Raw genomic sequence first — 72,089 nt, forward strand, 5'->3', positions numbered from 1 at the left:
TTTTTTTCTTGTTGACTTTGCTTTTCTGTTTTAAACAAAAGAATCAGGCTGTGATTTTTAACTTCTTTTGTTAAACCTGTGTAAAAGACCTAATAACCTGTGTCTTTAAAGCCCCGCCTAAGCATAAGAGACTGTTGAGAACTGAGAACAAACTAAGGGTTGATGGGGGGTGGGAGGGAGGAGAGGGTGGGTGATGGGTACTGAGGAGGGCACCTTTTGGGATGAGCACTGGGTGTTGTATGGAAACCAATTTGACAATAAACTTCATATATAAAAAAAAAAAAAAAAAAAAAAAAAAAAAAATAAAGCCCCGCCTTATTTTTGCTCCAGATACCATTAAGATCTTTTTCCACTCAGCAATTTCTCCTTGTTTTTGTTTGTTTGTTTGTTTGTTTTGTTTCTTTGGGTTTTTTTTTTGTTTTTTTTTTTTTTTTAAGAGAGAAAGGGAGCGAGTGGGGAGGAGGAGGTAGAGGGAGAGAATGAGAGAGGAGAAAAAAAAAAAGTCTCAAGCAGGCTCCACACAGTACCACAGAGCCTGACACAGGGCTCCATTCCACAACCCTGGGATCATGACCTGGGCCAGAATCAAGAGTCAGAGGCTCAATGGACTGAGCCCACTCAGGTGCCCCCAATTTCTCCTTTCTAAAGCAGTAATGGTATTTCAGTGTTTGTATTCCCAGAGAACTCCTTGGAATTAATGTGGTTAACTTCTTCTGTCTTTTTAGTAATTTAGTGTCTTTCAAAACTATATTAAATACAACATAGCCTCAGAGAAGTTACTCAAATTGGTGAATAAATCTTTTGAGTACATTCTCCATTAAAATTTAATAGCACTAGGGATTCTTATGATGGAATTATCCTGTATCTTGAGTGTGATGGTGGTCACACAAATCTACACATGTAATAAGTGAATAAAACTAAATATAAACACATACACATACAAACAAATGAATCCTTTTAAGACTGATGAATCTAAATAAGGCTAATGATCAATGTCAATTTTCTGGTTATGATATTATATTATAGTTATGCAAGATGTTACCATTGGGGGAAACGGGAAGGATATATGGATCTCTCTGTATTATTTCCTATGACTACACATGAACATAAAGTTACCTCAAAATAAAAAGTTTCAAAAAGTAAAAAAAAAAAAAAAAAAAAAAAAAAAAAATGGAGATCCTTGGCTTGGCTCTGAGCACTGTAGTGCTGGCAGAAAATTTAAGAGTCCTCTCATTTATCTGCTATTGCCACTTATTCCCTCTATTAGAATCAGATGTGTCTCTGGAAGAACTAAATGGGGGAATGGCCAAACCTTAGAATCCCTGAAACTGAATTCTTGAAGTATGAATATCCTGTGAGCTACCCAGGGAATCTATGCTCAGAGAACAAAGTCTGCACCTTCCTTTCTATCACCTGGGCCATGCCATCTCCCACTAGCTCTTCCCTTCACCATCTTCACCATCTGCATTTAAAGCTCCTTAAAACAGGAATCTTTTCTGTCTCTCTGTCTCTCTCTCTCTCTCTCTCTCTCTGTCTCTCTCTCTCTGTGTTTGTTTCCTATAAAAGAATGTATTTGTAAATCATTCATATAATTAAAACTTAAAATAGGATTAAAGGACAAGTCATGTAATAGAATTATCTTAGATCAGTATTATCATACTTCTTAAAATACTAGAATCTCTCAAATCAAATTTTATATAAAACACTGTGGTAAACACCTGCTGTTTCTCTTCTTTGGTATAGAATTCAAAAATAAGATAGCTTGCTTCCTGGGAACCACCTTCTTTTCACATTTTTTTTTTTTTGGAGTAAACACTTGTATTTACAAGAAAATATTTAAGAATTTCACATATTTACTTCATATAACCCTCCTAACCATCCTATGTTCTATCACCATAAATTTTCCCAGGTTTATCACTTTCTTTTTTCCAGTTATTTTATTTTTTACCCCTTTTTAAAAAGTTTTTACTTTAATTCCAGTTAATATACAGTATTATATTTCAGGTGTACAATATAATTATTCAACAATTCTATGCATCACCCAGTGGTCATCATGATAAATGTACTCCTTAAACTCCATCATCTACTTCACCCATCATTCCACCCACCTCCCCCCTCTGGTAACCATCAGTTCTCTGTAGTTAAGAGTCTGTTTCTTAGTTTGTCTTTCTCATTTTTTTCCCTTTGCTCATCTTATTTCTTGAATACCACATATGAGTGAAATAATATGGTATTTGTCTTTCTCTGACTTATTTTGCTTAGCATTATACTATCTAGCTCCTTCCATATTGTTGCAAATGGCAAGAATTCATTTTTTATGGCTGAATAACATTTGTGTGTGTGTGTGTGTGTGTGTGTGTGTGTGTGTGTGTGTGATGATATATATATCCCCATTTTTACAGATGGGGAACAAGAGGCCAAGAGCTGTAACTTGACTAAGGTCACACCAACAAGATTTAAAGTGACCCTATCACACAAACAGCATATAACATATATATAATATAATATATATATATAATCTCCACACTAAAATGTTGTTCAGCCATAAAAATGAAATCTTGCCACATATATATATAATCTCACATCTTTATCCATCAATCAGACACTTGGGCTGCTTCCATATATATTGTAATGATGCTATAAATAGAGTGCGTGTACCCCCTTGAATTAGTGTTCTTCTATAGGTAAATACCCAGTAGTGCAATTGCTGGATCATAAGGTAGTTCTATCTTTAACTTTTTGAGAAACCTCCATACTGTTTTCCACTGTGGCTGCATTAGTTTGCATTCCTTCCAATGGAACAAGAGAGTTCTTTTTTCTCCACATCCTCACCAACACCTGTTGTTCCTTGTGTGTGGATTTTTAGCCATTCTGACAGGCTTGAGGTGATATCTTTTATAGTTTTGATTTGCATTTGCAGGTATCTTTTCAATTTTTTGTATCTCTAAGACCCTGTCAGATAAATATTGAGTCCTCAATAGGTTTGTTGCCTTATTGCCTGAAATCAAGCTTCATGTCTGTCTGCCTAGCCTACATTTAACTAGAATACTATCTGCTCATACAACAACATTCTCCCTATACCTAACACCATTATGATCTTCTTTTAAGTACTATCAAAGAGCTTAATTCACCCTGGTCTCTGCCTTCACAAAGCCTATTGAGTAGGAAGATGACTGAAAGATAATAATTTAATGATAGCAAATCCTCAACAGATTGTTGTTACCATGTCACATAAACCGTATTAAGCATCTTCCGTGTAATATGATAGCTCTCCCCATTTTTACAGACGGGGAACAAGAGGCTAAGAGCTGTTACTTGACTAAGGTCATACCAACAAGATTTAAAGTGACCATATCACACAGACGGCATTTGATAAGATGGTGTATGGATGAGAGGAGAGAAAGGACACTTACTATGGCTCAGAGTATCTCTGATTTGCATTACTCTGATGAGTGATTGTGAGCATCTTTCCATGTGTCTGACCATCTGTATTTCTTTAAAAAAGTGCCTACTCAGGTCTTCTGCCCATTTTTAATTCAATTTTTTGTGTGTCATATAAGTTCTTTGTATATTTTGAATACTAACCACTTATTTTCTATTCAGTAGGTTGCCTTTTTGTTTTGATGATGATTTCTTTTGCTGTACAAAAGATTTTTATTTTGATGTAGTCTCAATATTTTATTTTTCTTTTGTTTCCCTTGCTTAGGAGACACACCTATAAAAATATATCTATGACCAGTAGGAATTTCTATTGACTTAAAGAATAAGAAGTAATTTCTGCCTGTGTTCTCTTCTAGGATTTTTATAGTTTCAGGTGTCACTTTAAATGTTTAGTCCATTTTGATTTTTTTGGTCTGGTGTTAGAAAGTGATCTAATTTCATTCTTTTGCATGTAGCTGTCGAGTTTTTCCAACACCATTTACTGAAGAGACTGTCTTTTCCGCATTCCATATAGTCTTTATGGATTAAATGACCATATAAACATGAGTTTATTTCTAGGCTCTCTGCTCTGTTGGGATGGGCAAAATGGGTGCAGGGGAGTGGGAGATTCAGGCTTCCCATTATAAAATGAGTAAGACAAAGGAATAAAGTAGAGCATAGGATATATAGTCAATGATATTGTAATAGTGTTGCATGGTGACAGATGATAGCTACACTTGTGAGCATAGCATAATATATAGAGTTGAATCACTGTACACCTGAAACTAATGTAACATTGTGTGTCAACTATAATCAAATGTACTTTTTTTAAGTTTACTCATCTTGAGAGTGAGCATGTGTGAGCAGGGGAGAGGGGTAGAGAGAGGGGGAAAAAGAATTCCAAGCAGGGTCCATGCTGTCAGTGCAGAGCCCAACATAAGGCATGATAGTGAGATCATGACCTGAGCTGAAATCAAGAATTGGCCATTTTACCAACTAAGCCACCTAGGCACCCCTAAAAATTTTTTTAACTAAACTTTGAACTAGGCTGCACTGACTGCCAGAAAATGCCCATTATCTCTTGTCTGCCATATTTTTACACATGCTTTTTTTTCTCTCCTTCATGTGCACCTTCCTCTAAGTCCACTTTCTATTTCTGAATCTTTGACTAAGTTGTACAGCACTAACCCCCTTTCTGCTAAATGAACTTGTGTCTTTTTTATATCTATATATCTCTTGTTGAACTATAATCTTTTATGTCTGCCTATCCCAAACTGGACTGTGAACAAGGGTGTGATCCTTCAACTCTCTGCTCTAACATCTAGCATAGTTCTTTGCATATGGTAGATGCTCGGTCAATGATCATTGAATTAGATAAAATAATAAAATTAAAATTTTTACCAGGTGCTTGGCATAGACCAGGCAAAATGATAAATGCCTTCCATATACCATCTCATTCATTGCCTACCCCTTTTACAGATGAAAAACTAACATTCAGAGAAGCTAAAAAGCATTGAGAAGCAAATATTTGGGACATGTGGAAGGGGCCAAGAGAAAAAGCAAAATCAGCAAATTTTCTAAACAGAATTCCTATGCCAGAAAGCCTTTAGGATTATTTGTGTGCAGGGGTCTGTATGCCTACTCCCTTCCTATCTACTCTGAACTCTCAGTGTAAATTTTCTCCATTATCCTACTCTTTTGGTTGGGTAGGGTAAGGAAAGACCCAAATATCCTAGCTTCAATTTTCTGCCTCTTTCCAGCATCCCAGAGGTGTTTTTAGTGCCTTTATCCCCAGGGAATTTTTAATCTCAGTTAGGGCCTTAATAACAGGATAAATATTCCAGCCTTTTTGCTCCACACTCTCTAATCCCTGCAGGACCTGAGACTTTACTACCACTCCCTGTCCCAGGCCTGGTAAGTCTATCTCTGTATGTCACCCTACAATAAGCACACTACAAACAGGCCAAAGACCTGGAGAACACTAAGATAATTTTCTCACTGAGGTAGTCTCCACTTCAGATAAAAAGGACTTACAAATGAATCACACTTCTTTACCATTGCTATATGCCATGTAGTGCTCTTCAGATGAATGTCTCCCATAAGGATTCCTCACAGTAGCCTCTGAAGTAGGAATGAACTCTCCAGGTCACAGAATCTGAAGCAGGTTGACAAGAGGTTAGGTGACTTGACTGTGATCACATAGCTGGTGAGTTAGCAGAGCTGAGATTTGAAAAGGGCTGCTCTTACTCTTCCACTAACAAAAGTTGAATCCTGGGCAGGTGGCTTCCAGATGCTCATAAGCACTTTCAGTGATGAATAGTGTGTTCCTTTCTTCATGAGACAGCTTTGTTCCTGGACATTTTTCATGAGCTCTAACTCAAATATTAGTGAGAAGGACAGGAAGTGATGACCCCAAGGCCTTCACCTTGATCTCTCCTAGAATCTTGGCATACTGTGCTCCACATGTTTTTCCAACTTCATTTTCCCTATCTGTGCAAATGGGGCCGAGGCAAGGGGGGCATGCAGTCATTGTGCTGTGTAACTACAAGGATAGAGTAAACATTCTTTGAGAGGCAGCTCAGAGGCTGAGGAAACTTGATTCAATTATTAAAAGACTGGAAGAAAAGGTGGGGGGAAAAAGTGAAGAAAGCAAGTCTTTCCCATTTATGTCTAGATTATTCAGCTCTCAATTTTCTCCACACCAAAGAAAGGGCATTGAAGTATGGACACTCTAAAAACAATGTCTTATCTAAATGTACGTACCATGTCTGAGTACAGCCTTGTTCATGCATTTTATACAGCAACATATACAGACAGAGTCACATGCTGAACTAAATACATGGTGTGCTCAGAATGGAACAGCTTTACATATACCATTTTACAAGGACTCCCCACCCCCCACCCAGATTTCTCTCTGTCCCTGACCCTTCATCTACCACCAAAACTGAAATACCATCTGAGTATTCTTGGTCCCAAGCTCTCTGGTAGAAACTCAGGAAGGGAAATAGCACAGAAGGAAAATTTTAAATGCATGGAAGAAGGGATGATAAGACATAAAGGGACAAGATGTTTGTCTCCATATCACAGTAACAGCCACATTGGGCACTGAGATGGCATCCTGGTCCAGGGTTCCTTCCCCCAGACCACATGAGAAGACCTTATCCTTTGCCTTCTTGCCTCTTTCTTTCTGGGTATGGATAGCTGATGAAAGGGATTGCAAGGAGTACTGCAGCTTAAGGTTAGGGATATGGATGGACTTATCTCCAGAGGGCTCAAGCAGCTCCACCTTCTCTGTTCCCACTAACAGCCAGAACACAGTCACATCCCATCATATTAGAAACCAGTGTGAGAAAGGTACTGTTCCCTCCCGAATATCTCCTGTGTTTATTCCTGTGTCTTGTTCTCAACTTTCCTTTTCATCCTCTTCTCTCCCTCTACTATCCCCTTCCTGACTTTTTAATCAAATTCTTTCTCAAACTCTCAATTACTGGCTGGCTAGTGGATCAGAGAATAGTGAGAAGGTACTTTTAGGTAAGGGAAGATCAGGGAATATAGAAAGTGTGGGTAATAGGCAAAGAGATGGGGTGGACACGTGTAGAAGCTCCATGCCATAATCTGACCAAGCTGGTCTCCATATTTGCTTACAGTTAACAATTGTGTTCCCAGTGATTAAAATTTACTTCTCATACCCTCTTCATGTACCTTTGATTTTTTTATAAGACTGTGTTTTCATTCCTCAGTAACTTTATCAGATCACCTATTATGGCCAAATTAACTTGACATCTACCACTGACCAATTCTGCATGATCTCACCTGTTTCACACAGAAACCTATGACAAGCACAGGATTCTAGTACTAACATAAGCCAGGCAATGTTACGGCTTTAGCAGACTACATGAGACTCAGCCTTTCACCGTGTGTTTGTTGTTCTGAGCCTCATCTGTGAATAACCATGGGCTCAGTGGCTTGAAAAAACCCATCCAACAACACCCCCCCCACTCTGCTTTCTCTTATCTCTCAGTCTTGATCTTCCCATCTTGAAAAGTAACCACAAATCAAATGTGCCTGACCTCTGATTTTTATATTATTTTATTGTCACATAGGCAGATCAGAAGAAAATAAGAGTACAAGGCAGAATTGGGTTCACAGGCATAGAAGATTCTCCATGGTGAGGATAAGTAACAAGAGTGAGTTCTACAACCATGTCACTCACCCTACAGCCTAGCCTAGACATTGTTGAATCAGACTTAAGTGGAAAGGCTCCTCTGATCCCTGGTAATGATAAATTCACCTCCTGCCATGCATCACTTCCCAATGCTATACAACCTTCTTATCCTGGATGTTTTTTATGAGATCTAACTCAAATTTCTTCTGCTATCCTTTCAGTTTCAGCCACAGAATAAGAATGAATCCCAATGGCTTCATCTGTCAGAGCTTCCTAGGGTTCAGAGCAGGGCAGTAAGGTCTTCTATACCTACCCTACCTGGACCTGACCATGCATTTCACAAACCACAGCCATCAGAACCCAAACTCTTTTCTGCTCATGGGAATTCCTGGCCTGGAGGCATCCCACTTTTGGATTGCATTTCCCTTCTGCTCCATGTATGCCCTGGCAGTGCTTGGCAACATGGCAGTGCTGCTGGTGGTGCGATCAGAGCCTGCACTGCACCAGCCCATGTACCTGTTCCTATGCATGCTGTCCATCATTGACCTGGTGCTCTGCACTTCTACTGTGCCCAAACTCCTTGCACTTTTTTGGACAAATGCTACTGAGATTGACTTTGGGGCCTGTGCTACTCAGATGTTCTTTATCCATGGCTTTTCAGCTGTTGAATCTGGTATCCTGTTAGCAATGTCCTTTGACCGCTACTTGGCCATCTGCCGGCCACTGCACTATGGGTCATTGTTGCCCCCAGAGGCTGTGGGCAAGCTGGCAGCTGCTGCTGTGTTTCGTGGCTTGGGCCTCATGACCCCACTCACATGCTTATTGGCAAGGCTGAGCTACTGTAGCCGAGTGGTGGCCCACTCCTACTGTGAGCACATGGCTGTGGTAAAGCTGGCTTGTGGGGGTACACGGCCAAACAACATCTATGGCATTACTGCTGCCACGCTAGTTGTGGGCACAGATTCCATCTGCATCACTGTCTCCTATACACTAATCCTCCGGGCTGTGTTAGGCCTCTCCTCCAAAGAGGCAAGAGCTAAGACCTTTGGCACTTGTGGCTCCCACTTGGGTGTCATCCTTCTCTTCTATACACCAGGGCTCTTCTCATTCTACACTCAGCGCTTTGGCCAGCATGTGCCCCGGCACATCCATATCCTCTTGGCTGACCTCTACCTTGTTGTACCACCCATGCTCAACCCCATCATCTATGGCATGAAGACCAAGCAGATCCGGGATGGGGCCCTCCGACTGCTGAAGCGGGGCATTGTTCAGTCTTAAATCTCCAACCCCACCCTAGAACCTTGTCTTCTTCCTTTAGGCTTGGGCAATTGTTGGGGTGGGCCATTGGGAATATGTGGCCACCAGTTAAACTGTGAGCCAGACTGGGGCAATTGGAGGTTCCTCACACCTTCCCCTGTCCCTGGAATATACATTCTACCCACTATTCCCACGGTGAGAGCTGTTCCATGGACACAGCCTTGAGAGAGTAAGGTATTGTTGAGCCCATCTGGCCAGTATACATGACTGAACCCAGTTAAGGCCTCTCTATAAACTTTTAAGATTTGACAGGTGGGTACTTGGGGTCACTAACACAAATCTCATAAGTAAGTTCCTTTGCTTTTTAAACCTGCCACCTATACATCTGGAGTGGCCTGCCTCTTGCATTGGTCTCCTCTTGTCCTCTGTGTATGAGGGCCAGTTTGTGAGCCAATGGTAATGTTTAAGAGACCAGTGGTTCCCAGCATGGTGGAGAGAGAAGCCCACACTCAATAGTATCCTTACTTTGATAAGGAGATAAGTAGCACAAGTCTGAATGAAGGATGAGGAACCATTAGGTATTTCCCATTTGTGATGTAGATATGATTACAAAGCCTAGGGATCCCATGTTTATTGGGAAACATGGTCACCAAGCTGATGATCACCTCCCAGGGAATTCCACACTGCTGTTCTGACAGGACTCCTCCCTTCTAGGAGACCTTGATAAAATAAAAAAGATAAGACTCACAGTCTGACAAGAAATAACCTTCATCCACAGTCAGGTGCTCCTACTCTGATATGGATACATGCATGCCTCCCTCAGTGAACTCTCAGTTTAACAGGAGAAACACACAGAATTAGAGAAACAGAAATGGAGACCTAGCACTCAGCAATGGGCTTTGGGAAAATTGTGCCTGCTGTACAGAAGAATAAGCAACAAGGTATAATGTCAATCTAGGAAGGTTCTCTGGAAGGTGAGAATTTTCATCTTTTTTACTGAGTATGCACTATGTTAAAATCTAGGTATGGACATGATATGGTCAAAAGTGCTCATGGAGACTTTTCACTCTTGGAGGACACCTACATATAGGAGACAACAGCAAAACCAAATAAGTTAAGCCAAATTAAATGAATATTAGGATAAGCACAGGGACAATGGGTACTGAGTAAGGACATCTAACTTGTTCAGGGGAGAAGAGGTTTTAGGACCGACCTCCTCTCATTCCACTTCTGTCCAAATAGGAAAGGCTGCTTTCTCAGAAGCCTTCAACCACACCTGAGTGTGAGGTGTGGGAACAAATTCTCATACTAGATGACTCAAGTCTGATATCCTTAGTCTTTTCTTCTAGTCCATGGGGTGGCCATGTGGAGCTGCCACCAAGCCTCAAAGGTCTAGGGAAAAGACCAAACCCCTTCTTTAGAGATGAAATAGAGAAAACATTCCAATTTGACCTCCTGAGCAGGTTTTTAAAAATGAAAGTGATGGCTGTGATTTAGAAGGTCCATTAGGATCCAGAGTTCTCAAAGTCTCTGGTTCTGACATCTGTGCTCAGACTCTACAGGCAGATTGATAGGTATTTAATAGGTATTTGGCTCCAGGGTAAAGCATTTTAGTAAGCTAGGAAAGAGCTTACAAAGGAGAAGGCCACTAGCAGGCTCAAGAAGACCTAGGTCATCAGAACTTCATCTAGTTACAGCAGTGGATTAGTTTAACACTCTTCAGTGCCTCAGGAGGATGTACATCGTCTTATTACAGTCCCATAACCATCTGATGAGCACATAACTACCCCCCCCCCCTTATAGAGTCAGAAGATTAGGAAGGTAATAACTTGTCCAAGAAATCAAATATCAGAGCCAGGGTTAAATCTCTTTAATTCTAAATTCTGTGGTTTTTACTCTTTACCAGGTGAGTTCCTACAAATCTACACCCTGAGACCAAAAATCTAATAAGATCTATTCTTTTCTTAACATCACTGACTTTTCTGAGAATATGCAATATGCTAAGCACCATTCTAGGAATTGGAAATATAATGATGATTCAGGAAAATAAACCCCTGGTGACAGATTGAATAGGAGACATCTGCAAACCCACCACTACCACCCTATCCTATGCAACATACTCTCAGTGACTTCCAAGTTAACGTAATAGTTCTTCCTTCACTCAAGGGCTCAGCACACACAAAATTAGTAGTTTTAATTTACCCATAAACATCCCAGGTTGCCAGACAACTAGAGACCACAGAATGACCAATAAATTCTAGTCCCCAGGATATTTAATTCAAATTAGGGGGGAATCAAGGAAACCAGCTACACTGTATTTGGGACCATTGGTTACAATTGGATTTATTTTTCCCAAACTATTCTTTAACGAGATATAATTTACCTAAAATAAAATGCATATGTTAAGTGTATAGTTAGATGATCTCTGACAAATGTGTGCATCAGTATAACTACCACCTTAATCAAGATACAGAGCATTTTTATAATCCCAGAAATTTCCCTTGTGTTCTTTCCAGGTAATACCCTTAGGGCTCACCCACTGAGAAAACCACTGTTTGATTTGGATTACCTTGTATCAAACTTACTGTTCTAAAAGTTCATATAAGTGGAATGATACATATTCTATGTGTCCAACTTCCTTGACTTAACATGGTTTTGTTTTTATTAATAATTTTATTAATTTACATCCAAGTTAGCATATAGTGCAACAATGATTTCAGGAGTAGATTCCTTAATGCCCCTTACTCATTTAGTCCATCCCCTCTCCCACGACCCCTCCAGCTCTTTGTTCTCTATATTTAAGAGTCTTTTAGTTTTTTTCCTACCCCCCCTTCCGTTTTTATTATTTTTGCTTCCCTTCTGTTCATGTTTTGTATCTTAGAGTCCTCATATGAAGTCATGTGATACTTGTCTTTCTCTGACTAATTTCACTTAGCATAATACCCTGTAGTTCCATACACGTAGTTGCAAATGGCAATATTTCATTCTTTTTGATTGCCAAGTAATACTCCATTTTATTGTATATATATATATATATATATATATATATATATATATATATATACACACACCACATGCATCTGTACACCACATGCATTTTTATCCATGCATCTGTCTATGGACATTTGGACTCTTTCCATACTTTGGCTGTTGTTGATAGTGCTGCTATAAAGATTGGGGTTCATGTGCCCCTTCAAAACAGCATACCTGTATCTCTTGGATAAATACCTAGTAATGTAATTGCTGGATTGTAGGGTAGTTCTATTTTTAACTTTTTGAGGAACCTCCATACTGTTTTCCAGAGTGGCTGCACCAGTTTGCATTCCCACTAGCAGTGCAAAAGAGATCCTCTTTCTCCACATCCTCGCCAACATCTGTTGTTGCCTGAGTTGTTAATGTTAGCCATTCTGACAGGGGTGAGGTGGTATCTCACTGTGGTTTTGATTTGTATTTCCCTGATGATGAGTGATGTTAAGCATTTTTTCATGTGTCGGTTGGCCATCTGAATGTCTCCTTTGGAGAAGTGTCTATTCATGTCTTTTGCCCATTTCTTCACTGGATTATTTGTTTTTTGGATGTTGAGTTTGATACGTTTTCTATAGATTTTGGATACTAATTCTTTATCTGATATGTCATTTGCAAATATCTTCTCCCATTCTGTTGGTTGCCTTTTAGTTTTGCTGATTGTTTCCTTCGCTGTGCAGAAAGAAGCTTTTTATTTTGATGAGGTCCCAATAGTTCATTTTTGCTTTTGTTTCCCTTGTCTCCAGAGACATGTTGAATAAGAAGTTGCTGCGGGTTGGCTCAACATGTTTTTGAGGTTCCTTTGTATTTGTCTGCATCAGCTGTTAATTCTTTTTTATTGCTGATATTCCATTGCATGAATACATCAAAGTTTAACTATTTTGGGACACTTGAGGTGCTTTTTTTTTTTTTTTTGCTATTATAAATATGCTATGAATATTAAACTAAAATTTCTGGGTTATAAAGTAAGTGTATGTTTAATAGAACCTGCCAAATGGTTTTCCAAAGTAATTGTACCATTTTATACTATCATGAGTGATGTATGACACTTGGTTGTTCCACATCCTGATCAACCCTTTAAACTATCATTCTTTATTATTTTACCCATTCCAATATGTATAAAATAGTGATTTGTGGTTTTAATTTGCTTTTGATGACTGACGTTGAGCAATATTTTATACACTTAACTGTTCATGCATATACCTTCTATGAAATGTCTGTTAAAGTTTTTTGTCCACTTTTATTGAATTTTTTTGTTTTGATTATACTAGCTATTTATATATTCTGAATACAAGTCATCTGTCATATAAACATAGTGAAAATATTGGCCAATTGTGTGGGTTGCCTTTTGATTTTATTACTAGTCTCCTTTGATAAAAAGAAATTTTAGTTATGATAAAATTAACAATCTTATTCATGGTTAGTACTTTGTTTTATAGATTTAGCTTTTAATTTTAGGTCTGTGATCAAACACAAATTATAATTATATATGGTGTGAAGTAGAGATCAAGATTTATTTTTTCATTTATGGATATTCAGTTCCACAATTTGTTGAAAGACTCTTCTCAAAATTTCCTTGACAACTTTGCCAAATATCAGTCAACTTTTTATGTATGGATGTATTTCAAAATTTCCTTGACAACTTTGCCAAATATCAGTCAACTTTTTATGTATGGATGTATTTCTGAATTTTCTTCTCTTTTGTTAATCTATTTGACTATCATATAAATCTTATATCCTCATATCAACACTGTCTTAACTTTATTATAAGTCTCGAAAGGAGGTAGTGTAAGTCTTCCAACATTATACTTCCACAGTGGTTCTGGCTGTTCCATGTTCTTTACATTCCTATATATGTTTTGAAATCAATTTGTTAGAAATCATATCAAAACCCTAGCAATAATTTTTGTAGAAATTATTTTTTCAGATTTCATACTGGCTAGGATCTCTGATACAATATTCAATAGAGTTAAGCAAACATCCTTGCTTTGTTTCTGATCTTAATTATGATAGATTGAATACTTTCCTAAGTATCATGCTAACTGTAGGTTTTTCAAAGGTTCCCTTTACCAATTGTTGAAAGTTATTATCCAGATGATGTTGAATTTAGTCATCATATTTTTTTCATATAGTTAGGTGATCACATGATTTTTCTCCTTCATGTTATTAATATAGTATACTAATTGACTTACTTTTAAGTGGTAAACTACCTTGCATTCCTGGAATAAACCCCACTTGGTCATGATGTGGTACCATATTTGTATATTGCTGGAATTAGTTTGTTAATGTTTTGATAGAGATAATTGTGTCTATGTTCATGACAGATACTGATCTTTTAAGTTTCTTGTAATTTTCTTGTCAAGTTCTTATATCAGGGCTTTTTTTTTACTCATAAAATGTAATAAAGTGTTCCTTATTGTTCTGTTTTCTGAAAACATTCATGTAACATTTATTCCTTAAACATTTGATACAATTACACAGGAAAGAAATCTGGATCTGAAGTTTCCTTTTTTTTTATTTTACATTTATTTTTCTTTAACGTTTATTCATTTTTGAGAGAGACAGAGCATGAGTGGGGAAGGAGCAGAGAGAGGGAGGCACAGAATCCATAGCAGGCTCCAGGCTCTGAGCTGTCAGCACAGAGCCCGACGCAGGGCTCAAACTCATGAACTGCAAAATCATGACCTGAGCCGAAGTCAGACACTCAACTGACTGAGCCGCCCAGGCGCCCCTATTTTATATTTAATTTTTAATGAATTCTATTCAAATGTTCTATTTTCATAATCTTCCCACTTCGTCTAGATTCTCAAAGTAACAACTGTTATAATATACCAACATATGTATAAAATTATTTATAATATCCCCTTATAATCCTTTCAATTCTGTAGGACTTGTCACCACTTATTATATTAGTTGTGTTTGTTTTGTCCTGTTTTGTCATGCGGGGGGTGGGGAGAGGAGGTGTGCCAATTTTAATTTTAGAACCAGACTGTGGTTTTGATGATTTTTCTTTTTTCTCTATTTGTTTTTCTTTAATTTCTACTCTTTATTTCCATTCTTCTATTTACTTTGGGTTTAATAGTCTATTCTCTTTCTAGTTTCTTAAGGTGGAAACTTAGACCATTGATTTTAAACATGTTTCCTAATAAAAAAAAAAGAGTGTATGTATAAACTCTCCATGCTTTGCTTTAGCTGCATCCCACAAATTTTGATATGTTCTGTTAAAAAATTTTGTACTATTTAATTTCCCTTATGACTTTTTTTTGTGACCCATTGGTTATTTTAAGTGTGTTGCTTACTTTCCTAGTATTTGGTGATTTTTCTATATTATTTATTACTATTAATGTATCATTTAATTCCATCATGGTTGGAAAACATACACTGTATCTCAGTCCTTCAAAATGTATTCACACTTGTTTTATGGCCCTTTATATGGTCTATCTGGGTGAATAGTCCATGTGCACTTAAAATGTTCCTGCATATTTGGAGTGTGTTTTAGGATTGTCACTTAGGTCAAGTTGATCAATGATCAACTTTATCATATTAAAGATTTTTTTATCTGGTTCTTCTGTCAGTCACTGAACTGTTAAAATCTCTAACTACAGTTGTGGATTTCTCTATTTTTCCTTTTATTTCTGTCAGTTTTGCTTTGTGTATTTTGTAGCTTTGTTATTAGGTGCATACAAATTTATAATTTTTATATATTCTTGATGAATTGACACTTAACATTATGAGTAGTAATCTGCATTTAAGTCAATTTTGCTGATATTATACAACCTATGTTCTTCTGCTTAAATTGTATAGTACATTTTCTATCTTTTTACTTTTAAACTTCAAGTGACTTTATATTTAGTTAACTATAAAGAGCATAAGTTGGGCCTTGATTATGTATGTAGTCTGATAAATTCTGCATATTAACTGGAATATGTAATCTGTTTACTTTTAATGTTATAATATACTTAAGTCTATCTTACTATGTGTTTTGTATATGTCTCTTGTATTCTTTGTTCCCTTATTTCTCCTGTATTGCATTTTGGGGGGTTAATTGAACATATACTAAAATACCATTTTATTCCCTCTACTTGTGTTTAGCTGTACTTCATATTATTGTTCTATTGGTAGCTCTAGGATTTACCCCATTTATCACAATCTTCCTTGAATTAATGTTATACCACTTCATGGAAATCATAAGAATATTACAACAGTTTAGTTCTGTCCTTTGTTATTTTTATATATATTTTACATAAAATGTATATTTACATATATTTTATATACATTATAAACTTCAAAAACTAAACCAACTTAAAGGATTTAATAAAAGAAAACTTTTGTGTATATATTTACTATTTTCAGTGCTCTTCTTTCCTTCCCATAGATCTAAATTTTCATAAAGTATTTCTCAACATGAATCATTTACTTTAACATTTTTGTAGTATAAGTTTATTGGAAAGAAAGTCTCTGCTTTTACCTGAAAAAATTTTTCCTTAAAATTTTTACAAATTTTTTTTAAGTCTATTTATTTTGAGAGAGAGTGGTGGGAGGGGCAGAAAGAAAGTGAGAGAGAATCCTAAGAAAGCTCTGCACAATCAGCACAGAGCCCGACAGGGGGCTTGAACCCACAAACTGGTAGATCATGACTGAGCTGAAATCAAGAGTTGGACTGACTGAGCCACCCAGGTGCCCCTGAAAATTTTTTTTGGTAAAAAATTTTTTGCTAGTTATAGAATTCTATATTGATGGGTTTATTCTTCCTTTTAGCACGTTAAATATGTTAGTCCTTTATTTTTTTATCATTTTTTTCTTACAAATGTCAGTCATCATTCTTACCATTATTCCCATATATGTAATACCTTTTTTCAGAACTTTTGGTTATATTTTTTTCTTTGTATTTGGTTTTCATCAGTTTGATTTTGTATCAATGTATAGTTTTTTTGTATTCATTTTTCTGGGGGCTCAATTTCCTGGGTCTGTGGGTTAATTTTATTATTCTGTAATGAAATTTGAAAAAATGTTTTAATTCATTCACCAAGTATTTTTCTGACCCATTCTTCTCCTTCTTGGACTTCAACACCTATCTCTAAGACTACTTGATAGAGACCCAAATGTCATTCCATTTATTTAAACTATTTTCTCTCTGCTTCTATTAACTAGTTAATAGAATACTAGTTAACTAGTTAATATTAACTAAGTAATAGAATACTAGATAATGTTTATTGACTTGGTCTTCATGTTCTCTATCCTTTCCTTTGCATTGTACAATCTCATGTTATTCCCAAAAATGATTTTACTTCAGATATATTTGCAGATCTAAAAGTTTCATTTCATTCCATTATGCTTATGCAGTTTCTAAATTTCTCCTTAAATCTCCATATCAGGAGAACTGCTGAACCCAGGCAACCAGAGACTCCTCTCCTCTTCCTGGGTCCTTAGGATGTATGCTCTGCCTCCCACTCTCACACTGGGAGCTGTTCCAAGGACACATCCTTGAGAGAGTAAGGTATTATGCTTGTTTTATTTTGAGAGAGAGAGAGAGAGAGAGTCAGGGAGGGGCAGAGAGAAAGAATCCCAATGCAGGGCTTGATCTCCTGACTGTGAGATCATGACCTGAGCCAATATCAAGAGACAGATGCTTAATCAAGCGAGATACCCAGGTGCCCCAAGAGTAAGGTGTTTTTGAGACCATTTGTATGATATACGTGACTTTGCTCAGCTAAGGCCTCTATATAAACTTTTAAGATTCTGGTGAGTGTATGCAGAGATCAACTCACCTTATGGCTGCCCAAGATGAGCCTCATATGTAAATTTCCTTGCTTATTAAACCTTCCACCCACCAATCTGGAGTGATTTGCCTTTTTCTTCAGTCTCTCCTTGCCCTCTATGTACAGGGGCCAGTTTCAGATTACAACTGAGAAGCTCCAAAGGAGGTTGCATACTAACAGTTGTCTATCCATCTTCTTTGTATTTTTTTTAAGTTTATTCATTTTGATAGAGTGTGAGCAGAGAAGCAGGATAGAGAGAGGGAGAGAATCCAAACCAGGCTCCATGCTGTCAGCACAGAGCCTAATGAATCACTCAATCCCACAACTGCAAGAGCACGACCTGAGTCAAAATCAAGAGTCAACCTTTAACTGAATGAGCCACTCAGGCATCCCCTTTATATTTTTTAATTGTTTTTATATTTATGCTGAAATATTTGTTTTAATTTTTGATTACAAACACAAAGAGAACATATTTTTATCCCAAAATATGGGTTATGAGATGCCTCTTTCTGCTTTTTTTTCCTCTTGATTGTTCCTTTTTTGGTATGTATAGTAATTTTTCAATGTATACTAGACATTGTAAATGATGTATTGAAAAATCTCTGGATTCTGTTATTTTTCCTTGAGTGTTTTCTGGCAGGAATACTTAACTTATTGCTGAATCAATGATCTTACCCTATGAAGTTTAACTTTAGGCTTTAAGACTTTATTGTTTCATTTTATCCTTATTCCAAGATCATAGCTCTTAGTGTGTGGACATACTATTAAGACACAGCTTTTCTGAAGATTTAATCAAAGTCTGAGGTGTTACCAATTGTTCCCAACTTAGTGAAACTAAAATGTCAAACTCTGTTTCCCAAAAACAGGAAATTTCTGATATCGGGGATGCTACCCTAAATAAAGCTATGCGCAGTTAATTCCTTGCAGTCTCCCTGACCTTGTAACACAGGAAAAATTATACCTAGCGGCCAGGATTATTGCACTCTCTACTCCTTTCATTCTTGTCCAGCTGGTTCATCTAACATGTACTGTACTATTGTCTCATCTGCTCCTTAGACCCACCTGTTCTCCTCACCTGAAGGTCAGTTTTAGAGCCCTTTGGTTTCTTTGTCCTTTCTGATACCCACTATTTAAGCATTCTCCTAACAGGATTATAAGACTTTCTCATGACATCACTTTTCTATGTTTTGTAACTCCAATAGGCCTGGGGCCAATATTATATCCTATTCAGATGAGTAATTAAATAGGCCTAAACAAGTTATTGTTACTAATAAGTGCTCTGAGCAATGAGTAGCTATAAAATTACTGCCTGGACCATCTCAAGAGTCAGAAGACAAATACTAAGTGCTTTGGTGGCTAGAAACAGAATAATATCTGTGTGAAATGGGTCAAGACAATCCATCAGTATTTCTAAGAAATAGAGACAGTTGCCAAAGACTTAATATTGGTATACAGAGCCTGAGCAACCATAAGATACAGGGTCAGAAGAGGAAAAGACGGCAAAGAAGGGAAGACACTGGTGAAGGAAGAATCTGTATAGGAATTTTATTATGTTAATATAATGTTTCTCAACTGGAATTCAGACTTCTGGCACTCTTGATGGGGGGAGATAAGAGGTACACTATATTTATACATTCTACAATTTTCTATGCATGTAAGTTATGGCCTCTAGAAGCAAATACTGTCTTTCTCCACCTACACTATTCTAAGGTATAACTTGGCTTGAAAATAATGAAAAGTGATGAAGTAGATCTTGAAGAGAGCAACAAACCTCTTGCAAAGCACCTGCTTCAAGTAAGATAATGTCATGATTCCCAGGCAAAGGAACTGTTCTCTGCTTGCAAGAGGAAAAGAGACACTTCTGCCAGCCTAGAAAGTTTGGAAAATATTGAAGGTCCAGTAGTATTAGGCTCATTCACTGAAATGCCTCATTTCCTGCTTATAAGGCCCCATACTTTCTGTGTCAGGAAATTTATTTTGATATAGATGATCTATTGAGCCTGTAATTCAGTCATCTTTATATTTCTGCCACCCTTACAGTCCTATCCTGGGAATGATTTTCAGCAGTCTGTCTTCTGGCTGCAGAAAATTAGAATCCCTTTTAAAGCTACCATGGAGGACCTCTTCCTTTTGCTGTTATAGGCCAGGAGTAAGATTTTTTTTTAACTCCAATCTTCTTCATGGGTGGGGGAAAGTCTTATTAGCTTAAAGATTAAGTGCAAGATCTTTAGAATTCCTGTACACAGACTTTTTTAACTAATGACACTAAAACCACTATGTATCACACTCTGATCTTTTAACTGCAAACTAGTAGTTCAGCTTTCTAGAAACCATCTCAGGACCTCACTTTGTGTCAGGCTCAGATAATTCAATAGTAATTCATAATTCAATAATTCATGTCTGTGGAGCAAAAGAAGGCATTATTTGGAATATGCTTGGATGTCTGTGCCCTGAAGATAAAGTAGTAGAGACAGAGACCATCATACCCCTTCCAGCTCTTGATGTCAGTGCAGCCATGGAATGTAGGAATGGTCATGCTACATTGACAGAGATTAAAATGAGAAAAGGTTCCAAGTTTAGTGCTGCTATTGAGAAAAGGTAAAAATGACAAAGCCAAAGGATCCCTACAATCCTAGATTGGGTGTCTAATATCCAAACTTAATTCTGCTAACCCTCATAATGGACTTTTCCAGCCTCAGGGCCTGTATGCAATGTTTTTGTTTTAACTGCCCAAGGCTGCTTGTGATTTTGAACACAATCATGTCAGCTGTGGGTTCCTGATAGACGTTGGTGGACCCTCAGAGACATACTGGCTCTCTGATAGGAACCTCTTGTTATTGGGGTGGAGGGTAAAGTGGGCAGAGGGACCTAGATAACACAGTTGCTTATTTAGTACAAGATATGTGACCCTGTTGTGTAACCTTGTCATATAGCACAAGCTATATAGCACAAATGACCTCCTCTTCCAAAGTGGCCTGTCAAACTAGACTCTGAAACCTTTGGTTGGCTATTACCAGACATAATATTCTAAAATGGTAACTATAGGGGCGTCTGGGTGGCTCAGTCGGTTAAGCATCGGACTTCAGCTCAGGTCACGATCTCATGGTCCGTGAGTTCGAGCCCCACGTTGGGCTCTGGGCTGATGGCTCAGAGCCTGGAGCCTGCTTCCGATTCTGTGTCTCCCTCTCTCTCTGCCCCTCCCCCGTTCATGCTCTGTCTCTCTCTATCTCAAAAATAAATAAACTTAAAAAAAAAGCTGCTGAGGATTCAACTCAGTTTTAAATAAATAAATAAATAAAATGGTAACTATAAACTCATGATTTGTTATCCTTGCTTCTGGACCTCAATGGGCAAGATCTGTGGCCTTCAGACACAGATCTGAAGTGGCCTCCTCCTAGTTACTGATAAGCACAGGGTTCTGAGTTCTTAGAATCCATGCTACAGTGGCCAATGCAAATACATCTAACAGCAGAAACAAGTTTTCCTGCTAGAACTGCATGTATCAGGTTCACAGTTCCTCACCCTGCCTCCTGCCTCTGAGTTCCTCCTTCTCTCTTGTCTCAGTTCATGAAAATGATACATAGAAATGACAACAATCGGGTGCCTGGGTGGCTCAGTCAGTTAAGGGTCCAACTTCGGCTCAGGTCACAATCTCACAGTTCATGAGTTCAGGCCCTGTGTCGTGCTCTATGCTGACAGCTTGGAGCCTGGAGCCTGCTTTGGATTCTCTCTCTCTCTCTCTCTCTCTCTCTCTCTGCCCCTCCTTCACTCATTCTCTCTCTCTCTCTCTCTCTCTCTCAAAAATAAACATTTAAAAAAATTTTTAAAGATGGGAATGCAAGCTGGTGCAGACACTCTGGAAAACAGTATGGAGTTTCCTCAAAAAATTGAAAATATAACTACCCTATTACCCATAAATTGCACTACTAGGCATTTATCCATGGGATACAGGTGTGCTGTTTTGAAGGGACACATGCACCCCCATGTTTATAGCAGCACTATCAACAATAGCCAAAGTATGGAAAGAGCCCAAATGTCCATCGATGGATGAATGGATAAAGAAGATGTGGTATGTGTATGTGTATACACACACAAACACACACACACACAATGGAGTATTACTCAGCAATCAAAAAGAATGAAATCTTGCCATTTGCAACTACGTGGATGGAACTGGAGGGTATTATGCTAAGTGAAATTAGAGAAAGACAAAAATCATATGACTTCACTCATATGAGGACTTTAAGAGACAAAACAGATGAACATAAGGGAAGGGAAACAAAAATAAAATAAAAACGGGGACAAAACAAGAGACTCATAAATATGGAGAACAAACTGAGGGTTACTGGAGGGGTTGTGGGATGGGGAATGGGATAAATGGGTAAGGGGCACTAAGGAAACTATTCCTGAAATCATTGTTGCACTATATGCTAACTAATTTGGATGTAAATTTTAAAAAATTTTTAAAAATTAACAAAAATAAAAAATCCATGTCTTATTTAAAAATTTTTTTAAAAAAGAAATGACAACAATCACTAAATTACCAATTATGTGGATGGCTATAGATATAAACAAAAAGTTTCGAATAACTCTATTGTGGCTTTTTCTATTAGATTTGAGTGGTTATTTTCTACCAGGAATATTCCTATTTTAATTTTCCATGAAATTTTTAGTTGTTTTAGAACTGAACAAGCCAAGGACAATGCTAGAGCTGAAATGGGACACCCTTCAGTTTCTGGGTAAAATTTCCCCTGGAAATTTGCAAGCAGCTTTGGGAAAATCTCCACAAAAAAACTTAATCTCCTCTCTGAGCTTCACCCTTGGAAACAGCCTTCTGGACCATGTGATCTAGACAGAGCCATACCTCATCCCCAAGGCCTCTGATATTCATCCTGACTTCATTCCATTGCAGTTCACCAACTGCTCATTCTCCCCACAGGCCTCAGGTATTTGGATCTCTCAGTCTTCTCCATTCCTGGGGATCAGCTCTCAAGATTTTTTCTTCTTCCTTTGTCTTTCCTACTCATTTATTCAATATATACCAAGCACGTATTATATGGTAGACACTGTTCTTGGAGCTGGGGACAGATCAGTGAACAAAACAGTCCCCAAATCCCCGGTCTCATGGGGCTTATATCCTAGCAGATCACCTGCATTGCAAGTGAGTGGCTGTTCCACCTTTACCACTGATGCTTGAGAAACCAGCACTATCCAGAAGTTATACTGAGCATCTTTCCTAAGTTTAACAGGACCAAACTTACTTTCAAGTTCAAAGCAGAGACACACATGAAGAGAATCAAGAGAAAACTATGACTCCCTAGACTACAAATAAGTTCTAGATAAATTCAGCATGTTCATTGTCATCCTATGTGTTTCTCACTCTCCAACCCCTGTTTTCTACTTCTTGTTATGTGAACTGGTCAATACCAAGTTTGGGAGAAGACCAGTGTTAAGGTGAATATAGTTTATTTACATCTAACCTTATATGTAATAGGAATATATTTCTTCCTTAGGTTTAGAAATGGGGGCTGAGGGGGGTGGAATCCAGTGAGGAAAAGAGAGAGGTGCCTCACAAATGGGTATGCACACACATCCTCTCAGTTGCTGTGGTTAGGTCCCCTAGGTAAGGAGATGTCACAGTATATGAGTCTGAAATAGTTTGGCTCTAATCAGAGCAATGAGAGGATTATCAAGATGGTACTTAAATATACTTTTCAATGGTCTCAGTCCCCCAAAATTGTAATTATAGAAGCTAATAGTGCCCCCCACGAAATGCTCAGTAGTAAAAACTGAATCATTGAACCCTCAAACATTAACTCTCCCCTGCCCCAAGACCCCACAGGGGTCTTGTACCATTGGATCCTTCTGCTCTTCTAAAAGACATCAACCCTTTTATGCTGGAAGTGCTTTAGGAGGCTCTGACGTATCTTCTTAGACTTGATACAGTAAACTATGGGGTTCATGATAGGCGGGACCAAGAAATGCAGGTTGGCCATGAGCACTGCCAGAGCAGGATAGCTGTGCTTCTCTACTCTGTGTAACACAGACAGCCCCAGTTTGGGCAAATAAAAGATGAGAACAACGCAGAGGTGTGAGACACATGTGTTGAGTGCCTTGAGCTGTTCCCCGGGTGATGCAATGCCCAGTACTGTTTGTAGGATCAGGGTGTATGAGAGCACAATGAGGGAGGAATCAAGGCCCAGTGAGAAGAGGATGGAGACCAGGCCAACCAAGCTGTTGATCTGGGTGTCTGAGCAGGCCAATCCCACAAGGTCACAGTGCAGGCAGTAGCAGTGAGAAAGTACACTGATCTGGGGGAAAAGCAGACGCCGCAGGAGGATGGGTCCTGGGAGGTTGAGCAGGACAGCCCTCACCAAGATGGCAGCCCCCACCTTGGCCATGGCTGAGTGGGTAAGAATTGTGGCATAGTGCAGAGGTTCCCGGATGGCAACAAAACGATCAAAGGCCATGGCCAGCAGCACACCAGATTCCACATAGGTGAAGGCATGGATGAAGAACATCTGCGCTGCACAGAGATCAAAGGGCAGCTCACGAGCACCCAGCCAGAAAAGCCACATCATGGTGGGAAAGGTAGAGGCACAGAGGCCTAGATCGGAGGCTGCCAACATGGACAGGAAGATGTACATGGGTTCACGTAAGGCTGGATCCATGCAGATCAGGAGAAGAATGATACCGTTACCCAGGATGGAAAACACACAGATGAGGTTGATGGGGATAGAAACCCAATAATGAGAGGCTTCCAGGCCTGGAAAGCCAGTGAGGAGGAAGGTAGAATGACCAGAAGTGCTGGTGTTGCAGGAGAACATAGTGTTTCCAGGAAGGAGTTGTCCGCCCTACAAGTAAGAGGCATTCATTTATTTGACCATCACTTATAAAGTCCCTACTAAGTGTGGGATGGAAAGGAAGAGCTGCCCCATAACCCTTTCTTAGGCCACGAAAAAACCTCATTCCTCTTAGAGGCCCTATTCCCCTCCATTTCCTGGCTAATTTGGTCTTCTCTTTGGATACAGTGACAATGAATACATTTTAAGAGTTGATTGATCTCTGCTTACTGCTTTAGCCACTGCATATCTTCTCTTGGACCTAGACAACTTCCTTTTTTCACTTAAGCTATACCCAAAGGTCAATCTCCAGAGTGAAGATTAAATAATGAAGAAAGAATAATTTTCTGTCAATGTTTAGGATGGTATTCAGAATAAGGAGTATAGACTCCATTTTTATTCTTAGAGGCAGGCTTTCCACAGCCTGACATATCTGTTAACAAATACACCAGAAAGGACACATTCAAATAAAGGATGTGTTTTCAAAACCTTCCTCTGAGGAGGCTGGTTGGTTTTTCCTCTGGTGTTGTTAAGAAACCAACATTTTCTGTATTTCTTTCCTGGAAATTCCTTTGAGGCCCCAAGGAGGTTCTTTTGAATCTGTTCAATAGTGACAAATTTCTGTCCTGTAAAGATGGGTTGGCTTAGAGGAGGTATGCAAGAGTTCTTCAAGCTAAGTCTAGTAAACAAGACGGGAACTCAGATGATTCACTTTCGTTAAAACACCATCTTCCCCAGTCCTATCTCCACCTCACGCTGGCTGCTTGAAGCTTGCACATTTTCTTCTGACTCTGCTTTTGAGATAGTCCTGTGGACATAGCTCTTAAATATCTCTTTCAGCCCTCTTACCATAAACACGATTATGACAGCACCAAGTACTTTGAAGTTCTCCTTGGTGTGGGCAGAAGGGTGAAGCTGACCAGTCTGAGGGTTACCACCTGAAGAGGATTAATAGTGCTCAACAAGGAGCCCAGAGTGCAGTGTGTGAACTCCTCTGATCCCATAACTTCATGTTGCACCTTCAGGCTTTCTAGTTTCCCCAGGTTCTCTCCTCAGGACTGCATCTCCATGTATCTGCTAAGTATTTTCACACTGGTTTGCCTTATAAATTGAATGTCTCATAGAAGCCCTAACTGTAATTCCCCCACTTTGTCCCCAAAGTTTACCCTCTAATACCTGTCAGGCCTTCCTCCCATTCCTGTTATCTGTGAAATCTCCAAGGAAAACAAAAAACCTAGCATCTCTTTTCATTCCATAACTCATTCCCCAAATCAATTGTATTTGAATACACCCCACTCCTCTCAGATCACAATAAAACTAAAACTTGCCATCATTTCCCTAGATATTATAACAGCCTCCTAACTGTCCTACTTTCTTCATTTGGTCTCTCTGTATTGATTCATTGTCCAAATTTCCATTAAACTAGCAGAATAGTTAAAAGGCAAGTATGGACATTTAAATGAGTATATGTATAGGCAGGAAACACAGTGACCAGATTTGTTATAGAAGGGTGTCTCCTGTCATAACTTTAATGATCCCCTGGCTCCTGATTCTGCAGGACCAGGTCGAAGATCTTTATACTGGATGCAGAAGGGAAGAGACCTTGTCCATCATACATTTGTAGCCTACTCAGTCAACTCTCCCCTAAGCATCATAAACATTACTACTAACATATCTTTCTATTCAGCAAATTTACCATATTTGATAATTCTTAGAATATGTTTTTTGTGGAAAATATGCACAGAAAAACCTAAATATTTTAAGTGTAAAGATTGATGAATTTCCTCAAAGTGAACACATCTGTGTAACAAGCACCTAGATCAAGAAAACAGAACACTGTCAGCCCCCAAGAACGTTCAGAAACCCCTTCCAGTCACCCCATCCTGTCAGTGATTACCACCTTTCTGACTTGTAATACCACAAATTTGCCTGTATAATAGAATCATTCTTTTCTATCTGTCTTCCTTCATTCAATTTTGCCTTTGTTGAAGGAATGAACTGATGATTTGTCCTATAAGCACTAAACTGACTTTCTGTTCTCTGAAAATCACTGTGTTAGAAATGGCACATAGCAATGAAAACTCATATTAGGGATATCCTAAAGGGATGTGCTGTTTTGTCCCAGTTTAAGTGTGCACAGATCCACACATCAGTTTCTGATGACAAGAAGAGTTGCTATCATTTATTGACCATCTGCCAGACACTAAGGATGTTATCTACAATCATCACAATGAGTCTCAGGTTGACTAACTTCTTGTAAGCCAAATATCTGGTAAGTGAATGATCATGATCCCCACTCAGGACTGATTCTCAAGGCCACGTGCTAGTAGACAGCTTATGAAATTTTTCCCAAACTGTCAGACATAATGCATAAGACATGCATTATCTAATAGACCAGAGCCCAAATGGAGAGGCTCTTTCTCTGGAAACAACTTGGTCTATTCAGCAAAACAGCAGCTTAGGGCCCACCCAAAGCCATGTTTTCATTGACTCTCATTCCACATAGCATCCTATCATTTTGTACAAAGCTTCTGTCCACGGCAGAGTGAAATGACAACCACACGCCCACAATCACACGTGAAGAAAGTTCAGAGAACTGCCATCTCAGGTGCTTGGAAGCTTGGACATGACTTTTCTCTGATTCCTAGAGATCCCTAAATTGGTGTGATGGAGTTAAATACACTTTGCTGTTTCCCAGTTTTTCCTGTTTGCCATGCTCCTTACTTCAGTGTCCTGAGTTCATTTTCTTACAAAATAAGAGTAAAATTCAGAAACAATACATTTGTCTTTTATAAATGCTCTGTACACATATTCTTGCTTAATCCTCTAACCCTGTGGGATATTTTTCCATTTTCTCATGAAAAAAAATGGGAGCTCCAAGAAGCTAAATAGTTTTGCCAAGGTCATGAAGCTAGGTGGTAGATCCAGGATTTAAATCCAAGCTGGCCTAAAGACAAAGGCTATTTGCTTGTTTTATATAAGAAGATGTTTTGACACTTTATAGTTACTAGATCCTTTACCTCTGAGACAATTTAAAGGCTAGTTTTTTTATCCCCTCCCTCCAACCCCATCTCCCTCCAAAGCAGATACAGGGGTTTGGGACTGGAGTGAGGTCACCTACTAGAAGTGGTCCTTGGGTCAAGCCAGCTAGGCCTCTCTGCTCCAATCATGTCCAGTTTTTCCAGCCTGTCCACAGAGATTGTGGCTCATCCTCTGGATGCAGTGGCCAAGTCACTTTCCACAACCCTCCTGTGCCCAAGACCCGAGAGTGCTGCAGTGTCTGATACAAGGGAGTTTGTTCCCTCCTCCCTGATTCCAGTGCTGCAGGGTGACAAGGAGTTCACCAAAAAAGGTGTTCTTGTCATTGAAAAAGGAAAAAAATACCAACCTCACCAGAGGGTGAATGTAGGAAAGACTATAAACTGTTTAGCACATGGTAGGCATTTATTAAAATGTAACAACAAACAGAGATACCCTAGGATTTTACATCCATTAACTCATGAAGTCTTTCTCCTTCCGAAGCCTGTGAGTGGCATCATTCTCCTACAGATGGGGAAATAAAGCCTGAAAGGTGAGGAAGCTGTCCAGCACCACACAAAGAGTCAGCAGAAGAGAAGACCAGCTTCAAGCTCTGTCCATTTGACTACAAACCTCATGTTTCTGTCTGTTCCTCAGCATTCTCACCTCTAAAATCTTTGAAAACAATACTTCTCCCTGGAGATCATTGTAAGGATTAAATAAGAATATATGCAAAGGACTTAGGACAGTGCTGGGAATGTAATAAGCACACTTAAAAATAACAATGGCTAATATTGGACTACACACTGCTTTATGAGGTGGGTATAATTATTCCCAGTTTGCATATGTGAAAACTGAGCTACCAAGTAGTTGGAAAACTTGCTTAAGATCATGATGTAAGAAAGTGGATGAGCATGGGCTCAAATTTAAGCAGTCTGACTCCAGAATTCACATCCTTAAGCACAGTGTTATGCTGCTGCTTTGTGCTAGCTATAATGGTTATTAATGTTATTAGTACTTCAAATGTCAAAGGATATGAAATAGGATTACAGATGTATGGGATCTCCTCTTTTACCACCTCTGCCTCCTCTCTGATCACTTGTATGCATCAACCCGTCAACTTCCTCATAGAAAAATTCTAAGTTTATAAGGGGCCCATGTGCTTATTAACTTCCCTGAATGTGAATTTAATTATAGGCTCATGGTTTAGGAAGAAGAACTTTCTTCTCATAGTAGTAATCTCCTGAGTGAACAAAGGAAAAACATGATAAAACTATATCTGGAAAGAAAAAACAGGAAGACAAAAAGAGGGAATCAATGCCAAGCAGACCCTTCTTGAGGATGTGGGGGGAAATTTTAAATTACACTTTCTGCCTCTCTACAGTCTTCCTCATTTAGGCTCCGGAAGACCATGAATAGTGCAAAGACTTTATCTTTCTCTGATGGGGGAAGTCTGTCGCCAAATGGCCTATAGCCAAACTATGAGCCACTGTAAGAAATGACCCAGCTTAGAGAAGGCTGGAGACCCTTTTCCCCCGAAACAAGATTTCTATAGCAATTAGACATCAGTCTCCAGCACTGAAGGGTATGGAAGCCTTTAAGCCTTCGATTTGCCAGCTGAGTCCTAGGACTGAAGAAGCCCCAAGCCTGGGACCAAGAGGAAGTTTACAGAAAAAAAGGCTGTGGCGTGATACTCTAGCCTAGCAGGGACCATCAGGAGCTGGGAACCCAAGGTTTCCCCAAGCCCATGATGTTGTCATGCTTTTGCTGAGATGAGCTCTATCACTGCTCTGCTCAGAAATAAGCTTAGCATAAACCTGCTTGGGCTGCACACCTATAACTGGACAGTCACAAACCGTCTGCAGGGTCTCCAGTTCCCCCAGAAACAACTCAGGCTCCTTCCACCTCCAGCTGCTTTCTAGCCATTTGAAGCTGCTATTAGGATCTGTGAACGAATGAATGGGAGCTGTATGGGGAGATTTCCTAGCCTCCATCTATCCTTCCTCCTCAGACCACATGTAAACAGATTCTCAGAGGCTATAGCTTGAATATAGGACTTAAATCCTAAAATCTATCAGTGAAATTGCAGTAAAATCTGAGTAAAGGAATAAAATTGGAGTTTCTCAAAAGGTTTTCACTTCCTTACAGATTTGGGATCCACATAGTTAAAAAAAAAAAATCATGATTATTAAGTAAATCTTATCCTATCAGTCTTTTATTCTTAATCTCTTTAAATATTTGTAAACAGTAGATAGATCACACCTTCACATTTAATTATATGTATAGCCTCATTTCTAAAGTTGGCAACCAAAATCCTTGATTAGGTTTAACTGATGAAGCCTGATTATTCACAAAGAGATGCCAAGGTCTGGAATGGAGTGGAAATATGTCTAGTATTGAATGATATTAAATTTTTTTTCAACGTCTATTTATTTTTGGGACAGGGAGAGACAGAGCATGAACGGAGGAGGGGCAGAGAGAGAGGGAGACAGAGACTCGGAAACAGGCTCCAGGCTCTGAGCCATCAGCCCAGAGCCTGACGCGGGGCTCGAACTCCCGGACCGCAAGATCGTGACCTGGCTGAAGTCGGATGCTTAACCGACTGCGCCACCCAGGCGCCCCGAATGATATTAAATTTAAAGTGATAAAATCATGCCAGTGTACAGGCCTGTTTGTAAATCACTGGCACCTGTCAATGTGTTATAATCCAGCTTTCTGTGATGTTCCCTCCGGAATTAACATACAAATCTGCTGAGGGGCTCTAAGATGTCTGCAAAAGTGATCTTTCCAACTTCCTGAAACGTCTTTAATAGCATGAATAATGTATGTTTTATTAAAATCCAGTGTCTCCTCACATTAGCATATCAGAGTTTGGGACAGGTTGGCATCTTACCTGTATTTTATCCTGGGTAGGCGGGACAGAGTAGAAGTGTATGCAGTAAATCCAGACTGTCTGGGTTTGATTTCTGGCTTTACTACCAATTAGCTACATGACTCTGAGCAAATTTCTTAACCTCTCTGTCCAAATGTTCTGACCCATAAAACCTAATGTGAGTACGTCCCTTGAGTTTTGGGGAAGGTTAAACGAGTTCATCAGGATAAGGGAAGAGAAGCAAAAATAATACAAAAACAGGGAGGAGGACAAAAACATAAGAGACTCTTTTTTTTTTTTAATTTTCAACGTTTTTTATTTATTTTTGGGACAGAGAGAGAGCATGAACGGGGGAGGGGCAGAGAGAGAGGGAGACACAGAATCGGAAACAGGCTCCAGGCTCTGAGCCATCAGCCCAGAGCCCGACGCAGGGCTCGAACTCACGGACCGCGAGATCGTGACCTGGCTGAAGTCGGACGCTTAACCGACTGCGCCACCCAGGCGCCCCCAAAACATAAGAGACTCTTAAACAGAGGGTTACTGGAGGGGTTATGGGGGGGTAATGGGCTAAATGGGTTAGAGGCATTAAGGAATCTACTCCTGAAATCATTGCTGCACTTAATGCTAAGATGTAAATTTTAAAAATAAACAAAATAAAAATAAATATGAAAGAAATCTTACACATAACCAAAATTACCACCATGCTAGGCATTAAATATTTTTCAAATTCCGTTAGAAAAATGAGTTCATCAGGAAATCATAACATTGAAAAGATTAACTATGATCCTCTGTTAGATAACTGACTGCCTTCTTGACTTGAATTAACGTAGAATGAGATAGTGACCCCTCTGTACTGGCTCAAACTAGTCAGAATGTGCTGTCTCAAGGGAGGTTTTCTGACACAGCTGGACTCCAGATTGACGCGGAGTACATCCCCTATGCATGTCTTTGCCCCCTAATCATAAGCCCCACAATAGGATGAAGGACTCCTGTCAGATTCAGCCTGTCCTCGGAGAAGCCACTGCAGGAGAGACCCTGGAGATTTATCTCTACTTGATTTTGCCCAGGTCTGGCCAGTTAGTTGAAGACTGAGAAGGAATAGTGTTTCTTGTCACCATGAGGTAACCATGTTGCTCAGCTCAGATCAGCAAGGAATGGTCAAGCTCAAAAGAAGGTGTTGTTTGACGTAATCAGAACTCCTTACAGATGACCACCCAAGCCCATGATGTTATAAGAAAAAGGATTGACAGGGGCGCCTGGGTGGCACAGTCGGTTAAGCGTCCGACTTCAGCCAGGTCACGATCTCGCGGTCCGTGAGTTCGAGCCCCGCGTCGGGCTCTGGGCTGATGGCTCAGAGCCTGGAGCCTGTTTCCGATTCTGTGTCTCCCTCTCTCTCTGCCCCTCCTCCGTTCATGCTCTGTTTCTCTCTGTCCCCCAAAAATAAATAAACGTTGAAAAAAAAAATTAAAAAAAAAAAAAAAGAAAAAGAAAAAGGATTGACAAAGGCCTTGAAGTAACACTTACCTCTCGGGTTTTGTAAGGACCAAAAGGATGGTTGCCTGTCCTAAGCAGCAGCTGCTCGGTTAGGCCCAGAGGCAGAAATGCTGATGCAGGCTGGAAATACAAGTCTCCATGCTCCACCTCCGCCCCCCCCCCCCCCCAGCTTTGACCCTCCAGTCCCAGCACTCACCATAGCTCCAGAGTGTGTGTCTCTTCTCATCCGTTTTTCTGTTTGTGAAAAACATTTTTTGCTGTGTCAATAAAGACCAACATTTTATAAACCTCCTGGTAGAAGTAAGGGAATAACAGGTCTTCTGGGATCCGAATGCAAATCCAAGAGATTTTCATAGTTGAACTTCCTGAAACCCCTGAGTGCTGGGCCAGGGTGCTCTGGGACTTGGAAGGAAGCACCAAACAGTAGTACATCCTGATGATTTTTCACAGGGGCGCACCAGAGGAATATTCAGTTGCCCCATACTGAGCACCTTCCCTTCCCAAAGAGCCAGCCCCATGAATAGCCTGGTGACAGGTGGGGACCAAGAGAGTAGAGATGAGGACACACACACTGTCCTGCTGGAACACCAGAGGCCATGAAGAATTTCCATTTCTAGAGAGAATAAGCCCAAGCTCTTTCCAAATTCTGCCAGAGAGAAACCAGGCAATGTAGCCAGAAATGTGCATGAGTGCTTTATACATATGTGTCAGAGAGGAGGAAAGAAGTTCTCTTTTCGCCTGTACCTAGGGAATGAAGGTGGTTGAAAATGAAACTATAATGAGGAAGCAATCTCTCTCTCTCTCCTGGTAATAACCTTAGAGGTCACACATCAAGCATGATGTAGTAGAAAAGCTGGGATCTATTTCTGGATCTGTCTCTTATCAGCTGTGTGATAATGAGCAAATTAACTCCTTGAGCCTTTTAGGCTTCACTTGTAAACTGAGAATAATGGTTATTTCATGGGATTGTTAGAATTATGCTAGACTATGAAGGCACTCAGAAAAGGTCTTGGCACATCATATAATTTCCATACATACTCTCTTTCCTTTCCAATAGGAAATTGAGAACAGGCTTCAGTGATGTCTTAATGCCCCTACATTGCCCATCCAAAGGTCACTTTTCCCCCACCACTCATAGAGGGTTTTTTTGGGGGGGGAAAGGAGGTTAAATAAACCTATTTGGGGATATATTTGGATTTACAGAAGAGTTACAATACAGTTTCTATATTTCCCTCCCCTAGTTTCCTTACTGTTAACTAATTACCTGAACATGGTATATTTGTCAAAACTAAGAAATTAGTAGTAGTGTATCATTACTAACTAAAGTCCAGATTTTATTTAGATCTTGACAGGTTTTCCATTAGTATCTACTTCTTTGGTCCTGGATCCAGCATAGGGAACCACATTGTAATTAATCATCATGTCTCCTTAATCCAGCCTGGTCTGTGACAACTTCTCAGCTTTTCCTTGGTTTCCATGACCTTGAGAGTCTTGAAAAATATTGGTCAGTAATTTTGTTAAAAGCTCTGACGTTCTAACTCATTAACTTCAGCCATCCTTTCCTCCTTTCTCACCCCCCTGGAGAGGAGGACAATGTAGAGGTGCCAGGCTATCCTGCAGGGTGTGCTGACTCCTCTTTACTCCCCTCCAGGTCTCCATATATCCTGCAGATTCAAGAACGGGACATTTCAGGGTTCTGTCTGCTTGAGGTCATTAGCAGTTCCTGAGGTTTTCCTGGAGGTTCTCCCAATTAGGAAACCAAACTCTGTCCTCCATGGGCTGCACCCCAATGTAAGACTTTCCCATTTCTATCACATCCCTTTTTTCATTCATTGAAATTTTAGACATTTTTCAGGTTCTTCTCATGCTCCAAGCTCTAAAAGGTAAAGAGATCATTTTTAATGGATTCTTAACTGTGTTGAAATACTGACATCTCTTATGAAATCATTTCTTTAGCTTTCCTGGCATTGCATTCTGAGAGGCATTCTTTGCCTTAAAATAATAAATATAGCTAATGCCCGGTTGTCTCTCAAATCTGGCATTGGAGGGAAAATGATAAATGGAGGTAAACTGGTGAAACCTGAGACCAATTCCATTTGCTCATGAGAGATTGATCCCTGTTGTGTTGATTCCAAAATCTACATTATCCAACGGTCTTTGAAATGGTTCACAATATTGGAGTTCCTTTTATTCACTGTGCTTTACCTAGAGATTAATCAGGTACCAATCCTATTCTTTAGTAGACCATGCCTTTGAAAGAGTAAAGCATGTGCAAAACCTAAAATGGACTTGACAGACAAGAGAAAAATAAAGAAGTCTTTATATAAATAAGATGGTGTTTGAGTTGGCCTTAAGATCTGGAAATAAAAGGCTTACCAGGATTATATTAGTTAAGAATATTGTATATGGAATCAAACAGGGTTTAAACTCCTTATTACTACACTAAATACCCCTTCCCAAGTACCTAGACTCTAAATGCATCAATTTTAGTCAGTCATGGGTAAACAAGAAGACCCATTCTATGGATATTGATCGGTCTCTGCCCCAGGCACCTATTGCTATTCAGTGAGCTCCTGTACAAGTGTCCATATTAATAGTCGTAAACAAAGAAGCCTTAGGAGAAACCTATGCTCAGGCAGAGCCTCTATCCCTACTGCTATGGATACATACATTAAAGGACAACTCTGAGCCTGATTTTTCACTATTTCTAGGAGAGTCTAGACAGTCTTCTAGTGGCACGCTAATTGTATTAAACTAATTTGTATTGCCCTTACAATATAGGTGGTAATATTCCATAGACAGATTCATTTTCTTTCCTACACTGCTTCTGCCAACACCACCATTTTTAGATTTACACCATCAGGATATCCCAAGAGCATCACTGGCAACCAAGGAACTGATTTTGTAATCAAAGAATTCTGTTAATGGGCTTGCCCTATGGAATGCATCGGTCTTACAATATACACCATCAGGCAGAAAAAGTTGATCCAATAAAACTATGAGATGCCCTGCTGAAGGCTCAGGTATGACACCAATTTGGAAACCCCACCCTATGAGATAGGAAGGTTGTCCTATAAATTCTGGTACATGATCAAAATCAACTAATATATGGTTGCATTTTTTCATATGCACTATATACACACACTTTAAAGAATCCATGGGAGGAGGTGTAAGTGACCCCTATCACCATCAAACAAGTAACTCATTTATAGAACACTTTCTTTCCATCTTCCAACATAGGACTCAGCCCTGTTTTAGAGGGTGTAGTAAAAAAAGGGGGGGGGGGTAGTTGGAGGGGGGAGAAGACCTACCAGAGTAAGCAAACTTGGTTCTAATAAACTGGAATTTGCAACTATCCCCTGGCTCTATGGGGCTTCTTCAGCCACTGATTAAAGAGGCACAGGATGGATTTTCTATACTGGCTGGAGTGACCTATTTCTAATACCAAGGAGAATTTAAGTTGTTGGTACATAATGGGGCAAGGAGGACCTTGCCTAAAACCCAAAATATACATTGGAAAGATTCCTACTTATGATTGCCTGATAACAATAACCAGTGCATTAAAGACAGGAACATTAAGGATACTGATCCTTCAGGAATGATTTGGATTACCCACCAGGGAAAGAACACTGAAGTACTAAACGTACTGGCAGTGAGTAAGGGGAATTTGGAATGAGTGGCAATTTTGATCTTCTAGACAATACCAAGTTGGGGACTGTTGCAGCATGTATATGTTATATTGATCTGTTGTATATTGATGTATATTATTGAACATGTACAAAGCAACCCTGTGGTGTGTATATTAATATCTTTATTTAATAAATAAATTGTAGCTCAGAGGGATGGCACATGGCTGGTAAATAGCAGGGTTAACATTGAATCCATGTCGGCACTATCATGAGATCTATGCTCTTTTCTACCCCACCCCACAGCAGCTTGCTCGGTGCCTATAGGAATGAGTGAGGGTAGTGATGTGAAGTACTCATTTTCTGAGTGTCTGCTAATTCACATATAGGTTTCTTTTTCTTCTCCTCTTCCTTCTTCTTCTCCTTCTTCTTTTACTGTTTCCACTTTTCTTTCTGGAACTATGTCCCTGGAATCAAATCATTACAGTGATACAATTTGAATATTAGATGTCACTTGATAACCTTCCACTAAGCAAATTCTCATAAAAACAGAACTGGAATTTACAAAGAGGCATGAAGTGTTTTTAGGTTTCCTAATCTATACCAAACATTAAGCAAAGTTCAACTGATGTTTTTAACCTTAAGTTATACAGGGACCAAAAAAAAAAAAAAAATCTGAGTTGGAAGGAATTGAGAATCCTAGCCTCCTCACCCTTCCTTTTTCATCCTTCCTCCTCCACAGCTTGTGACCACATCCCTACCAGCTGCCCCTACAGCCTCTGCTTGAGCTGACAGGGCAGCCTGTCTTCTCTGGGCTGTCACTAAAATAAGGTTCTTCCCTGCACATTTTAATCCTCATACATCTACTTTGTCACTTCAGCCTCAGTGTCCTCTCCTGTAACATGAGTTTAATAACTCCTGAATCACTAAATTGTTATGTGGCTTAAATAATATAACCTGAACATAGCAACAGTATTCACAGTGGTCAAAAGCTAGAAGTCACCCAAGTGTCCACTGACAGATGAATGGGGAAACAAAATGCACATACAGATATTGGAATATTATTCAGCCTGTAAAAGGAAAGAAAGCCTGTCATGTTATTCACAACATGAATAAACCCTGAGGACATTGTGTTAAGCAAAATAAGCCAGTCACAAAAGGACAAATACTGTATGACTCTACTTCTATTGGGGCACCTAAAGAAATCAAATTCATAGAGATGGAAATTTGAATGGTGGCTTTCAGGAGCTCAGAGGAGGAGATAATGGGCAGTTATTGTTTAATAGGTAACAGAGTTTCCAATATGACGAGATGAAAAAAGTTCTATGGACGATGCTGATCTGATGGTCACACAATGAGGTGAATGTATTTAATACCACCACTGAACTATATACTTAAATGATTACGATGGTAAATTTCGTTATGTAATTTTACTATAATTTTACTACAATTTAAGTAATTGCAATTGTTTTGCAATTTAAGAAATAACTTTTTACTACAATTTTTACTATAATTAAGAAATACAATTTACTACAATTTAGGAAATAACCTGTGAAAATCCCTAGTTCAGTGACAAGTACACAGTTGGTGCTCAATAAATGTCAATTCCTTTCTTACCACTCACTGGTGTGATACCTGCCTTTGGGTCATGCAGTATAAATCCCTCACCCCTTGATGTTAAAAGAATATCAACGCTCTCCTGAAAAGGACTGGTTTCTGGAAGTAGGAAGCACAGGATGGCACTTTAGGAAGAGCTCCAGGCACTCTTGTCGCCATCCAGACCTCCTTAGGGGCAGCTCCCACACGTAGGCACAGCATAGGGCTGTGGAGTGATGGTGACCAGCGTCAAAGAAGGCAGCACGAATCCTCCATCTAGTAGGTGCTGAGGACCATTAGATACTGAGGACCTGGGAGGGAGCGCTCAGCAAGGCTGAAATGCTGAAGAGCTTTCGCTTAGTGTCTGCCCGGGGCGTCTGAGCCTCCTCCACCCACTGCCCCTTAGCTCCGCCCTGCGCATCACCCTCTCCTCCCAAGCTCCTCCCACTCCCTGCCCCTCGGCCCGCCTCCCTTTCAGACTTGCCTCTGAAGGAAAATCGAAAGTGAAATAGGGAACTTGCCGCCAGCTGCGGACTCCCCTGAAAAGGTGAGTGACTTGCCCAAACCCAAGCGCCCCAGCCCTGGCTGGGGGACATCTCCCCCTTGCCCCGGATCTGAGGGTCCCCTTCTATCCAGGTCTCATCCCTAGAGCCTGGGGTCCCTGTTCTCCCTTCTCCGCAGAGGGACTGGTCTCGATCAGCCCAAGCCCATTGGTTCCTCCCGGGCTGACAGCCTGCCTGGGAGGGGGCCTGGCTGTGTACGTGACTTCCAAGTTACAGGAAAGGGAGAAGGGGCGAGGGCCGCCTTACTGCTGCTGCCGCCTGGGCAGGGAGAACGGGGCAGCAACCTAGCCTGAAGCGTGGTCTAGGGCAGCCCAGCGTGGGTAGGTCCGCAGTCCTGGAGACCCTCCTCTCCACAGTTCCCCTCTGGGAGTGAGAGGGGCAGGGTTGTAGATAGGTCTGGGTCTGTGCCCCAGAGGCAATGAGGACAGTTACCAGGTTCCGGAAGCTGAGAGGAGAGCCCGGGAAGCGCTCTACCACGTGGGTGGGTGGGTGTGAACACGTTCATACACATACAAGCACATACATGTATACGTACTACACGTATATGTACACACTTGTAAACATATTCTTATGTATGCAGTCCTATAACCTGTGCATAACTCCTGCCATTATCGCGCAGACTAACGAAGACGTACGCAAAGCACGCAGCACCTCCTGTAGCGCATGGAGAGTGCGTGGTAAAAGGCCGCACCTGTTACCACGAGCTGCTTGGCAGTGCCCTGGCACCCGACATGGGAGAAGACGCACAGGAAAAGCCCAGGGGCCGAGGGTTTAAGTAGCGGTGGACCTGATGAAGATGGAGTTGCACACAGCTCTATCTCTGAAGTTCCCCAAAACAATCTTGCTCTCTTTTGGAGACCGCGTTTCCCCGCTGTCTGGCTGGATCAGTGGATGAGACTAGGGAGGAGACGCTCTTATTGCTCAAGTTAACGTTCTCATCTTATTTTCACACCCTCCACCTCACTCTTCCTCAGGGTTTCCTTGGGATTGCTTTTTTATTTTTTTTTCCTCACACAACCCTTCTCATCTTCTTTTCCTTTTCTCCCCTCCTACTAGGCTCCCGCAGGCTCTCCACAGGGCTGCCTCATAGGAACGTTACTGCAATGGCCTCAGCAGCGCCCCTGGCGATGATGTGGGAGGAGGTCACTTGCCCTATCTGCCTGGATCCTGTCGTGGAGCCTGTGAGCATTGAATGTGGCCACAGCTTCTGCCACGACTGCATCTCTCAGGTCGGAAAAGATGGGGGCGGCGTCTGCCCTGTGTGTCAGCACATCTTCTTGCTCCGGAACGTCAGGCCCAACTGGCCGCTGGCCAACATGGTGGACAACCTTAAACAAATTGACCAGAGTGCCAAGGAGGGCATGCAGCGGGAGCGGTGCGAGGTGCACGGAGAGAAACTGCACCTGTTCTGCGAGGAAGACGGGAAGATCCTTTGCTGGGTGTGTTCCCAGTCCCAGAACCACCGTAACCACCACATGGTCCCTATTGAGGAGGCTGCTCAGGAGTACAAGGTGAGGCCTCAGCACAGAGGCGAAAGCATGTAGAAGGAGAGGCATCCCTGGTGGGTGCTTTGTTCCCCAGAGCCGGGGAGGTAGAGTCACCTGTGGAGTTGAGGGGTTGGGGAAAGGAAGGGTGCCTCCCGCCTTCCGTGTCTAACTTAAGCCAAGAACTGCAAACTTGGTACAACTTTCTCATTTCCCAGGAGCGGGGAATACACTGAGGAAATGCTACAAGAATCACGTTTCCTTGTCTCCTGATTAATTAGGAATGAGCATGCCCACTACCAACAGTGTAGCTCTATGTTGTAAGAAACATTAGGCTTTTTCCAAAGTCTTCCCATCCACAGAATTTCCACCCCAGTCAGACTGTAGTCTCCCCTCTTTCTCAGCACTCAGTCTTTTCAAAGAACCAGCATGGTTTTCTCCTTCCTTATGCCACCCCACCCCACCCCACCCCACCCCACTTCTTGGTCTGATTGGGCACTAACCTATCGTTCTCTACAGGAGAAGCTCCAGGTGGCATTAGGGAACCTGAGAAAAGGACAACGGTTGGCGGAGGAGTTGGAAGTGGATATTGCAATGAAAAGAGCAGCCTGGAAGGCAAGAATCATGTCCTAAAAGGAATCTCAGATCAGAAGCCAGGGCAGAATCCAGCGTCCCAGACTCAAGCTGTAACCATAGCTATGCCCATCTGAGGAGTGATAGTCAGTATATCTCACTCTTCAAGAACCAGCTATCCTCTAGGCCTCCTGACAGAGAGGAATAAAAAGGAGAGAGCTCCCAATCAGATAGAAAAATCAAGAGTCTTAGGAAAAAGTGCTGAGAGGAACAAGCCATACCCTAAAGCTCCTGCTCCCTGAACCCAGTCTTACGAAATGACAGAATCACTGCCTCAGCGTCTGGGACAGAGGTCTCCCAGGAGACATGCCCGATGGCCAGGCCTGTCAGTAAATGACAAGGGCTGTGAGGAACAGACTTAAGGGAATGACCAAGACCAAATGTAGAAAAACCAATCTGACCAGGTGGTTGCTTAACCATATCCAGATCACTCGTCCAAAGTAGAATGGAGACCTAAAGTTTGTTCTATACCCATAACTTGGAGGTAGGGTAGTCAGGGATTAGAAGAGTGGAGGGAACTCATGGCCTGTAGAGCCCAGAAAAGGAAGATTTGGGATCAGAGAAGGATGAGTCAGGCCGTGGTGGCAAAAGGAGTCATCCTGTGTCGTCAGGTGACCTTCCAGTCACCAGCAGGAGAGGACAAGCAGAGGTTATCCCAAAGACTCCCTTTCCTCAGGACTTCAGAGCAGCGTTGTGAGCCTGTCTTTGTGAGGTTGTTGGGGGTAGGGATGGATGTGACTGTCTCAGGAACTCCCTGAGAAATGAAGACACGGAGGCACATTTGGGTACTGAGTGGGTTTTGAAAGTCTGCTACCATACATATGCAACTGTAGGACAGCTACAGTGTGCCCCCCCCCCAAATAATCCCATTCCCCTCTGAGCCCAGAAGCCTCACTCACTTATCTCCCCAGAAAAATTCTGTGTGTGTGTGTGTGTGTGTGTATGTGTGTGTGTGTGTTTGCTCTCAGACCCAGAGTCTGAGTGGTGAATCTACAGGGAATAGAAACTGATAGAAGTACCTTCATTCCTGAAGCTTAGGAGATTTTGATAAAAACCTCTCTCTTTCCATTTACACCAAAGAGTCAGGTTGAGACACACAAACTGAGGATTCACACAGAGTTTGTGCAGCAGCAGAACTTCCTGGCCGCAGAGGAACAGAGACAGCTACAGAAGCTAGAGATGGAGGAGAAGGAGCAGCTGAGAATCCTGGGCGAGAGGGAGGCCACACTGGCCCAGAAGAGCCAGGCCCTGCAGGAGCTGGTCGTGGAGCTGGAGAAGAGGAGCAGGGGCTCAGCCCTGGAGCTGCTGCAGGTGAGCCATCCCCCTCCCTGAGGTTCAAGGAACAACTGAAAAAAGGCTAAACCCGGTCCCTGGAATATTCCCAAACTGGAATTCAGACCCATGCTTGGTTTGCGCTCAAGTCACGGGAAAGGTGCAGAGTTAGGAAGAAATACTCCATACAGCAATTCAAAGAACCAGCCATCCCAGGTAAGTGCCTGCTCTGACACCTTCCAGGTTCATGACCTTGAGAAAGTTCCATAACTTTTCTGAGTATCAGGTTTCTCCTATGTTAAATGTATACTATAAGGTTACATATCTCAAGGGATTTTTGTGAGGATTAAATGAGAGAAACCACAAAAGCTTTTACGTGAGCATTTGACCATGAGCAGGTTTTCATAAATGTAACTAAAGACAGTGCCCTGGAAATTAAGAGACGGTGGCCCATCCCCAGCCCTGCCACCAATTCGCTCCATAATTCTAGGTTAAGTCCTTTCCTTTTCCTAGACCTAATGTCTCCATCTGTGGAACAAGGGGAGGGAGTGGACTGAATAACAAGGATCCCCCAGTGTTAGTCATAAATGTACCCTCTTCCCACTTTCAGCTGCTTCTGTGAACTACCCAAACCTGTTGGCATATGTTTGTTCTTTACATCTCACTCTTTCACCTGAAGAAATTTAGCTTAACAGGAAATTTGTCCTAAGCGATAGGAGCCAAGAAATCCTGCGTTGATAGGTTACTGATTTTTTTCTAATTTTGTAACCACCGCCGATTCTTAAATGACACATAGTATCTGCCTCTGTGTACTCAGGCTGTCACAGCAATACAGTGAGTTGGATCACGTTATCCCCATTTCATAGATGAGAAAACAGAGGGGCAGAGATGTTGAGAAACTTAGACACTACAGCTAAATAACTTGACCAAGTTCACCCAAATAGTAAGTGGCAGAGCTGAAATTAAAATGAGCACATAACTATTTTTTAGACACTCATTGATGTGTGTGCTACTTAAAATCCTCTCGCATCCCTTAATGTGTTTGCCTCGTTTGGGGAAACTATTGACTAGTGGGTCTCTAAAGTCTGCTCTAACCTTATACAGTTTTTCTCTTCCCAAACTTGCCAGTGTCTCTGTCAGATGTGGTCATGAAGCGATTTTTTTTATTTGTTTAGTTTGGTTTGTGCAAAAAGGCTTCCTGGATTGGCTTGACTTGGTAGGCCCTCTTCTCATTGTCTAAATCTTGCTTCTGCCCAACACTGAGCCACACTTTCTAATGCACTTTTGACTGGGCCTAGGAGTGTGCCAATTCCTGGGTAAGGGTTCCCAAGTCCTGCAACAGCATATTCTCAAGTGATTTGATTTCACATACATATCAGAAGGCAGCATTAACTCCAACATAGGACAGAGCCTTTCCTTCCCCCAAATGCAAGCCTGAAAATGAGATAGAGCAGTTTCTGTGCATCCTGACTTGGCCATTCTTTCCCTGTGACTGCCTCTGGGACTCAGCCAGGCTGGGCTACTTGTTCCTTTCCACTCTTCTTCCAGGAATCGGGGCTTTCTAATTTGTCCTCGGAATCAGAGTCCTTAAACTGGTCATCCTTCTCTTAGCTATAGGTCACACCCACGGTGGTTACCCTGGTTACCCCACAAGCATCCACACCCCTTCTGCTTCAAGCTGGTCAGAAATGTCTTTCAGGCATTGGCCCCAGAGGAATGGAGTAAAGCAGTGTCCTGTGGGTCTTGGGGGCTGGGGGGCATCACCTAACCCACAGAAATGAGGTCTAATGGTAAACCAGTGATTCCAGAATTTACACACTCTCTTTTCTCCTCAGGAGGTGAAAAGTGTCCTGGGAAGGTAAGGAGTTTTCTTTGTAAGAGGAAGGGTCAGGGGGGGTGCCTGGGTGGCTCAGTGGGTTAAGTGTCCAGCTTTGGCTCAGGTCATGATCTTGTGGTTTGTGGGTTCGAGCCCCACATTGGGCTCTGTGCTGACAGCTCAGAGCCTGGAACCCACTTTGAATTCTCTATCTCCCTCTCTCTCTCTGCCCCTCCCCCACTCACACTCTCTCTCACCCTTTCAAAAATAAACATTAAAAAAAAGGAGGAGGTGGCAGGAAGCACATATACCTGTGGAAAAGGTTTTTGAGTTAGAAAAACATGCACTCATTTTTCCCCCCATTCTCATCCCTATTCTCAAATACCCAAACCTCCGTAAAATATTTTCTGTTGTGAAGCTAATTAACAGACATCTTGGTGAGCTGCCGAAAGTAATTATACTATATCATCCTTACAAAGTGAAGCCCCAACCAACAGGGAAATTTCTATTAAGTTCTGAGTCTACAGCCAGTTATGAATCTCCTAGAAAGAGCCAGAGAGTAAGACCCATGATATGGGAAGATGCCTTGAGGTTCTTTACAGAAGTGATTCCATCTGTATTAGATGCCTTGTGATAAAATGAAACAGTGTAAAACAGTGAGTGCCTGCTGACCTCAGGCTTGGAGAGGAGATACAAACTATCCACAGCTGCAGGGGCCCGTGTAACCAGTAAGGCCTAGAAAGGAACTAAATCCTACCTCCTTTTGCCTCCCACCCCCACCCCCAGGGATCCCAGCAAAGGAGGTTTTTATAAATTTGCATTGAGTTAAATTTTCATCCACAAGGGAGGTTATAGTGTCAGGGTTCAGGAGGGTGAGGTGGGAGTTGGGGACAGGGTCTGTAACTCTGTTTGCCTCAGGAGTGAGTGTTGGAACCTGAAGAATCTGGACATCACCCCTCCAGACCTGAGGAGTGTGTGCCTCGTGCCAGGGCTGAAAAGGATGCTGAGGACTTACGGAGGTGAGGCGACCACCACGAGACTGGGACTGGGGAACAGAAGTGGGTGATGAGGAAGCAGAGTCCCAGAGTCAGGGAGAGAGAGCAGGTCAGGGTAGGTGAGGCAGGGACAGGTAGAGAAGGTGGTTCCCTCAAAGGTCAGGCCTGGCTGGGAGTCATTTCCTTCCACAGTGAGGCTCACAGATACCTCCTTATCCACAGCCCCTCATCCTCATCCCCAACCAGAGACACCAGGTTCCTGATTCCCCACACTCTCCCAGCCTGACTCTGGTCCCCTCTCTGCAGTACACATCACTCTGGATCCATACACAGCCAATCCGTGGCTCATCCTGTCAGAGGATCGGAGACAAGTGAGGCTTGGAGGCAGCCGGCAGGAAGTGCCTGAAAATGAGGGCAGATTTGACACTTATCCCATGGTCCTGGGTGCCCAGTTCTTTGACTCTGGAAAGGTTTACTGGGAGGTAGATGTGACAGGAAAGGAGGCCTGGGACCTGGGTGTTTGTAGAGACTCTGTGCGGAGGAAAGGGCATTTTTTGCTCAGCCCCCAAAATGGCTTCTGGACAATTTGGCTGTGGAACAAACAAAAATATGAGGCTGGCACCAGCCCCCAGACTCCCCTCCACCTTCGGGTGCCTCCATGCCAAGTTGGGATCTTCCTTGACTATGAGGCCAGCACTGTCTCCTTCTACAACATCACTGACCACGGCTCCCTCATCTACACTTTCTCCGAATGTGCCTTCGCTGGACCTCTGCGGCCCTTCTTCAGTACTGGTTTTAATGATGAAGGAAGTAACTCAGCCCCTCTTGTCCTCCGTCCATTGGGGGTGGGTTGGTAGGGATCCTCTGACCACTGGTAGCACCCCCTCTGTGGGTGCCCTTCTCAGCCACTGACCCTGCCTCATCTCCACATGAACTCTGAACCACTTTGTCTCTGCAGACCTGTCAGGACACCAGCAAGCAGACTTTGGCAGGGACTTCACTGAAAATTTATGTCAGATGACCTTCACCATCAGCGTCCCTCCCTAGATTGCTTTATAATTCCCTCTATGAAACAAACTGGCCCAAATCTTCTGGATCAACCAAAACATGTTTCTGCCTTCTTTATGTGACTCAAGTCTCATTTTCTCCTCTCCATCACTAGGCCTTTAGTCAGATCTCGGTTATTTACCTTTGCAGAGTTTGCAAAGGGGCTTCCTTTGTACGTAGGGCCTCAATCTAACCCATTTGATCCTTGTTCTCATATACATCTAGGATTATTGTTCCAATGTACACACATATAAGTGGCTCCACACCACCTATAGAAAAACAGCCATACTTTGAAAATAAAGGCTGAATGATCCAGACCTTAGACTTCCACGTTACGTATCCAGCCTGCTGTACTCCCCATCCCTGCCATGCTCTCCCAACCACATCTTGTTGATATTGGAGTTGGTTAAGGGGTGCATCAATCTAAATCGAAGGGGTAATGGTTTTTTGATAGGTCAGCTTGGCTAGGCTATAAGCCATCAGGTTTTCAATCACTAATCTAGATATTGCTGTGAAGGTATTTTGTAGGTGTTATTAAAAGTCCATAATCATTTGACTTTAACGGAGATTGTCCTGGATAAATTGGGTGGGTCTAATCCAATCAAGTGAAAGACATTAAAAGGTGAAAGACATTAAAAGCAGAACTGAAGCTTCACTGAAGATAATCCATCTATGAGTAGCAGCTTCAGCTCATGCCAGAGTTCCAGCCTGCCCCTCCTACTGGCCTGCCCTGCAGATTTAGGTCCTGCCTTGCCAGCCCCCACAATTGTATAAATGCAATAAGTCTTTGCATGTCTCCTAATAGTTCTGCTTCTTTGGTTGAACCTGATTGATGTGAAGGCCAGGACTCAGGTAATGGCATCACCTGGTGACAGCAAACAATTTCTTGAATTTAAGCTCTTAAGGTTGGAATGAAACTCTATACCCAAGCAATAGCAGGCTGTGAGAGAACCACTATTCTTCAAGCAACCTGATTCTTTGTCTAAAATAGAATCTCAGGGGGAGGCGGGGAAGATGACAGAGTAGGAAGACCCTAAGCTCGCTTCATCCCATGGATACAACTAGATAACACCCACATCAGCATAAATAACCCAGAAAATGACCCAAAGCCTGGCAGAACAAACTCCACAACTAAAGGCAGAGAAGAGGCCACACTGAAGAGGGTAGAAAGGGTGGAGATCAGTCGGGAGATAAACAGATGGAAAGCTGGGCCCTCCACAGGAAGAAGGGATCCAGTGGCACAGAGAAGGGCAAGAAGCAGCCTCTACCACACTAGGAAACCTGCACAGGTAAAACAAATTCCCATAACCTTTGGCTTTGAAAACCAGAGGAGTTGAATTTCATTAAGTTCTTACAACCACTGGGACTTAAAGCCTGGCATTTTACAAATCAGCTGACTTAGCTTTGAGAGAGACAATAGGAAGCTGAGTGCCCGCCTTAAAGAGACAGTGGGACAAACAGCCCTCAAAAATACAGCATAGAAGCAGCAGTTTGAAAAACATCTGGGGCATATGGAAGGGAGACTCACTCCTCTCAGAGCCTGTACCTGAAGAGCAGGGTATGCTGAGGGACTCATCCAGGAGACACCATTCACCGGCACATCTCTCTCCGACAATGCCCAGAATAAACATGGCAATCTACAAGAAACAACATGATGCCAACACTCATTACCTAAACTTGCTTATACCAAGTCCCACCCACCCACATAGCAGTGGGTCTGTCCTTTCCAGTCATGCTTGCCTCAGTCCCAGCGCTGCTGTCCCCTCCCCCAGAAGACCAGTGCAAACCGTACCAATACTACAGCCCCCAATCATGCACATTGTGCAGTCTTGGTCCTGGAGGCAGATGCAGCAGACCCCCTCCTAAGGAAAAGAAGCACACACCTTATTAAAATTGCTTGTTTCACCCACCTGCTTTGCAGATCAGCTCCTACTGACCTGGTACCAGCAGCTGCAGTGGTAGTAAGTCTCATTTCACGAGCAGACCATGGTGCACCCTGTTAAACCATGGGCCCTACCCTGACCAGCCTGGTTTCAGAGGTGGCAGCAGGTCCCCTCTTGCTGGCATGCAAACCTTGCAGGCACAGTGCAGTCCACCTCCTCCAACATGCTCTTTGCCAGAGGCCATTCAAACTGGGACCACAAGCCTGACAACATGACTCCAAAGTGACTCCTTTCCTGGGTTGAGGGGAAGACAACCACATAATGTCAGTCAGAAGGGTGCCCCAGCAGTGGGCTGGGGGAAGACATCTGGTCTGACAGCAGACCGTGCCCAATAACAAAAATTTCTCAGGAACAACACAGGAAAGGCACCTTGGTGCTACTGCATCTCTGGCAAATGTATGATCTAACTCCAGATGAAGGAGGCTCCCAGCTGGTCTAGTAACACCACAGAGACAAAACACTGCCCATGATAGAGAAAACCACTGGAGACAACTGGACTAAAGGAAAAAGCATCTAAGACACAACAGCAGGGCATATGCACACACATAGGAGATACTTCTGAAGTGCCAGATTCTGGTGAACAGGGCACACTGCATTACAGGGTACTACAAGACCTCTCCTTCACATGGCTATTACTTTCCAGAGAAGGAGACATAGCTGACTGTCCTAACACAGAGAAACAGAGTAAGACAAAATGAAGAGACAGAAGAATATGTCCCAAATGGAAGAACAGGACAAAACCACAGCAAGAGACCTAAACAAAACAGATATATATGCCTGATAGGGGATTTAAAGATACTGGACTTGAGAAAAGAGTGTGGAACATCAAAGATACCCTTAATAGTGAGATAAAGAACCAATCAGAAAAGAACACAATAAAAATTTTAAATACACTAGATGGAATAAATAGCAGGCTAAGAAAGCAGAAGAATGAATTAGTGACCCGGAGGACAGAGTAATGGAAAGTAATCAAGCTGAACAGATGATAGGGAAAAAATTAAAATGCAAAATGAGAATAAACTTAGGGAACTCAGTGAGTCCATCAAGCGTAATAACATTTGCATTATAAGGATCCCAGAAGAGGAAGAAGAAAAGAGAGAAGAGACCAGAAAATTTATTTGAAGAAATAATAGCTAAAAATGTCCCTAATCTGGAAAAGGAAACAAATCCATATTCAGGACAGAGGTCCCCCAATAAAATCAACCCGAGGAGGTCCACATGAGGACACATAGTAATTAAAATGGCAAAAAGTAGTGATAAGGAGACAATTTTAAAAGCAGCAAGATAAAAGAAGACAGTTAAATACAAGAGAAAACCCATAAGGCTATATGTCTATTTTTCACCAGAAACTTTGTGGGCCAGAAAGGAGTGGAATGATAAATTCAGAGTGCTGAAAGGAAAAAATCTGCAGCTAAGAATATTCTATCCAGCAAGGCTATCATTCAGAATAGAATGAGAAAGAGTTTCCCAGACAAACGCTAAACCACTAAACTAGCCCTCCAAGAAATGTTAAAGGGGACTCTTTAAAAGGAAAGGAAAGACCATAAATAAGAGTAAGAAAAGTAGGAAGCACAAAAGCAGTAAAAATGAGTATATATGTAAAAAACAGCAACAGACTCACAAAATAAAAAAATGTATGACACCATTACCTAAAACATGGGGGAGAGGAGTAAAGACTGAGTCCAATCTTAAGCAACCATCAACTTAATATAGACTGCTATATGCAGATGTTACATACACAAACCAAAAATCAGTAATAAACATGCAAAAAATAATAATAAAGGAATCCAAGTATATCACTAAAGAAAGCCAGCAAACAATGAGAGAAGAGAGCAAGAGAAGAAAGGATCAGAGAACAGCTACAAAAACAACCACAAAACAAGTTTTAAAAAGTGGCAATAAATACATATGTATTAATAATTATTTTGTATATAAATGAACTAAATGCTCCAATAAAAAGACATAGGGTGACAGAGTGAATTAAAAAAACAAGACCCATCTATATGCTACCTACAGGAGACCCATTCCAGACCTAAAGACACATGCAAATTGAACGTGAGGGGATGGAGAAACATTTATCATGCAAACAGATATGAAAAAGAAAGGTAAGGTAGCAATATTTGGACAAAATAGACATATTTTGGGACATATCTCAAAACAAAATCAACAAGAAACAATGGCTTTGAATGACTCACTAGACCAGATAAACAGATATATTCAGAACATTCCATCCTAAAACAGCAGAATACACATTCTTTTCAAGTGCAAATGGAACATTCTCCAGAATAGATCACATATTAGGCCATAAAACAAGTCTCAACAAATTCAGAATATCAAAGTCCTACCATCTATTTTGACCACAACATTATGAAACTGGAAATCAACCACAAGAAAAAAAAATCTGGAAAGGGCACATTACATGGAGGTTAAATAACATGCTACTAAACTATGAATAGGTCAACCAAGAAATCAAAGAAGAAATAGAAAACTACATGGAGAGAAATGAAAATAAAAACCCAACAGCTCAAAACCTTTGAGATACAGCAAAAGTTCTGAGGGAAACTTATAGCAATAAAGGCCCATCTCAAAAGCAAGAAAAATCTCAAATAAGCAACCTAACCTTACACCTAAAGGAGCTAGAAAAACAACAACAATAAAACCAGTAATAAAGGATATAGAAACAAACAAACACAATAGAACAGATCAAAGAAACCAGGAGCTTTGTTCTTTGAAAAATCAAAATTGATAAACCTCTAGCCAGACTCATCAAAAAAAAAAAAAAAAAAAAAAGAGTACTCAAATAAAATCACAAGAAGGAGAAATAACAACCAACATCACAGAAACACAAAGGATTATAACAATATGAAAAATTATATGCCAACAAGACAACCTAGAAGAGATGGATAAATAACTAGAAACATATAACCTACCAAAACTAAAGCAGGAAGAAACACAAAATCTGAACATACTGATTACCAGCAAGGAACCTGAATCAGTAATCAAAAAAAACCTCAACAAACAAAAGTTCAGGTCCAGATGGCTTCACAGGTAAATTCTACCAAACACTTAGAGTCAATATCTATTCTCAAATTTAAAAAAAAAAAAAAAAAAAGAGGAAGTAAAACTTCCAAATTCATTCAATGAGCCCAGCATTACCCTGATGCCAAAACCAGATAAAAACCTCACAAGAAAAGAGAACTACAGGCCAATATCCCTGATGAGCATAAATGCAAAAATCCTCAACAAAATATTACCAAACTGAATCCAACAATACATTTTTAAAAAGCATTTAGCACAATCAAGTTAAATTTATTCTCTGGATGCAAGGGTGCTACAGTATCTACACATCAATCAACATGATACATCACATCAACAAGAGAAAGGATTAAAACCATATGATCATTTCAATAAATGCAGAAAAAGCATTTGACAAAGTACAACCTCCATTCATGATAGAAACATTCAACAAAATAATTTTAGAGGGAACATACCTCAACATAATAAAGGCCTTATGTAAAAAAAAAAAAAAAACACAGCTAACATCATCCTTCCTGGGGAAAAAGTGAGAGATTTTACCCTAAGGTCAGGAACAAGACAAAGATGTATGTCCACTCTCACCACTTTTATTCAACATAGTACTAGAAGTTCTAGCCACAACAATCAGACAACAAAAAGGCAACCCAATTGATAAGAAGTAAAACTTTTCACTATTGCAGCTGACATGATACTATGTATAGAAAACCCTAAAGACTCCACCAAAAAAACCTGCTAGAACTGATAATTCAATAAGGTTGCACCATACAAAATCAACATGGAAATCTGTTGCATTTCTGTACACCAACAATGAAGCAGCAGAAAGAGAAATTAAGAAAACAATTCCATTTACAATTGCACCAAAACAATAAAATACCTAGGATTAAAAATAACCAAAGAGGTGAAAGACCTGTACTCTGAAAACTATAAAAAATTGTTGAAAGAAATTCAAAACAACACCAAGAAATGGAAAGACACTCTATGCTCATGGGTTAGAACAAATATTGTTCAAATGTCTATACTACCCAGAACAATCGACACATTTAATGCAATCCCAATCAAAATAGCATTTTTCACAGAACTAGAACAAACAATCCTAAAATTTGTATGGAACCACAAAGGACCTTGAATAGCCAAAGCAATCTTGAAAAATAAAATCAGAGGCATCACAATTCCAGACTTCAAGTTCTATTACAAAGTGGTAATAATTAAAACAGTATGATACTGACATAAAAATAGATGCATTGATCAATGGACTAGAATAGAAAACCTAGAAATAAAACCACAATTGTATTATCAATTAATGCTTGACAAAGAAAGAATGAATATCCAATGAGAAAACGCATCTTCAACAAATGATGATTGGAAAACTGGACAGTAACATGCAAAAGAATGAAACTAGACTACTTTCTTTTACCATACACAAAAATTAGCTCAAAATGGTTTAATAGACCTAAATGTGTGGCCTGAAACCATAAATATCCTACAGGAGGACACAAGCAGTAACCTATTGACATAGGCCATAGAAACTTCTTTCTAGGTATGCCTCCTGAGGCAAGGAAAACAAAAGCAAAAATAAACTATTGGGGCTACATCAAAATAAAAAGCTCTGCTTAACAAAGGAAATAACCTAAAACTAAAAGACAACCTATTGAGTGAGAAAAGATATTTTCAAATGACATATCCAATAAAGAATTAGTATCCAAAATATATTAAAAACTTACACAATTTAACACACACAAGAAAAAACCCAAATCATCTAGTTAAAAATGGGCAGAAGATATTGAGACATTTCTCCAAAGAAGACATAGATGGCCAACAGACATATGAAAAGGTTCTCAACATCACTGATCATCAGGGAAATACAAATCAAAACCACAATGAGATATCATCTCACACCTGTCAGAATAGCTAAAAGCAAAAACTCAAGAAACAAGTATTGGTAAGTATGTGGAGAAAAAGGAACCCTCATGTACTGTTGGTGGGAATTCAAGCTGGGCATCCACAGTGGAAAACAGTATGGAGATTCCTCAAAACATTAAAAATAGAGCTATCCTACTATCCAGTAATTGCTGTACTGGATATTTACCCAAAAAAACATGAAAATACTAATCCGATGGGATATATGTACCCCTATATGTTTATTGCAGCTTATTTACAATAGCCAAATTATGGAAGCAGCCCAAGTGTAATTGATAAATCAAGGGATAATAAGATGTGGTGTATATATATATAGGAATATGTATATTTTATGTATATAATGGAATATTACTCAGCCATAATAAAGAATGAAAATTTGCCATTTGCAACAGCATGGATAGCACTAGAGAATATAATGATAAGTGGAATAAGCCAGTCAGAGAAAAACAAATACCATATGATTTCATTAAAATGTGGAATTTAAGAAACAAATAGAGACAAACAAAAGACAGACTCATCACTATAGAAAACAAACAGGTGGTTACCAGAGGGGAGGTGGGTGGAGGAATGGATGAGACAGGTGAAGGGGATTAAAAGTACACTCACCTTGATGAGCACTGAGTAATGTAAGGAACTGTTGAATCACTATATGGTACACCTGAAACTAATGGAACACTGTATGTTAGCTACACTAGAATTAAATTTTTTTTAATAAAATAGAATCTCAAATTTCCTTCAGGAAATCTGCTAGTCTTTAGTAAATCTGCTATCCACTTCATGAAATGTAGATACTGTACAAAGATATCAGCGACCTTAAAATTTAGTGATGAGTTATTTGTAAGTATGAGTAATGGTCTGTCTTAATACTGGACAGAAGGTACTTTGAAGAAAAGATAAAGAGAACAAAATCCTCAGGCGAGATGGCAACATTGCAGAGCTAAATCAATATAAGTTGACAAAATTAATCATGCTTTGGTTGATAAACTGAAGGAAGAAAAGGAGAGCTCAGTTCTCTATGAATGGGGATATAACTGGGGAATGGTTGGATTCTGCATGTCAAGGTTATAGAGAAATTTTTTTAAGGGTAAATTATAAAATATACTTTTCTGCTTCTGTCTCTTTGGAGTTGACCAATGTAAATGATGATTTGTTCCCTTTAATTGATATACTTATGGGAGAAAGCTATCATAATGATATAAACTTAAATACTCTCATTTCTCAAAATCTGAATTCTTTGGCATATCAGGTTACTCCAATACTTGGAGATGTCTATTATACAGATGACATACTACCATCGCTTTGGTCCCCACTGAAAGAAATTAAGTGGTAAAGATAATTGTATCTTGATTTCTATCCCCATTGGTAATTACTAACAAGTGATCTGTATACCGCACAGATCACACAAAATTCTCTTGAGAAATGAAGATTCTACCAGCACCAATTCCAGTTATGATTAATATTTTCCTTTAAAATGCAAATAGGGCCTGTTAACTTTTGTGATCTCCTTTGATTCCATAACTTCTTTTTGAATTAGAAGAGGCAGAAATTATTGTACTACATTTTAAAAGATAAGCTAAGATAGAAGTTAAAAACTTATCCACTGCTTACTCTATGTCATGCATATCAAGATCCTGGTTATATTTTTAGTTCTATCACAGCCCTATGATAAAGGTATAATCAGGGAATTTAGAGATTGTGGTGCCCATCCCTTTATGAAACTATGTATTTATATTTAATTTTTTCCAGCTTTATTGTGGTATAAGTGACATAAAAACTGCATACACTTAAGATGTACACTTGAGAGCAGCTGCTGCAGCCGGCAGGTGGGGTGGGGGCCGGCGGAGCTGACCAGGCACTCAACCAGCTCCCGGCACTGCGGCCGGGGGCAGCGGGCGCTGGGACTTGGCGCTGACTCCATCCCGAGAAGGGAGTCGCTGGAGCCAAGCACAGACGAGAGGCCCACGGAAGAGGGTAGGAAGGGCGGCGAGGCGGTGTGCGCTCCACGGACTGGCGGGAGGGAGCCCGGGCGGAGGGGCGGCTCGCCGGCCAAGCAGAGCCCCCGAGTCTGGCTTGCAAAAAGCGGAGGGGCCTGACGGACTGTGTTCCCACAGCAAGCGCGACTTAGCGTCTGGGAGGTCATAAGTTAACAGCTCTGCTCAGAAAGCGGGAAGGCTGGAGGACAAAGGGAGGGATTGCTGCTGAGCCCCTGGAAGACAGAGCTCAGTTTGGTGGGGAACAAAGGCGCTCGCCAGCGCCATCTCCCCCACCCATCCCCCAGCCAAAATCCCAAAGGGAACCAGTTTCTGCCAGGGAACTTGCTCGCTCCCCGCAAACACCCAACTCTGTGCTTCTGTGGAGCCAAACCTCCGGCAGCGGATCTGACTCCCTCCCACTGCCACAGGGCCCCTCCTGAAGTGGATCACCTAAGGAGAAGCGAGCTAAGCCTGCCCCTCCTGCCCCCGCGCACCTTGCCTACCCACCCCAGCTAATATGCCAGATCCCCAGCATCACAAGCCTGGCAGTGTGCAAGTAGCCCAGACGGGCCACACCACCCCACAGTGAATCCCGCCCCTAGGAGAGGGGAAGAGAAGGCACGCACCAGTCTGACTGTGGCCCCAGCGGTGGGCTGGGGGCAGACATCAGGTTGGCAGACCCAAATAGATAAAATCATGAATGAAAATGGAATTATTACAACCAATCCCTCAGAGATACAAACAATTATCAGGGAATACTATGAAAAATTATATGCCAACAAATTGGACAACCTGGAAGAAATGGACAAATTCCTGAACACCCACACGCTTCCAAAACTCAATCAGGAGGAAATAGAAAGCTTGAACAGACCCATAACCAGCGAAGAAATTGAATCAGTTATCAAAAATCCCCCAACAAATAAGAGTCCAGGACCAGATGGCTTCCCAGGGGAGTTCTACCAGATGTTTAAAGCAGAGATAATACCTATCCTTCTCAAGCTATTCCAAGAAATAGAAAGGGAAGGAAAACTTCCAGACTCATTCTATGAAGCCAGTATTACTTTGATTCCTAAACCAGACAGAGACCCAGTAAAAAAAAGAGAACTACAGGCCAATATCCCTGATGAATATGGATGCAAAAATTCTCAATAAGATACTAGCAAATCGAATTCAACGGCATATAAAAAGAATTATTCACCATGATCAAGTGGGATTCATGCCTGGGATGCAGGGCTGGTTCAAAATTCGCAAATCAATCAACGTGATACATCACATTAACAAAAAAAAAGAGAAAAACCATATGATCCTGTCAATCGATGCAGAAAAGGCCTTTGACAAAATCCAGCACCCTTTCTTAATAAAAACCCTCGAGAAAGTCGGGATAGAAGGAACATACTTAAAGATCATAAAAGCCATTTATGAAAAGCCCACAGCTAACATCATCCTCAAAGGGGAAAAACTGTGAGCTTTTTCCCTGAGATCAGGAACACGACAGGGATGCCCACTCTCACTGCTGTTGTTTAACATAGTGCTGGAAGTTCTAGCATCAGCAATCAGACAACAAAAGGAAATCAAAGACATCAAAATTGGCAAAGATGAAGACAAGCTTTCGCTTTTTGCAGATGACATGATATTATACATGGAAAATCCGATAGACTCCACAAGAAGTCTGCTAGAACTGATACATGAATTCAGCAAAGTTGCAGGATACAAAATCAATGTACAGAAATCAGTTGCATTCTTATACACTAACAATGAAGCAACAGAAAGACAAATAAAGAAACTGATCCCATTCACAATTGCACCAAGAAGCATAAAATACCTAGGAATAAGTCTAACCAAAGATATAAAGGATCTGTATGCTGAAAACTATAGAAAGCTTCTGAAGGTAATTGAAGAACATTTAAAGAAATGGAAAGACATTCCCTGCTCATGGATTGGAAGAATAAATATTGTCAAAATGTCAATACTACCCAAAGCTATCTACACATTCAATGCAATCCCAATCAAAATTGCACCAGCATTCTTCTCGAAACTAGAACAAGCAATCCTAAAATTCATATGGAACCACAAAAGGCCCCGAATAGCCAAAGGAATTTTGAAGAAGACCAAAGCAGGAGGCATCACAATCCCAGACTTTAGCCTCTACTCCAAAGCTGTCATCATCAAGACAGCATGGTATTGGCACAAAAACAGACACATAGACCAATGGAATAGAATAGAAACCCCAGAACTAGACCCACAAACGTATGGCCAACTCATCTTTGACAAAGCAGGAAAGAACATCCAATGGAAAAAAGACAGTCTCTTTAATAAATGGTGCTGGGAGAACTGGACAGCAACATGCAGAAGGTTGAAACTAGACCACTTTCTCACACCATTCACAAAAATAAACTCAAAATGGATAAAGGACCTGAATGTGAGACAGGAAACCATCAAAACCTTAGAGGAAGAAGCAGGAAAAGACCTCTCTGACCTCAGCCGTAGCAATCTCTTACTCGACACATCCCCAAAGGCAAGGGAATTAAAAGCAAAAGTGAATTACTGGGACCTTATGAAGATCAAAAGCTTCTGCACAGCAAAGGAAACAACCAACAAAACTAAAAGGCAACCAACGGAATGGGAAAAGATATTTGCAAATGACATATCGGACAAAGGGCTAGTATCCAAAATCTATAAAGAGCTCACCAAACTCCACACCCGAAAAGCAAATAACCCAGTGAAGAAATGGGCAGAAAACATGAATAGACACTTCTCTAAAGAAGACATCCGGATGGCCAACAGGCACATGAAAAGATGTTCAGCGTCTCTCCTTATCAGGGAAATACAAATCAAAACCACACTCAGGTATCACCTCACGCCAGTCAGAGTGGCCAAAATGAACAAATCAGGAGACTATAGATGCTGGAGAGGATGTGGAGAAATGGGAACCCTCTTGCACTGTTGGTGGGAATGCAAATTGGTGCAGCCGCTCTGGAAAGCAGTGTGGAGGTTCCTCAGAAAATTAAAAATAGACCTACCCTATGACCCAGCAATAGCACTGCTAGGAATTTATCCAAGGGACACAGGAGTACTGATGCATAGGGGCACTTGTACCCCAATATTCATAGCAGCACTCTCAACAATAGCCAAATTATGGAAAGAGCCTAAATGTCCATCAACTGATGAATGGATAAAGAAATTGTGGTTTATAGACACAATGGAATACTACGTGGCAATGAGAAAAAATGAAATATGGCCTTTTGTAGCAACGTGGATGGAACTGGAGAGTGTGATGCTAAGTGAAATAAGCCATACAGAGAAAGACAGATACCATATGGTTTCACTCTTATGTGGATCCTGAGAAACTTAACAGAAACCCATGGGGGAGGGGAAGAAAAAAAAAAAAAAGAGGTTAGAGTGGGAGAGAGCCAAAGCATAAGAGACTGTTAAAAACTGAGAACAAACTGAGGGTTGATGGGGGTGGGAGGGAGGGGAGGGTGGGTGATGGGTATTGAGGAGGGCACCTTTTGGGGTGAGCACTGGGTGTTGTATGGAAACCAATTTGACAATAAATTTCATGTATTAAAAAATTTAAAAAAATTTATATAATAATATAGTGAAAGCAAATTCAAATAATTATATTCAACAGAAGTTATTGTAAGTTTCCATGCCATTAAATGTACATTAGTTAATACTTACTAATAGTATGCTACAATTAATAAAACAAAACTTTAAAGGAGAAAAAAAAAGATGTACACTTAAATATATATGCATATTTTGTAAAATGATTACCACAATGAAGCTAATTGACAGATTCCTTGCCTCACATAGTTACCTTTTGTATATGTATAGTGAGAACACTTAATATCAACTCTCAGTATATATTAACTATAGTCATCATACTGTACATTAGAATCTCAGAACTTATAACTGAAAGTTTGTAACCTTCAACCAATACCTATTTCCCCCACCCCTGTGCCCCTGGAAACCACCATTCTACTCTCTGCTTCTGGAAGTTTGAGGTTTTTAGATCCCACCTATAAGAGAGCACACAGTCTTTGTTTTTCTGTATCTGGCTTATTTCACTTGGTATAGTGTCCTCCAGGTTCATCCCTGTTATCACAAATAGCAGGCTTTTCTTTTTATGGTTGAATAGTATTCCATTGTATATATGTACCACATTTTTTTCATCCAGATTTATTAAGGTATAATTGACATATAACATTTTGTAAGTTTAAGGTATACAACATAATGATTTGACACATTTATATTGCAAAATGATTACCACACAATAAAGTTTGTTAACCCATCCACCACCTCATGTAGTTAAATTTTTCTCTGTGTGTGGTAGGAACTGTTAAGATATACTCTCTTAGAGACTTTCAAATATGCAATACAGTATTAACTGTAGTCATCATGTTGTACATTACACTCCTAGAACTGATTCATTGTATAACTGGAAGTTGTACACTTTGACAACCTTCACCCCTTTCTCCCATCCCCCACTACTCATCTCTAGCAACCATCAAACTGTTCTGTTTCTATGAGTTCAGTTTTAGATTCCACATACAAGTGAGCTCATATAGTATTTGTCTTTCTCTGTCTGACTTATTTTACTTAGCTTAATGTCCTCAGGATTCATCCATGTTGTCACAGATGGCAGGATTTCCTTTTTATGACTGAATAGTATTCCAGTGTGTGCGTGTGTGCACGCGCGCCACATTTTTTTTCATCTGTCGGTGGACACATAGGTTGTTTCCATGTCTTGTCTATTATAAATAATGCTGCCATGAACATGAGGGGGTACAGACATCTCTTCAAGATAGTGATTTCATTTCCTTCATATATATACCCAGAAGTGGAATTTCTGGACAATATGGCAGTTCTAGTTTTCAGTTTTTGAGGAACCTCCACACTATTTTCCTTAATAGCTCTACCAATTTACATTCCTACCAACAGTGCACAAGGGTTCCCTTTTCTCCACATCCTCATCAACATATATTATCTCTTTTTGATAATAGCTATGCTAAAAGGTGTGAGGTGAAGTTTCATTGTGGCTTTGATTTGCATTTCCCTGATAATTAGTGATGTTGAGAATTTTTCATGTACCTGTTGGCCATTTGTATGTCTTCTCTGGAAAAAAAAAAGTTTATTCAGGTCCTTTTCCCATATTTAAGTCAGGTTATTTGTTCCTTTACTACTGAGTTTTGTTATTGAGTTATATGGATTTCTTATATATTTTGGCTATTTACCCTTTATCAGATAATGATTTGCAAATATTTTCTCCCATTCCATATGTTGCCTATTTGTTCTGTTGAGTGCTTTCTTTGCTGTGCAGAAGCTTTTTGGTTTGATGTAGTCCCGCTTGTTTATTTTGCTTTTATTGCCTGTACTTTTGATATCATATCCAAAAAACCTCATGCTCTTTTCTAAACACTACCTTATAAAGGCAACATGACAATCTATCTTTCAAAGTCATGATAAATCCATTTGTTCACAGTCAGTAGAACCCTTAGTTAATAAGTTTCTACAAAATAGGGAAACAAAATGTGAGACACCATAGTGGTGAACATACCACCAGATCAGTCACACAGACTCAACATGTTTCTACTGTGAAGACAGAGTACTGACCACACACTCTCGAATCTGCCTGGTCTTGACCCCATAAATGATAGGGTTCAGCATGGGAGGGGCTAATGTGCAGATATTGGCCAGCAGAATGTGAGTATGGAGGGGAACATGATGCCCAAACCGCTGGGTAATTACAGTAAAAATGCCAGGCAAATAGAACATGGAAATGACCCCAAGGTGGGAGCCACATGTGCCTAGAGCCTTTTGCCGAGCTCCTCGGGAAGGGAGGTGGAAGACTGCATTAAGGATGAGGGTATACGAAACCAAGATGAGCAAGGCATCTGGCATTACAGTAGAGAGAAGAACAGACAAGCCATACCAGACATTGACACGAATATCAGCACAAGCAAACTTGGCAACAGCCATGTGCTCACAGTAGGTATGTGGTAACACATTGCTATGGCAGAAAGGCAGTCTCTTCACCAGGAACACATCTGGGAGTATCACAGAGAAGCTTCTCAGGACCACAGCCAGACCAACCTTTATGATTACTGCATGACTGAGCAGTGTAGTATATCGCAGTGGGTCACAGATGGCCACATAGCGGTCAAATGCCATGGCCAACAGAATCCCTGATTCAGCAATGAAGGTGGCATGGATGAAGAAGATTTGAGTGACACAGCCATCAAGGGAGATCTCCCCAGCATGAAACCAGAATATGGCCAGGGCTTTGGGCACAGTGGTAGTGGACAGGATGAGGTCAGCCACAGCTAGCATGCAGAGAAAGAAGTACATGGGTTCATGGAGGCTGCGTTCAGTAATGATGATGAAGACAAGGAGGCTATTCCCAAGGACAGCAACCAGGTAGGAAATAAAGAAGGGAAGAGAAATCCATATGTGCTGGTCTTCCAGGCCAGGGATGCCCCGCAGAATGAAAAGTGAGTGGCTGGCACCAGTGTGGTTAGGGGTTGCCATTCCCAGGACAAGTCACCTAGATGTTGGTGTATAAGACTTGCAGTCACTTCTATCTTGCCAAAAAAGGTGAAAAGGGTTGAAGTAAGGGAGGTAGGAATAGATCATTTGTCACTGGATGAGCAGTGGAAAGGATCCTGGTCAGAAAGTCAGGAAACATGGGTTAAAACTCTTTGACATTCTATTTACTATTTGATCTCAGTAAAATACTTCCCTCCTCTGGATCTCTCTCTTATCACCTTAAATCTAATGTTGGGGAGAAGCTGGATTAGATCATCTGTAAGAGAGTTGTTCCAGCTCTAGAACACCATAGATCTTAGTCTGAGGTTGTTATAAATAGTTAAGAGCTGTGAAAAACAAACACTGCCATTTCTACTTTGACCATCTGAATGTGATATGTATCTCAAAACCAGTCACTGAGTTGACTATAATTTAATAAGCCTTACTGAGCACCTACCATGGCTCCTAGAGGACCTATCTAGAGGATAAAATTAAGCAAAATATCTAAATGATAAGGACAATGTAAAGGAAAAGTTAAACACAATGAGCTGTGGAAACATGGAGAGCTTCCCGGAAGTTCAGAAAAGATTTTCTAAAAGTGCCACCCTAAGTTGAACCTTGGAGAAGAAGTAAGGTTTTGCCAAGTCAAGTCACGTGAGGAGGGAATAACATGAACAAAGTCACAGAAATCTGAAAGGATATAGATTATGGAGGAAAATTATAATGATTCAAGGTTACTGTAGCAAAGAGGGCTTCACACAAAATGGTAGAAAATAATGTCAGGCAGTGAGGTAGGGGCGAAATCACTGAGGATTTTGAGTATAAGTGTAAGAAGTTTAGAATTTATGTTGAAGCATTAAGAGCCACTGAAGGATTTGTAGTAAGAGAATGGCATGATGAAGTTGGCATTTTAGGTAGCTCTCTCACTCTTGCAATATTGTGTAAGATGGATGGGGAATGGAGGAGGCAGGTTGGAAAATGGAGACAGATCAGTTAGGAGGGGCTCTGTACTAAGGACTGCATGTGCACTGTTTTAATCACCACAGTGTGAGATAATTGTAGTCATTTCCCTCATTTTACTGATAAGGGAGCAAACAGAGCTTGGAGGATTTAGGTAGTGCCCTACCCAAGGTCACCTGGCTAGTAAATGGTGGAGCTAGAATTTGCCTACATACACCATCTTCCAAATCACTTCATACATGCCTTATTCTACGCTGGTCCCCTTCATCAGATAATTGTGACTTCCTAATTCCTGACCTAAGGAGAAAAAACAATAAAAGCATCCATTTTTCATTCCCTTAACCTCTTCATCCTCACTCTTCCATCTACAAATTTATTTATATTTTAATTGCCTTTTCTCTTTTTCTCCAATTCAAGACTCAACCCTCCATCTGTCTCCATCTGCACACTGGACCCCAACCTTCTCTTTAAGTACCTCTTCCTACTAATCTGTCACTCTAGTAACTTCAATCTCTCTCTCTCTCTCTCTCTCTCTCTCTCTCTCTCTCTCTCTCTCTGCTGGCTCCTTCTCCTTCATCTGTATATATGATCAATGGTCTCTTCCCCCTTCACTTTGGTTTCACAGAACAGATATGCTTTCTTTCTTCCATCCTTTTACCATCCTTTAATCTTTACCCAAACCACTTTACTTACAACACAAATATGCCGCTGAAGCTTCTAAATAATGCCTCTAAATAATACTGCTGAAACTTCTCTAAAATAATCTATCATAGCATGCTTGCCAAATCTAAATTAATTTTAGGTTTAAATTAAGTGCCAGATTAATTTCTCATTATTAGGAATCTCCAATTTCCATTATTAATACTTTTGTGTGATAATAGCAACCATTAAATGCCTACTGTTAGATATGTTATTTCTAATAATCACACCAAACCTATGAAATTGAACATATCACTAGTTCATGCATGAAGAAATTGACTCTCAGATAAGTAAATACCCAAAGTCAAACACCTTGTTAGTAGATAAGCTGATATTTGAATCCAAAAGTATTGGCATCAAAGCTTCCATTAGCTTTAAAAACTTCCATTTTGTTATGTTGACTACTACACCACCTTTTCTTGGCTTCCTCCCTACTCCTTTCAATTCTCCTATATATTCCACAATATCTAAGACATGTAAGACAATGTATCATAGGACAAACAAGCGATTGAGGATTTAGGGTCTGACCTACCTGGGTTCAATTCCAGTTCTGCTTGCTACAAATCCACATACAAACACACAATCTTCCATTCAGATGCATATTATCACATACATTCATTTATAAAGTCACCACACACATATTCACTCATAAAAATTTTGATGAAGATCTACACACACATTTTCACTATTCATACAAACAGCCCTTCATTGTGAACACATTCACGCACACATGCACACTCACATACACTTTTAAGCTTTCCTTCACATAATAGCCACCCAAATCCATACACAGTCATTAACCAGTCAAACTCACTGTCACAGAGACAAGTTATGACTTACTTAAGTCATAAATTTGCCTATCTTCATTCAGCACACTGATTCTCCTCTTCTTGAATCAGTTTCTTCCAGGAGATGAAGCTTCCAGAGGCTATTCCACTCTTACCCCTGTCTCCAGCCTTACAGCCCCCTTATCCCTGCCATAAGGGACTCTCATAGAAATGCAACTCATAGGACAACACCCCTGCTTCACCAGTTCCACTCTTGATTTACCCAAACATGAGTCAGAGATATAAAATATCAATTCTGGTTGGCACGTTATACCAGGGCTCATCAAACTGCAGCCTGTGGGCCAAATCTTGTCTACCACCTGCTTTTTTTTATGGGTAAAATTTTATTGGAATACACCCATTCCCCATATCTACTAGGACTGCTTTTTTGGGACAGAGTAGTTGCAACAGAGACCATCTTTGAAGCTTAACACTTTTACTCTTGCCCTTTACAAAAAAATTTTGCCAGCTCCTGCTTTAGAATAACCTTGTCATATAACTTACTATTTGGCAAGGCCACAGAAGGAAAAGCAGTTTTCCCAAGTTCACAAAAGAAATGAGTCAAGAAGGTCTCATGCCTCTCCTTCCACTAGTGTTTCCACTATGCCACAAAGCATCCAGGGGAACATTTTTGTCTGTCCTCTCAGGGAATGGTGAATTTTTGTCTGCTCTCTCAAGGAATGGAGAATTCCAAATATAGTGCCTAAAGAGTTACCAAATGATGAAGGCAATCTATTATTGTCCCCCATGTCTCTCATCAGTAAATTCAGTGTTTTCCACCTTCTTTATCCCCACCCTCAGCCAGACCCCACCATTGATGCCCATGGACAGAAGGGCCCAGAAAGTCACCAGGCTATCCTGGTCAGTACCAACCTACTCTCTCCTCACCCCAAACTCTCCATCACAGCCATCAGGAACCACAGACTGGAGTTATGCCCCTGCCTGGATTGCAGGGTATTCTCACAACAAGCAGACTGTATGCAGTGGCTAAGGGATTAAGTTGGAGGAGGAATTGCAGGGTAAATTATTCTTTCTCTGAGCATCTTTGGGGACCATGGACTTATTCATGTGACTTTCTTCTCCCGTAGGATCTCCTCTACTGCCAGTGACATAACAATAAGCCCTGAACCCTTCCTTGTCTGAAGAGCTGCATGAGCTTGACAGGAGAGGAGGTGGAAGAGAGGTTTTAGATTGGAGAGGTGAGGGTAGAGGACAGAAGTGTGGTGAGGGACTTTCATCAAGGCTCCACACGTCACTCCAGCTCACCCTCTTCAACCCTGACTTCCAGAAGGCACAGAAGCATATTAGGAGCTGGAATTCTAAAGATTCTCCCAAACATTCATTTACTCCTTCACCACCCATTCAACCAACTATGTTCACCACACCATGATAAAATGTTAATAAAATCAAATCCACTGAAAATGTATTAATATTGTTTTGTGTACAGGACTAATACTTTCATTCCATCATGCAAGGGACTTAATGGAACATTTTCATTGATAACCCTCTAAGATTTTTTTCTTCCCTATTCATGGATTTCTTTATTGTTGAAATCAAACTGTGCATGTGGTATACTTTTTTATTTAATTTCATAATATAGGAATTTCCAATTAACAATTGGTAATAAATGTTCCCAGTTGTAACAAATGTTCTGTAAACCATGTAGCTCCTTTAATTCAGCTGCATGTGTCACCTGTCTGATGCAATGACACATAGTTAGTAATCTATAAATATTTCTTTAAAAATTTGAGTGACTAAATATTATACCTTGGTGACATAATACAATACATTTAACCATTTCACTTATTGAATATTTATAAAGTTTCTGTTTTTCTCTGTTGAAATTGTTCTGTAATGAACATATATATGTATAAATTTGTATATGTGTTCTGGCTTATTTCACTTAAATATTTGATATTTCAAAGAAGGAAATTATTGGGGCGCCTGGGTGGTGCAGTCGGTTAAGCGTCCGACTTCAGCCAGGTCACGATCTCGCGGTCCGTGAGTTCGAGCCCCGCATCAGGCTCTGGGCTGATGGCTCAGAACCTGGAGCCTGTTTCCGATTCTGTGTCTCCCTCTCTCTCTGCCCACCCCCCCCCCCCCCCGTTCATGCTCTGTCTCTCTCTGTCCCAAAAATAAATAAACGTTGAAAAAAAAATTTAAACAAAAAATTTAAAGAAGGAAATTATTATGGCAATGTTTCTATTTCCATGTAGTATTTTTTATTGTTGATAGAAATTTTCTTTAATAATTTTGTTCCCAGCTAGTGCTCATTCACTTTAGTGTAGGAGCTAATGCTGCTTTGAGATTTATGTTATCTGTCTTCTCCTATTCCTCAAGGCTATTTGAAGGTCACCTGGATTCCCTCACAAACAAATGCATGGAAGTCTTACACTTGTATCACAAAGACTTCCATGTCCATCTGGAAAACTTCTTCACCTCGTCGCATTGATTCCATTTCCTCCTCTGATCTCCGTTGAATTTCCCTTCACTCTGCCTTCGTTATGCACTCCCATAGTCACATCCTTTCTCCACTTCCAAGTATACTAATTCAAACATCCCACTGCTTAGCCACACAATTACTTGCCCAAGCATATGCTGACTGTATCTGCTTCCTAACCTCACCAAAACAGCTAATTAATACCACTTTCTAAATCTTCAGCCCACTCTGTATGATTTCCATTCTTAATTAACTTTTAGATTCTATGCGCTTTTTATGATAGCTTTCTTTTAAGTATGTTCAAACCCTTAAAATTGTTTTCTTCATTCTATCTAGTCCATCTCAACATTAATATAAACTGAAACAAGAACATAATTGGGTAGTCACCTGGAGAACAAAATGGTGCCACTAAAATGATTACCAACATAGACTATTAGCAGGGTCCAGCAAGCTTACACATTGCCTCAAGTTAGCTCACTCTCTCACTCTGCCTAATTAACACTTCATATGTACACCCTATTCAAACCTCCAATCTTGATTCCAGAACCTAACTTTTTACTCTTGGAAGAGAACCTTGTCTACTAAATCAGAATCAATCAGTTGGAAACTCACACAAATTCAAAACACTGGATATAAAAACATATCTGCATCTGCTCCTACCCACTCCTGCTTCCTTCTTATAGGAGGAACTGTCTGTTCTATCAAGGAATAATCCCTCCATTTGTTCTCTGGACACCTAAGAAAGACTAGCCCGAACAGGCACAACCATGGACCTCTAAAGTATTATTTAGGGCTAAAATTTGCAGTATATGTACTATCTAGGAAAAAACAATATGAGAAATCTGGTGTGAAGAATCCATTGACATGGCAGAAAAGCATATGAGAAGATAATCAACATCATCATATTTCATTTAAAAATTGCAGATCAAAAAACAACAATGAGGTACCACTATATACCTATTAGAATGGCTAAAATTCAATACACTGACAACACCAAAGACTGGCGAGGATGTGAATCAACAAGACCCTCATTCAGTGCTGGTGGGAATGCACAATGGTACAACCACTTAGGAAAACAGTTTGGCAGTTCCTTACAAAGCTAAGCATACACTTACTATACAGTCATGCTCCTTAGTATTAACCCAAAGGATCTGAAAACTTATGTCCACACAAACACCTGCATACAGATGTTATAGAAGCTTTATTCATAATTGTCAAAACTTGGAAGCAGCCAAAATATCTCTGAACAGGTGAATGGATAAGCAAACTCTAGTATATCCATACAATGGAGTATTACTCAGCAATAAAAAGAAACAAGATATCATGCACTCACCAGACATGAAGGAATTTTAAGCGCATAACACTAAGGGAAAGAGGCAGCATGTAAAGGTTACACACTGTATAATTCCAAACTTATGTCATTCTGGCAAAGGCAAAACTATGGCTACAGTAAAAAACATCAGTGTTTTCAAGGAGTTCAAGGAGAGAAAGAGAAGGACAAATAGGAGATATGTGAGCATTGAAAATACTCTGTATGATACTATAAGGGTGGATACATGTCAGTATACATTTTTCAAAACCCATAGAATTGTACAATACAAAGAGCATGCCACAATGTAAACTTTGGACTCTTATTAATAATAATGTATCAGTATTCGTTCGTTAGTTGTAACAAATATACAACACAAATGCAAGATGCTAAAAATAAGAGAAACTCTCTGAGCAAGACGGGGGGGGGGGGGGGGGATAAAGATGTATTTGGGAACTCTGTACTCTCCACTCAATTTTTCTATAAGCCTAAAACTGGTCTAAAAAAAAATAATATCTATTGGGGCACCTGGCTGGCTCAGTTGGTTAAGTGTCTGAGTTTCACTCAAGTCATAATCTCGCGATTTGTAAGTTCAAGCCCTGCATCTGGGCTCCGTGCTGACATCTCAGAGCCAGAGCCTACTTCGGATCCTGTGTCTCCCTCTTTCTCTGTCCCTCCCCCACACTCTCTCTCTCTCTCAGAAATAAACATTACAAATATTTTAATAATATTTATTAATTTTTAATGCAATCCTTGAAATGAAAAAATCATTCAGCAGGTTGGTTAGATAGCTTATTAAATAGAGCTAAAAAGATCATTAGAAACTTGGAGATAGAAACAAAGAGATGCATAAAGACAAGCTAAATTATTTGCAGGATAGAAGCAGAAGAATCAACTTTTCAAAACAATATCTTAGGAGGAGGGTCCAACATGGCAGAGAAGTGGGGGGATCTGAACTTTCTGTGTCTCTCAAAAAAAGGTTAAAGCCAAAGGACTTTGAACCCCAAGAGTCTGGGAGGAAAAGAGACTGAGTTGCTACCAGGGAGACACTGGAACAACCTGATGGGCCATAGGTGGGTGATTGCAAACTAGGAGAGATAAAACAGGCCATGTAGGCATGGAGGGGAGGGATCCCCTTCTGCAGAGAGATGAAGAGAAAGAGAGGCTGGGGAAGCATAGGACTGTATCTGGACAAGAGAAAAACCTTGGACCAGGGTGGAGGGCTTTCTCCAGACTGGGCTGGCTGCCCTGTTCATGCACCTGTGGAGGAGGAGAACCAACCCCAGGCTCGGTGGCTAGGTCAGGGGCACAGTCCACGGTAGGAGAAAGTGACCCCCTCCCTGGAGTGCTGCAGCACAGGACAAAACCAGGAAGGACCACATATCAGGCAGCATGGAGAGTTGTTTCCCCAGTACCAGGTTGCATGGAGCAGGAGTATGAATCCCAGCCAAGCGCCAGGGCACTGGAGTCAGGCGAGTGAGACAGACCACCTCATCTGCACCCACAGCACAGTGAGGACAGCTCCAACCGAGTGATTTGGGACACTGGTCCATGGAGAAGAGACTGGGGGGCCGCCATTTTTCTCCCCACCACCACCAAGGTGAGGGGCCTCAGGGATTGGTCCACAGGGCCCACAGTGGAGGTGGGACCCTCCTACACCAAACCACACCCCTCCGAGCCAGGTAACTGCATATCTACTGGAGCAGGATAGATGCTGTGGAACCAGATGGCCGCCTCCTCCAGACCAGCATTGCTGCGTTGCCTGGGTTAATTCTAGGACAATTCTTGTTATTTACATATATTCTTCCTTCCTTTTCTCCTTATCTCTTCCCTCCTCTAGACTGGTCACTCTGGTTGTTGGTTTGTTTAAGCAGACATATTTAATCCATTCTCTTGACACATATTCTACACATCCTTCTTTCCTTTCTCTTTCTCTGGAATAATTAAGCTTATAGTTTCTCTGCCTGGGTAACTTTATCTTTGTTTCTTTTCTCCCCCACCTCCTTCTCTATTTTCCTTTCTCTCTCTCTGGATTAAGCCATTTAGTCTCTCTGCCTGGTCAATGTTTATTTATTCTTTTTCCCCGCTCCTGTCATTTCTCCCTTTGTCTGTGCTCTTCCATCAGCACTGCCTCCATCCTGTTCTTTAGTTGTAGCTGGTCTTTCTGGTTTTTTGTTTTTGGATTTTTCTTTGTTTGTTTGTTTCTGTGTTTGCATGTTTTTGTTTTCTGTTTTTTTGTATGTTTGTTTTCCTTTCCAGGGCTACTTAAGGAACAAATCACAGTAGACCTGGTGGAAGGCCCAAAACATCACTATGAGTAGTGAGATAAAGTAACCAAAGTCACAACAACAGAAAGCAAGTACCCTCTCCAAAGAACACTGGACAGTGTATGACCTCCCTTTAATATAGCAGCGCTTGCAGGTACAGAGCACATAACAAGCTTTCAAAACTCATAAGGGACAAAAAACTGGCCAAAATGATGAAATGGAAGAATTCTCCTCAAAGAAATTCCAGGAAGAAGTGACAGCTAAAGAATTGATCAAAACAGATATAAGCAATAAAACTGAAAAAGAATTTAGAATAATAGTCATAAGATTAATCACTGGGCTTGAAAAAAGCATAGAAGATAGCAGAGAATCTATTGCTACAGCGATCAAGGAACTAAAAAATTGTCATGATGAATTAAAAAATGGTATAAATGAGGTGCAAAATAAAATGAGGTGGCCATAGCATGGACTGAAAAGGCAGAGGGGAGAATAGGTGAATTAGAAGATAAAATTATGGAAAAAGAGGAACTGAGAAAAAGAGAGAGAAAAATCCAGTATCACAAGGGGAGAATTAGAGAACTAAGTGATTCAATCAAATGGAATAATATCTGTATCATAGGAATTCCAGAAGAAGAGAGAGAGAAAAGGGCTGGAGGAGTACTTGAACAAATCATATCTGAGAACTTCCCTGATCTGGGGAAGAAAACAGGCATTGAAATCCAAGAGGCACAGAGAACTCCCTTCAGACATAACTTGAATCAACCTTCTGCACAACATATCATAGTGAAACTGGAAAAATTATAAGGATAAAGAGAAAATTCTGAAAGCAGCTAGGGATAAACAGGCTCTAACATATAAAGGGAGACCAATAAGACTCGTGACGGATCTCTCTACTGAAACATGGCAGTCCAGAAAGGAATGGCAGGAAATCTTCAATGTGGTGAACAGGAAAAATACGCAGCCAAGAATCCTTTATCCAGCATGCCTGTAATTCAGAATAGAAGGAGAGATAAAGGTTTTCCCAAACAAACAAAAAATGAAGGAATTCATCACCACTAAACCAGCCCTACAAGACATCCTAAGGGGGATTCTGTGAGTGAAATGTTGCAAGGACCACAAAGTACCAGAGACATCACTACAAGCATGAAACATACAGACATCACAATGACTCTAAACCCATATCTTTCAATAATAACACTGAATGTAAATGCGCTAAATGCTCCAACCAAAAGACATATCAGAATGGATGAAAACCCAAGACCCCTCTATTTGCTGTCTACAAGAGACTCATTTTAGACCTGAGGACACCTTCAGATTGAAAATGAGGGGATGGAGAACTATCTATCATGCTACTGGAAGTCAAAAGAAAGCTGGAGTTGCCATACTTATATCAGACAAACTAGACTTTAAATTAAAGGCTGTAACAAGAAATGAAGAAGGGTATTATATAATAATTACAGGGTCTATCCATCAGGAAGAGCTAACAATTATAAATGTCTATGCGCTGAATACGAGAGCCCCCAAATATATAAAACAATTAATCACAAACACAAGCAACCTTATTGATAAGAATGTGGTAATTGCAGGGGACTTTAATACCCCAATCGCAACAATGGATAGATTAGCCCACAGCTAATGTCATCCTCAATGGGGAAAAACAGAGCTTTCCCCCTGAGATCAGGAACATGACAGGGATGTCCACTCTCACCACTGTTGTTTAACATAGTGTTGGAAGTCCTAGCATCAGCATTCAGACATCAAAATATTATAAAAGGCATCAAAATTGTCAAAGAAGTCAAGCTTTCACTTTCTGCAGACAACATGTTATTCTACATGGAAAACCTGATAGACTCCACCAAAAGTCTGCTAGAACTGATACATGAATTCAGCAAAGTCACAGGGTACAAAATTTATGTACCGAAATCGGTTGCATTTTTATACACCAATAATGAAGCAACAGAAAGAGAAATAAAGAAACTGATCCCATTCACAATTGCACCAGAATCATAAAATACCTAGGAATAAACCTAACTAAAGTTGTAAAAGATCTGTATGCTGAAAACTATAGAAAGTTTATGAAGGAAATTGAAGAAGATACAAAGAAATGGAAAAACATTCCATGCTCACGGATTGGAGGAAGAAATATTAAAATGTCAGTACTACCCAAAGCAATCTACACATTCAATGCAATCCCAATCAAAATTGCATCAGCATTCTTCTCGAAGCTAGAACAAGCAATCCTAAAATTTGTATGGAACCACAAAAGACCCAGAATAGCCAAAGTAATATTGAAGAAGAAAACCAAAGCAAGAAGCATCACAATCCCAGACTTTAGCCTTTACTACAAAGCCTCTACTACATACTATGAAGACAGTATGGTATTGGCACAAAAACAGCACATAGACCAATGGAATACAATAGAGAACCCAAAACTGGACCCACAAATGTATGGCCAAATAAGTCTTTGACAAAGCAGGAAGTGTATCCAATGGAAAACAGACAGTTTCTTTAACAAATGGTACTGGGAGAACTGAACAGCAACATGCAGAAGAATGAAACTAGTTCACTTTCTTACACCATACACACAAAAAAGCTCAAAATGGATGATAGACCTGAATGTGAGATAGGAAACCATCAAAACCCTAGAGGAGAAAGCAGGAAGAAACCTCTTTGACCTTAGTTGCAGCAATTTCTTACTCGACACATCTCCAAAGGCAAGGGACTTAGAAGAAAAAATGAAGTATTGGGACCTCATGAAGATAAAAAGCTTCTGCACTACAAAGGAGAAAATCAACAAAACTAAAAGTCAACTGACAGAATGGGAAAAGATATTTGCAAATGACATATCAGATAAAGGGCTAGTATCCAAAATCTATAAAGAACTCACCAAACTCCACACCCGAAAAACAAATAATCCAGTGAAGAAATGGGCAGAAGACATGAATAGACACTTTTCCAAAGAAGACATCCAGATGGGCAACAGACACATGAAGCAATGCTCAACATCACTCCTCATCAGGGAAATACAAATCAGAGTCACACTGAGATATCACCTTATGCCAGTCAGAGTGGCTAAAATGAACAAATCAGGAGACTATAGATGCTGGCGAGGATGTGGAGAAACGGGAACCCTCCTGTACTGTTGGTGGGAATACAAAGTGGTGCAGCCACTCTGGAAAACAGTGTGGAAGTTCCTCAAAAAATAAAAATAGATCTGCCCTATGACCCAGCAATAGCACTGCTAGGAATTTACCCAAGAGATACAGGGGTGCTGATACATGGGGGCACATGTACCCCGATGTTTATAGCA

The 72,089-nt window shown here is 40.6% G+C and overlaps 4 protein-coding genes across 5 annotated transcripts; 2 read left to right on the plus strand and 2 right to left on the minus strand.

Moving 5' to 3' along the window:
• The first annotated feature begins 7,915 nt into the window (after nt 1-7,915).
• On the plus strand, nt 7,916-8,863 carry LOC112865925 (olfactory receptor 52P1-like). Its single transcript, XM_025928960.2, has one exon. It carries the CDS (start codon nt 7,916-7,918, stop codon nt 8,861-8,863), a length of 948 nt encoding a protein of 315 aa, XP_025784745.2.
• A 14,635-nt stretch (nt 8,864-23,498) lies between these two features.
• On the minus strand, nt 23,499-24,452 carry LOC112865733 (olfactory receptor 51H1-like). Its single transcript, XM_025928808.1, has one exon. It carries the CDS (start codon nt 24,450-24,452, stop codon nt 23,499-23,501), a length of 954 nt encoding a protein of 317 aa, XP_025784593.1.
• Nucleotides 24,453-37,476: 13,024 nt separating this feature from the next.
• TRIM21 (tripartite motif containing 21) lies at nt 37,477-45,200 on the plus strand. Of its 2 annotated transcripts, none has more exons than XM_025929049.2 (7): nt 37,477-37,620; nt 38,693-39,147; nt 39,640-39,735; nt 40,834-41,064; nt 42,861-42,883; nt 43,760-43,860; nt 44,143-45,200. In XM_025929049.2, the coding sequence occupies exons 2-7, from the start codon at nt 38,740-38,742 to the stop codon at nt 44,691-44,693; spliced, it is 1,410 nt and encodes a 469-aa protein (XP_025784834.1). In that variant the 5' UTR covers nt 37,477-37,620; nt 38,693-38,739; the 3' UTR covers nt 44,694-45,200. The 2 variants fall into 2 exon arrangements, with proteins under 2 accessions (XP_025784834.1, XP_086534281.1); XM_086678155.1 differs by having other exon boundaries at nt 39,640-39,728; nt 40,827-41,064.
• Nucleotides 45,201-59,341: 14,141 nt separating this feature from the next.
• On the minus strand, nt 59,342-60,280 carry LOC112865424 (olfactory receptor 52B4-like). The gene has a single exon (XM_025928521.2). It carries the CDS (start codon nt 60,278-60,280, stop codon nt 59,342-59,344), a length of 939 nt encoding a protein of 312 aa, XP_025784306.2.
• Nucleotides 60,281-72,089: the final 11,809 nt, after the last annotated feature.

This window comes from Puma concolor, chromosome D1 (genome assembly GCF_028749965.1).
Source record: "Puma concolor isolate L17-30 chromosome D1, mPumCon1.1.hap2, whole genome shotgun sequence".
NCBI classification, from domain to species: domain Eukaryota; kingdom Metazoa; phylum Chordata; class Mammalia; order Carnivora; family Felidae; genus Puma; species Puma concolor.

Coding starts and splice junctions, on each gene's coding strand:
- LOC112865925 (XM_025928960.2), top strand. CDS start 7,916: ATGCATTTCACAAACCACAGCCATCAGAACCCAAACTCTTTTCTGCTC.
- LOC112865733 (XM_025928808.1), bottom strand. CDS start 24,452: ATGTTCTCCTGCAACACCAGCACTTCTGGTCATTCTACCTTCCTCCTC.
- TRIM21 (XM_025929049.2), top strand. CDS start 38,740: ATGGCCTCAGCAGCGCCCCTGGCGATGATGTGGGAGGAGGTCACTTGC. Junction 39,148..39,639: donor AGGCTGCTCAGGAGTACAAG/GTGAGGCCTCAG, acceptor CGTTCTCTACAG/GAGAAGCTCCAGGTGGCATT. Junction 39,736..40,833: donor TGAAAAGAGCAGCCTGGAAG/GCAAGAATCATG, acceptor TTTACACCAAAG/AGTCAGGTTGAGACACACAA.
- LOC112865424 (XM_025928521.2), bottom strand. CDS start 60,280: ATGGCAACCCCTAACCACACTGGTGCCAGCCACTCACTTTTCATTCTG.